Consider the following 68,227-nt stretch of genomic DNA (forward strand, 5'->3'; position numbering starts at 1 on the left):
CGTTTTGTCGTCAAAATTAGTAGCCTTTGCTGAACTTAATGCCAGTCTTTGAAAATGCGATGTTTTACCCTGTTGTGTACAATTGACAATATACATACATGCAAATATAAACATGCATGGTAATTTGAAATGGGACTTTAAATCCCACTTTCAAATCAAATATGAAATATTAGTACCAAATAATAAATATATTAAACAATACATTAATGTATCACAATATCATATGTTTAAACATAAATAAATAGAAATAATAAAAAGATAAAAATTATAGAAATCACCAATAGGAACTATATCAATCTGGATAGGGGTTCCAGTTCATGTCGTCATCCAGGTTCCATGGTTGGTGATAGGTGTACTGGTAGGCCTGGTTAGGGTCGTAGAGAGTATATGGTGGTCTCATCTCGGGCTGGTGTGGAGGATAGTAAGCGGGTTGGGTCAGAACGTAGTGATTCTGAGGTGACAGCCGGCTCATAATCTGACGCTGATGATAGTCCCATCTATCATGCTGTCGTTCCTGGAATGCTCGTAATCATTCCGGGCTTGCCACTACTCCATCCGACTAAATCTCTCTGCATTTTTCATATCTACCTCATCTACACGCTGGTAGACATCAGTCATAGCCTCCCGAATGACATCCCTAATGTTATTCGCTTCCTCCATTTCCTCGTCTGAACCTCTCTCTACCTGAGGATGACTACCTTCATAGGGTACTGCCTGATTGCGTCTACTCTTTAATACCTTAGCACCCGCATAAACCCTCAATCCTAAAGGCTCAACCTGTTCTCTACATACCAAAAGTGGACCCCCTTGGTCCCTATCTACACCTAAATACTCTCCAATGAGAGTAACAAAAATACCTCCTCCAATTATCCCCCCTTCCTGTATTCCTTCCACCATTTTAGATAAATAAAAACCAACACAGTAAGGGATATTAACAAAGCCTCTTGGGTCTCGAATACACTTTAGGTAAAATAAATCATGTAAGGTCAATTTTTCCTTGTTGTGACCTCTCTGTGTAATCAAGTTAGCCAAAAATCTATGAATTATACGAAGCTCGGCTCTGTTAATATGTAAGTAGGTATGTGTTCCTGCCCGCCCAAAAACATTATAATCTGACATACGCCTCCAGACAGCGTTCTCATCAAAATTCCTATCTACCCTTTCACCACGATAAATCAAATTAATAAAATCGGGTAGTAGTAATTCAGCGGGCGTATATATCTGCAAAGCCCTGGCCATGTCCAGCATTGACATCATGTACATCCTACGGCCAAGTATAAATCTAAGAAAACTTCTATCATCTAACCTATCTACATCTGCATTTAATGCTATAGTACTCATAAGCTCGACACACCATTCCTTATATACAGGCCTACGAATGATGAATAGACTTTCCCAATCGGTAAAAGAAGAACTGCCATACCTTTGAATCAGTAGCAGTCTAACACGGTCAACTAGATGTACCGTTTCCAAAGGATTCCAATCAATTACCCTAGGCACCTCTACATCTTTCGTTACTAATTTGAATTTATTACTTTGATATGCAGGGTAATCTCTCCAGCTTCTATCGAATCTCAGATTAGGATGCAATGTATGTTCAGGAATCGTTGGGTATTCTACTGGCGGATGTATCGGAAATACTGTGAAGGCATCAACAAATTGTAGCGGATCATAATAAGGTACATGTTGATCAGGTTGATGTTGTTGTTCCTGTTGTGGTTCTAGTTCGGGTTCTGGCTCGTATTGCGGCTCATATTCTGGTTCAGGTTCTTGTTGTGGTTGTCTAGATGATGATGAAGCACCAGTAGTATCGGTTTTCTGCAAAACACATTAAACAAAAAATTTGTGCATCCAAATATGCATTAGTATTAGCAAAATAACAACTTGAAACAATTACAATAACATGTTAAATCAAAATTAAACTTATACACATTTTCACAATTTTATTAATTCTACACTTTTTCAAATAATCCTATATGAAAATGTATACAAAGTTCATAAGCATTTAACTCAAATAACAAGTCAAAATAGTCATTACTAATAATTAAACAAGTCTCAAATGGCAATTATATCAAATTAATCAAGTTCATGAATTTTGTACCTAAAAAGTCCACTTTAATTCTCAAAAATCATGTTTAGGATCGAAGTTTGGATCATTTAACTACCTAAACATGTTACACTACTTAATTTAGCAATAATTCATGACAAAAATCGGCCATAACCTATTTATATCAAAAAGCCCCAAATTGCTCAAGAACACAAACTCTAGATTCCTAAAAATTTTGAAGTTTTTGGCTTCAAATCATGTTAAATATCATCAATCTAGGTTATACATGCATAAAATACTAACAATTAAACTCTAATTACACTAGAAATTAACAAAATCAAATTAGGTAAAATATTGGTAATTATCACAAAAACTAGAAATTTTTAGAGTTTAGGGGTGTAATTTTTACCTTTTTGTTGAAGAATCCGAACCTATGCATGATTAGAGCAAGAAATTTGACGATTTATGGTAAAAAATGGTGAAATTTGGTGAGGATTTGAGAGAGTTTCGTATGTGTATGTGTGTGTTGTGGTGAAGAACACAGCTCGACTGCCTTTTGTTTCTGGCCTGTTTTCCAGCTCCATGCGATCGCATGGAGTTGCAGTGCAAACCCCATGCGATCGCATGGGGTCCGGGTACAGTGCTTTTCAATTTTTTTTTTTTTTAAAAAAAAACCTTATAACTTTTAAGACATATAATCAAATTAAATTAAAATTTTGTTTCTTTTTAGGATGAGGGCGTTTCGGATCGTTGTCCTAGTCCGTCCCTCGACAAAACTTTAAAATTTGTCATTTTTAAGCTCAGTTTTAAAAGCAAAGATTTTTGGTTTTTTTTTTAAATGTTTTTGGCATACTTTAATTCAATAAGGCTAAAAATAATGATAATAAAAGTTCTCGTCCCTCCCTTGGGTAAAGCAATTTCGGTTCAATGACCTAGTCTTCAACTTACGACGAATTTTAAAAATCATATTTTTAACTTAACGAAATAAAGTAAATTTTTTTGTTTTTAAATTCAGACCAAACTTAAATGCATAAAATTAAAAATTCTTATTATTAAAATTTTAAAAATTCACACCAAATTTATATTATAATTTTGTTTTTATACATACAAAGTTATATTAAAAATATAAATTTTTTCAAATATTTACAAACTTAAATCTATTGATTTTAAAAGTTTTACAATAAATTTAATATTTATATATTAAATTTAAAAACATAGTAAAATTAAAAATTAAAAATCTTTTTAGTCTTTTATCCCACTTTAATCAATCAAATATTATCAAAAATATACGCCCCTCTTTTCGGTAAAGTAATTTCGGCTATATTACCTAGTTTTACTCCTGACGAAATTCTGAAATATTTTGGGTTGATTGATTAAAGATATTTATACCTTAAGAATAAACGGTAAATTTCGTAGTGATGTAGTAAATTTTTGTATGATATCAATAATTTCGGTCGCAAAACCTAATTTTATTGAATACCAATTTAATACTTTATAGCGAACGATTTAGCGTTTATTATCAAAAGGTTAAAAGCAATAAAATAAAAATAAAAACTGTACATACTTACCTGTAAGATAGAATTCTCAGTGACCTGATTTAGCCCACTCATAAGATAGTCGGACTAATTGGTTTTCCATAGCTACATAGGCGTAACCTCGAGCATTCAACGTTTTTTCTTCGAAACATATGAACAGTCCATCTCTGCATAAAGTAATGAATTCGGTATTGGAATATGTCTGATTCGTCGAGCATTTTCCTTCGTGTGACCATTTTCTTCATTTGTGATATCTTTCAAGGTGTCGTGCTCTTCTTTTCGCTGAGGATTTTGATTTTCCTTTACCAAACTGTAACTTATTATTTTGGTTCCTGGATTCTTTTCTTACTCCGTCCAATTTGCCTCTGATTAATGATACCAATTCACTTAGAAGGGTGTCATTATTACGTTTAGTGATTAAAGCGTGTAGCATTAGACCATGGTTTAGTTCACAGGAAGTCTTCATCTTGTAAAACCTAAAAAAATAAAAATTCGGAATGGGGGGAGAAGACTAGTTCTTTAGGGCCTGCTAGGGAAAGACCATTCGGATTCCATTCTCAAGAACTACACGAAAACAGAAAATCTAACTCTAACAGAAATACATATTATCCTTAAAAGACTTGATTCTCCCCATATTTAGTTAGCTGTGGTGTTGAAATTGTGATTAACTTCGTTGTCAACTTCTATCGGATCATGTATGTAATGTTTAACTCCGTGACCATTAACTTTAAATTCAATCCCATTTGAATTTATTAATTCTACTATTCTGTACGGGAAAACTCTTTTGACTATAAATGGTCCAGACCATCTTGATTTCAATTTTCCAAGAAATAGCTTGAATCGTGAATTGAAAAGAAGAACTCTATCTCCTTCTTTAAATTCTTTTGAACTTCTGATTCTTTTATCATGCCATTTCTTCGTTCTTTCTTTATAGATTAACGAATATTTGTATGCTTCATGTCTTAATTCTTCTAATTCGTTTAGTTGACTTAATCGTAGATGTCCGGCTTCATGTAAATCAAGATTACATGTCTTCAAAGCCCAAAATGCTTTGTGTTCAATTTCTACTGGAAGATGACATGTTTTTCCGTAAATGAGTTTAAAAGGTGTGGTTCTAATTGGAGTTTTGTAGGCTGTTCTAAAAGCCCAGAGTGCACCCTCCAATTTCATGGACCATTCCTTCGGATTTGATCCTACGGTTTTCTCTAGAATACATTTTAAAGCTCGGTTGGTATTTTCAACTTGTCCACTTGTTTGTGGATGATAAGCAGTGGAGATTTTATGAGTTACTCCATATCTTTTGAGAACTTTCTCAAGTTGATTATTACAAAAATGAGTACCCCGATCACTTATTAAAGCTTTCGGTGTTCCGAACCTTGCAAAAAGACGTTTTAAAAAGTTGACTACAACTCGTGCATCGTTAGTTGGGAGAGCTTGTGCTTCCGCCCATTTAGATACATAATCAATGGCAACGAGAATGTATAGATTATTATGAGATTTTGGAAATGGACCCATAAAGTCAATACCCCAAACGTCAAATACTTCACATACTTGAATGACATTTTGTGGCATTTCATCACTTTGACTTATTTTTCCGACCCTTTGACAAGCATCACAGGATTTGCAAAGAAGGTGTGCGTCTTTGAAAATTGTAGGCCAATAGAATCCATCATCATAAACTTTTCTTACTGTAAGTTGAGGCCCATAATGCCCTCCTGTTGGTCCTATGTGATAATGGTTTAAGATTTGACTGGCTTCATCTCCGAATACACATTGGCGTATTATTCCATCGGGACAACTTTTAAACAAATGTGGATCTTCCCAGAAATAGTGTTTTATATCACTAAAGAATTTCTTTCATTTTTGGTACGACAACCCTTTTTCAAGGAATCCACATACTAAGTAGTTTGCATAGTCTGTAAACCATAGAATTTCATTATAATCTATCTTCAATAGATATTCATCAGGAAAGTTGTCTTGTATGGCCGATTCATTTAGAACTTCTAATTCAGGATTTTCAAGACGATAAAGATGATTAGCGGCGAGATTTCCTGCTCCCTTTTTATCTCGGATTTCAATATCGAACTCTTGTAAGAGTAAGATCCAACGGATTAATCTTGGTTTAGCATCTTGTTTCGAAAATAGGTATCTAAGAGCAGAATGGTCGGTATAGACCACCGTTTTTGCTAGAACAAGATATGAACGAAATTTGTCAAAAGCAAAGACAATAGCAAGGAGTTCTTTTTTAGTAGTTGTGTAATTCGTTTGTGCTCCTTGTAATGTCTTACTAGCATAATAAATAGGTTGAAATCGTTTTTCAATCATTTGTCCTAATACGGCTCCCATTGTAAAATCACTTGCATCGCACATTAGTTCAAATGGTAGATTCCAATTTGGAGTTATCATGATTGGTGTATTAGTAAGTTTTTCTTTAAGAATATTAAAAGATTTGATGCATTCATCTGAAAAGATAAATGGAGCATCCTTTTCTAGGAGTTTATTCATAGGAGTGGCAATTTTAGAAAAATCTTTTATGAAACGTCGGTAAAAACCGGCATGCCCTAGAAAACTCCTAACTCCTCTAACATTGGTGGGATGTGGAAGTTTAGCAATTACATCTACTTTAGCTCTATCCACTTCAATTCCTTCTGAAAGGACCCGTTCTAATCCATCCGGAAGAAGTCAACATCGATTATAAACGATTCACAACATTTGATTACATCACGAGGTACTTGACCTCTATATGATAAATTTTACAAACATTGCATTCATTTTTAAAAGACAAACTTTCATATCATCGTAAGTTGACAGGCATGCATACCATTTCATAATATATCTAAACTATAAATGACTTAGTAATAATCTTGATGAACTTCAATGACTCGAATGCAACGTCTTTTGAAATATGTCATGAATGACTCCAATTAATATCTCTAAGATGAGCAAAAGCACAGCGGAAGATTTCTTTCATACCTGAGAATAAACATGCTTTAAAGTGTCAACCAAAAGGTTGGTGAGTTCATTAATTTAACATAAATAATCATTTCATAAATTTAATAGACCACAAGATTTCATATTTCCATTTCTCATAAACATACGTCCCATGCATAGAGACAAAAATATCATTCATATGGATTGAACACCTGGTAACCGACATTCACAATATGCATATAAGAATATCCCCATCATTCCGGGATCCTCCTTCGGACATGATATTAATTTCTAAGTACTAAAGCATTTGGTACTTTGGATGGGGCTTGTTGGGCCCGATAGATCTATCTTTAGAGTTCGTGTCAATTAGGGTGTCTGTTCCCTAATTCTTAGATTACCAGACTTAATAAAAAGGGGCATATTCGATTTCGATCATTCAACCATATAATGTAGTTTCAATTACTTGTGTCTATTTCGTAAAACAGTTATAAAAACAGCGCATGTATTCTCAGTCCCAAAAATATATATTGCGAAAGCATTTAAAAAGGGAATAATGAAACTCACCTAATGTATTTTGTAGTAAAAATACATATAACAACATTAGACAAACTGAACAATGCAGGGTTGGCCTCGGATTCACGAACTTATATCATTTATATATATATATTAAAATGTATAATCGTATTCGAACAAGTTTATATATTATACATATTTATTTTGTGTATATATTTTAAATGTTTAATATCTATATATTTGGTTATATTAATATATATATATATATATATATATATATATATATATATATATATATATATATATATATATATATGGTTAGTATTAAATGGAAATATTCTTAATTCGTTATATATAATTATTTATATATATAATGTTATTATAATTGGTAGGTGATATATAAACTATTAATATGATTATAATATATGTATTAAGTATATTTTAGGTACAAAATATTTATTTGTAACGAAAATAATAGTTTTGATAATAATGATTTACTAATAATAATAACTTTCTTAATATTGATAATAATAATATAAATAACAATATTGTTAAAATTGATAGATATATTAATAATGATAATAGTAAAACTTATAATTATGAAAATGATATTTATACTAATATTATTGAGAGTAATAATAAATTGTATTGTTTTATAACAATAATAATAATCCTAACCATATTCATAATAATAATAATAATAATAATAATAATACTAAAAATGGTACAATTACCAATATTTACAAAAATAATAATAAGTTGTATTATTTTGTCACTAATTATTATGTTTATAATGAAAGTTTTATTATGTTCCTAATAATGATGATAATAATAATAATAATAATAATAATAATAATAATAATAATAATAATAATAATAATAATAATAATAATAATAATAATAATAATAATGATAATAATAATGATAATAATAATAATAATAATAATAATAATAATAATAATAATAATAATTATAATATTTAATAATAATTATAATAATTATAATCATAATCATAATCATAATAATAAATGTTAATAATAATAATAATACATATCATAATAATAACAATCATAATAATAATAATAATAATAATAATAATAATAATAATAATAATAATAATAATAATAATAATAATAATAATAATAATAATAATAATAATATTAAAGTTTAAGGAATATACCCTCTTCATGGAGTTTTTATAAAAAGAATGCTCCAACCGGAATCGAACCCGAGACCTCTCGGTTGCACAAACACACTCTAACCATTGTTCCATTTTCAGTTTTTCTGATTAAATCCTAATCTAAAATCTTATAACTCGTTTCTGTTCCTTACTTCTTCTTCTTCTTTCTTCACAGACCAATTATCCAATGCACGATTCTAACACAGGTTTTAAAGTTGTACTTTTATTAAAAATTGTAACATAAATATATAGTCAAGATTAATTAATTTAATCAAAACGAAATAATAAAAAAAAATTCATAACAGACCTACTACACCCGTTAATGAACTTCAAATCAAACTCGAGTTTTTAGATCGTTTTGGATCACGACTTCTTCATGAAAAAAGTTCAAAATCATACTTATAAACTTTCTGTACACTCAATTGAATCAAAAACTTTAATACGGTTGAAAATTTGGTGATGAACACATTAGTTGACTTTTGAGTTTCAAACTTTGACCTCAAAATTCTCATTCGATATGAAGAATTGATGGCCGAAAATTTGCAGAAAGATCTCTTTAAACATTCCTAACAACATGGCATTTACACTTTTTAAAATTGATTACAAAATCGATTGATTTGAAAATAACGAAGCAAGAACAGGGCAGAGCCTGTGTTCTTCCTGATTTTAGTTTAAATTCGAACGATTGAAGCTGTAAAAGTGTAGTTGTAGTTGTGGATTGATAAGATGGGTTTGTTGTTAATGTCTAATACTGAATTACCTCAATTATAAAACCCAAATTGCTCGACAATTTTACTATCAGTGTCAGAGAAAATAAATAAAAAATATAAAGGAAGATAGTGATTGATTTACAGAATTTGGAATTACTCTCTAATGATTTACCACAGATTTGTATGACTAAATAACATAAAAACAAATGCCTACAGTTTGAGAAGGATGGATAACAGATTGCAAGACTTTCTGCAATTATTTATATTTTTAACTTTATTTAAAATACGTATAAATATTTATTTATATACTTATATCTGTATTTAGTATATGTATATGTAATTAATTATGAACTTTACATACAACATTCATATATTTGTATTTATTTCCATAATTGTATATCTTTTATTTATATGTATAAATTATCTTTATTCTTATTAATAAATGTAAATATAATAATATTACTCTTTAATATTATAAATAATAGCAATACAATTATAATTGTACTAGTAATAATGTTATTACTAATGATAATATTAATTATAATTTTTATGAATTTTGTAACAATAATATTATTATTAATAATCATACCAATATTATTAATGGTATTTATAATATTATCTACTTATATTTAACACACCTCATACCTATATACTATATATTGAGAATTATTAATTATTAATATAGATTTTTAATATTAATAGAAGTAGTCATAGTATTATTAGTATAACAACTATATCTTTAACTTGTAATTAATAATTATATAATTTATATATATATATATATATATATATATATATATTAACATATGTTTCAAATTTAATATTTATACATTTTATATATTTTGCAATATAATAATAATTATATATGGTAATCATACCTATAGGTATCTATTCATTTTAATAGTAATATAACAACTTATACATATCATATTTTATATATAACTTTATATTTTTATAATATTGATGATACAAATATTTATTTTAATAACAATATTAATAATAATATTGAATGTAACAATCATAACATTAATATAACATTTATATATTAACTTATAATTACATATAATATACTAACCTTAATTATGCATTACATATGTTATACAAAAATGATATTTGAATATTTATCATATATACATATTATATATACTATAATACAATTATTATTAATAACAATCATATATATATATATATATATATATATATATATATATATATATATATAATTTCATTATGCTTAATTACCTTGTGTTTTATTTTACATATACAAACGTATATAATCTTATATTTATATTTACATTTTTATTTACAGACAAAAGTTCGTGAATCGTCGGGAATGGTCGAAAGTCAAACGAATATATGAAACAGTTCAAAATCTTTGTGACTCAATATTACAGACTTTTCTTATCGTATCGAAATCACATAAAGAATAAGTTTAAATTTGGTCAGAAATTGCCGGGTCGTCACAGTACCTACCCGTTAAAGAAATTTCGTCCCGAAATTTGAGTGAGGTCGTCATGGCTAACAATAAAAATGTTTTCATGGCGAATATGAGTTGATAAATAGAGTTTTATCATCATTGAGTAATGTAGATAAAATAATTCGATTATTCGAAGAGCACGAATGAAGCTATTACAAAAGAGTGAAATGTATAAATGAAGTTTCGTTTTAACTTTTGACGTAGTCAGGTTTGAATTTAGAAAATAAGGTGCGTTACGTTGTCTTGGTTGAATTTCGTAATTCAAGGGATTTAAAGAAATTCTTGAAAATCTATAAGATCTGATTCTTCGGTGAATAAGGAAATTAAGATCTCTCTAATTAAAGCGGAAATCTGCCCTGATTTCTTTGTCTGGTATTTTCACTATAAATGAACTTTTTCCGTTCCATTACTTTCACCATTCCTATACTTTCTTCCTCTATTCCTACTTCTAAAATATTGTGGGAATGCTCCATCCAGTTCTTATTCTTGATATTTTCCTATCTATGTATCTGTCATCCTTCTTTTTAATCTTCCACCAGAAAATCTGTTTACTTCTACTATTGCCTTGAGGGATACTATTCTTAATTATACCGTGTCTTTATATTGTTATTCGTATTAATATTTACGGTTTGTAACTTCTGTGTTGTTATTGGGTTTTATATCTTCCCTTATATTTCAATGTCCCTGTTTCTGTCTCCTATAATTATTGTCATCCACAGATAATGCGGTCTCTTATTTGCTGCGATTTATACCCCCTTCCTTTTTCAGAGCTTCATGCTTTTGTTTACTTTTCGCAAGTAACGGTCCAGAATTCATAGGTATGGAGTTTCGAATTATCATAATATACAAGGTAGAAAGGAAAGGTAGTAGCACGATTTGTTTTGTCAAATTACCAGAATCACTGAGAATAGAACTATCAAGAATATACTTTCTTGATATGTTCAGAAGTTAAACATAATGAAAGAGTTATGTAACATGGCACACGATGACGTTATAATCTGTGAATCATCATGTTCCATTTAGAAACTCAGCATGACTTACTGTAATATAATCACGTTGATCAAGTGTCATTATATTATACTAACTCATGCATCAGTTCCAACACTACTTCAAAAACATTCATATTTTAAGCTCGAAAGTTTACAGAATATAGAAACTAACAGTTTCTATATGATGTAACACTGATATCATGAAGAGATTAATGACTTCAGATAAGAATACTTATGAAAATATCTTTAAAAATATGGAGGATATTTATAATGAAAGATAAGATAATATCTTTGAATATCTAAGATCAGAGGATGATGGAGATTATTGTCCGCAAGGGTTTAGAGTCAGAAGCAAGGTATTCGCTAAAGATTTCAGCAGGCATTGAATCATTTGGATTCTTTGAAGTCAAACTTATTCTTTGTGATTTGTCCACGGCTTCCTTCATAGTTTCGCATAATCCGCTTTTCGGTACTAAATTTTCTATTGAATGTTTCCAATATAATGATACACAGGAAGCACGAAGAGGTATATAATTTCGGACGAGAATATTGATGAAAATATCCTCAGAAATATCGAAGATATTGATGATAATATTTTGGAATTTCTAAGTTCGATGGTTGATGGAGAAAGATTTTTCCGTAAGATTTTAACATGAGTACGGATCAAGATATTCGTTGAAGGTTTCATCGGATCCAAAATTACCTGGATTCTTTGAATATGTTATGGTCCTTGTATTTGTCCTTGGTCTCCTTCATGGTTAACTCTATCCGTTTTCCAGTTCCAACGTTTCTGAGCTTTTCCAACATATTATTCTTTATCATCAAACTCCCGATGATTAAGGTCGTTTACGATTGTCTATGGTTTTTACTGCTTCATTCATCTTTTTCAACATTCAGAGTATTGATTTGTGACTGAGTGCTTTTCAGAATTTCAGAATGAAAGATCATAATTCTAAGAGATAAATGTTATACATATAACTGTTGATGTAGATATGCTGTGAGTTTTCAAAGTACTGATTACTGATTCCCGATAACTGGTATGGTAGTTCTCATTACAAGATGCGGATGAGTATATGATAGGGTTTCAATGAATAAATATAATGATTTATCAGAGGGATTTAAGCCAAGAAGCAACAAGGTTGCTGGTACGTCTGCTGGTAATATGATGGAATATAAAAGGTTCTCCAGTAACAATAAAAGAGCACGCATATATATCAAGATTATAATAAAGTTAATTCGAATGAAAATTGAAGTTGACTTGCTGGAGCTGTGACAAAATTGACTAATTTTTGGAAAGGGATTGCAAAGTTATTTTTGGTAATAACAACGCCAAAAGAGCTAGCACCGATATGTATTGAATGTTTAATTAGATTCAGAGTATTTTTCAGGTGCATAACTATATGCATAAATCTTTTCTTCCGTAGATGAAGTGGGTTGGTTCATCCTCTCGATTGAGGTGTTTTCAAGAATCATGAAAGGTTTGAACGTTGATTGTAATCGTCAAGATACAAATGAAGTTTAAGATGAAATCAAGTGGCAAACTTGAAGAATTGTTTAGTTTCATATGTTATAATCAGTATTTTAATTCATTTTAATTGTCCAATGTTGGCAGTCCACAGTCGATAGTCCACAGTTAACAGTCCAATAATTTATACATAGTTTAATATATAATATTCGAATTAATTAATTCATCTCGTGACTCGTGTACATGTCTCAAACTCGATCACAACTCAAAGTATATATATTATTTGAGAATCAACCTCAACCCTGTATAGAGAACTCGATCATTACTGCATATAGAGTGTCTATGGTGATTCCAAATAATATATATAGATGTGTCGATATGATATGTCAAAACCTTGTATACGTGTCCCGATATTTAAAGTGCGTAAAAATAAATAACAGAAATCTAAATGACAATAAATAAAGTGCGTAAAGTAAATAACAGAAATTAAATGACGATAAATAAAATTGCGAGAATGTAAATTGCGATAATTAAATTGCGATAAATAAAATGTAATCAGTTAGCTAGGAACAATTAGCTAGGAACAGTTAGCGTGGATTCTTAACAAAATTTCTCATAGTTAATTTGTTTGTTTCTAACAAATTTTATTTTGTCAAATGTTTTCTTCATTATACCACTTGTTGGATTCTGATAAATCAAAATCCAAATATGAAATTGGATGAATAAGGTTATTCTGTGGTGAACGGATTTGTATATCGGTGGATGTAAGTAGGATAGTATATGACTATTGAAACAGATTCGAAGAACGTACAATGTAACTTATTAATGTGAAATTTAAATATTCCTCGGGTATTACCTACCCGTTAAAATATTTTCACCATTAACAGTTTGTACAAGAGAATTTTTAATTACATTCTTTATGAAAACATATATACATATATATTTTCTTCAGATGTATTCATGGATTTAATGAGTTAATATGATATTAAACTCATTTGCTTTTCGGTTGGAACTAGAATAAATAATCTCTAAAACTTTAGAGATTACATATTCGCCATGTCGAACGAAGATAAATGAGGTAGAACAATACGTAGAACGAAGATCATACTCAAAGTACAGATGATGATATTGAAGCATGGATTGTTGATGGTACTGATGCTATTATTGATGGTACTGTTGGTGCCGGTGATGTTGCTGAAGCTGGTACATTTTGCACCATATTCTCCGAATTGATTATTCGAGCGCGAAGTTCGTTGACTTATTACTCCAGGATGATTGTCGGTCGGAACGAGCGGATGAATAAGGTTCAGAATTATGGATAGAATATAATCTTGTCGAGTTACCCTGGAAATGAGACTGAAAATGGTGTTTCGAACAGGTTCGCCGGTAAACGCTTCAGGTTCATTGTCAAGAGGTGAATTCGATTGGTGGAAGGGATTACCTTTTGCGCGTTTCCATTAATTAAGTCGACTATGAACCAATCAGATGAATTGATAATGGCTGATTGGTTGATTCAGGCCAATGACGCTGTTCTCGGAGCTTAGGTGAACATCTATGTCGGAATAGCTGTCGGAATAACTACAGAAATAGCTATTGTAATCTGAGGGACTAGAATTGGTTGCATTATTCATCTCGTACGATCAGATGAAGGATTTTCGATAAGAAATAGATTATAGGATGTAGATCAGTACCCTGCAATACATAATTTACATATGCATATATAATACTAAAATCCCATAAGTTACGGAGAAATCTACGGAAGTTGTCAGGCAAAGTTACAGTAACAGATACGCTAAGATATGAATTTTGTCTATACACTATTTATGCAATTAATGCAGTAAGATGTGTCTAGACTAAGGATGATAAGCAAGTGATTCTCTAAGAATGATAAGCAGGTAATTTTCGACACGAAATGATAAGCAAAACTTTTGACATGCAGACACGGTCGAAGTCCAGACTCACTAATGCATCCTAACGACTATCAGTTAGACACACTAATGCAAGACTCGGTTCGCTAAGACCACCGCTCTGATACCAACTGAAAGGACCCGTTCTAATCCATCCGGACGAAGTTCACATCGATTATAAACGATTCACAACAGTTGATTACATCACGAGGTACTTGACCTCTATATGATACATTTTACAAACATTGCATTCGTTTTTAAAAGATAAACTTTCATTTCATCGTAAGTTGACAGGCATGCATACCATTTCATAATATATCTAAACTATAAATGACTTAGTAATAATCTTGATGAACTTCAATGACTCGAATGCAACGTCTTTTGAAACATGTCATGAATGACTCCAATTAATATCTCTAAGATGAGCAAAAGCACAGCGGAAGATTTCTTTCATACCTGAGAATAAACATGCTTTAAAGTGTCAACCAAAAGGTTGGTGAGTTCATTAGTTTAACATAAATAATCATTTCATAAATTTAATAGACCACAAGATTTCATATTTCCATTTCTCATAAACATACGTCCCATGCATAGAGACAAAAATATCATTCATATGAATTGAACACCTGGTAACCGACATTCACAATATGCATATAAGAATATCCCCATCATTCCGGGATCCTCCTTCGGACATGATATTAATTTCGAAGTACTAAAGCATTCGGTACTTTGGATGGGGCTTGTTGGGCCCGATAGATCTATCTTTAGAGTTCGCGTCAATTAGGGTATCTGTTCCCTAATTCTTAGATTACCAGACTTAATAAAAAGGGGCATATTCGATTTCGATCCTTCAACCATATAATGTAGTTTCAATTACTTGTGTCTATTTCGTAAAACAGTTATAAAAACAGCGCATGTATTCTCAGTCCCAAAAATATATATTGCGAAAGCATTTAAAAAGGGAATAATAAAACTCACCTAATGTATTTTGTAGTAAAAATACATATAACAACATTAGACAAACTGAACAATGCAGGGTTGGCCTCGGATTCACGAACCTATATATATATATATATATATATATATATATATATATATATATATATATATATATATATATATATATATATATTAAAATGTATAATCGTATTCGAACAAGTTTATATATTATAACCTGAATTATTTATTATACTTATTTATTTTGTGTATATATTTTAAATGTTTAATATCTATATATTTGGTTATATTAATATATCTATCTATATATATATATATATATATATATATATATATATATATATATATATATATATATATATATATGGTTAGTATTAAATGGAAATATTCTTAATTCGTTATATATAATTATTTATATATATAATGTTATTATAATTGATAGGTGATATATAAACTATTAATATGATTATAATATATGTATTAAGTATATTTTAGGTACAAAATATTTATTTATAACGAAAATAATAGTTTTGATAATAATGATTTACTAATAATAATAACTTTCTTAATATTGATAATACTAATATAAATAACGATATTGTTAAAATTGATAGATATATTAATAATGATAATAGTAAAACTAATAATTATGAAAATGATATTTATACTAATATTAGTGAGAGTAATAATAAATTGTATTGTTTTATAACAATAATAATAATCCTAACCATATTCATAATAATAATAATAATAATACTAAAAATGGTACAATTACCAATATTTACAAAAATAATAATAAGTTGTATTATTTTGTCACTAATTATAACGTTTATAATGAAAGTTTTATTATGTTCCTAATAATGATAATAATAATAATAATAATAATAATAATAATAATAATAATAATAATAATAATAATAATAATAATAATAATAATAATAATAATAATCCTAATATTTAATAATAATTATAATAATTATAATAATTATAATCATAATCATAATAATAAATGTTAATAATAATAATAATACATATACATATCATAATAACAATCATAATAATAATAATAATATTAAAGTTTAAGGAATATACCCTCTTCATGGAGTTTTTATAAAAAGAATGCTCCAACCTGAATCGAACCCGAGACCTCTCGGTTGCACAAACACACTCTAACCATTGTTCCATTTTCAGTTTTTCTGATTAAATCCTAATCTAAAATCTTATAACTTGTTTCTGTTCCTTACTTCTTCTTCTTCTTTCTTCACAGACCAATTATCCAATGCACGATTCTAACACAGGTTTTAAAGTTGTACTTATATTAAAAATTGTAACATAAATATATAGTCAAGATTAATTAATTTAATCAAAACGAAATAATAAAAAAAAAATTCATAACAGACCTGCTACACCCATTAATGAACTTCAAATCAAACTCGAGTTTTTAGATCGTTTTGGATCACGACTTCTTCATGAAAAAAGTTCAAAATCATACTTATAAACTTTCTGTACACTCAATTGAATCAAAAACTTTAATACGGTTGCAAATTTGGTGATGAACACATTAGTTGACTTTTGAGTTTCAAACTTTGACCTCAAAATTCTCATTCGATATGAAGAATGGATGGCCGAAAATTTGCAGAAAGATCTCTTTAAACATTCCTAACAACATGGCATTTACACATTTTAAAATTGATTACAAAATTGATTGATTTGAAAATAATGAAGCAAGAACAGGGCAGAGCCTGTGTTCTTCCTGATTTTAGTTTAAATTCGAACGATTGAAGCTGTAAAAGTGTAGTTGTAGTTGTGGATTGATAAGATGGGTTTGTTGTTAATGTCTAATACTGAATTACCTCAATTATAAAACCCAAATTGCTCGACAATTTTACTATCAGTGTCAGAGAAAATAAATAAAAAATATAAAGGAAGATAGTGATTGATTCACAGAATTTGGAATTACTCTCTAATGATTTACCACAGATTTGTACGACTAAATAACATAAAAACAAATGCCTACAGTTTGAGAAGGATGGATAACAGATTGCAAGACTTTTTGCAATTATTTATATTTTTAACTTTATTTAAAATACGTATAAATATTTATTTATATACTTATATCTGTATTTCGTATATGTATATGTAATTAATTATGAACTTTACATACAACATTCATATATTTGTATTTATTTCCATAATTGTATATCTTTTATTTATATGTATAAATTATCTTTATTCTTATTAATAAATGTAAATATAATAATATTACTCTTTAATATTATAAATAATAGCAATACAATTATAATTGTACTAGTAATAATGTTATTACTAATGATAATATTAATTACAATTTTTATGAATTTTGTAACAATAATATTATTATTAATAATCATACCAATATTATTAATGGTATTTATAATATTATCTACTTATATTTAACACACCTCATACCTATATACTATATATTGAGAATTATTAAATATTAATATAGATTTTTAATATTAATAGAAGTAGTCATAGTATTATTAGTATAACAACTATATCTTTAACTTGCAATTAATAATTATATAATTTATATATATATATATTAACATATGTTTCAAATTTAATATTTATACATTTTATATATTTTGCAATATAATAATAATTATATATGACAATCATACCTATAGGTATCTATTCATTTTAATAGTAATATAACAACTTGTACATATCATATTTTTTATATAACTTTATATTTTTATAATATTGATGATACAAATATTTATTTTAATAACAATATTAATAATAATATTGAATGTAACAATCATAACATTAATATAACATTTATATATTAACTTATAATTACATATAATATACTAACCTTAATTATGCATTACATATGTTATACAAAAATGATATTTGAATATTTATCATATATACATATTATATATACTATAATACAATTATTATTAATAACAATCATATATATATATATATATATATATATATATATATATATATATATATATATATATATATATATATATATATATATATATATATATATATATATATATATATATATATATATATATAATTTCAATATGCTTAATTACCTTGTGTTTTATTTTACATATACAAACGTATATAACCTTATATTTATATTTACATTTTTATTTACAGACAAAAGTTCGTGAATCGTCGGGAATGGTCGAAAGTCAAACGAATATATGAAACAGTTCAAAATCTTTGTGACTCAATATTACAGACTTTGCTTATCGTATCGAAATCATATAAAGATTAAGTTTAAATTTGGTCGGAAATTGTCGGGTCGTAACACCTTCCTTTGAAATTTTATGACCTAGAACGATGCCTTCTTTAACCATGAAATGGCATTTCTCCCAATTAAGTACTAGATTTGATTGTTCGCATCTAATAAGCATTCATTCAAGATTAACTAGACATGATTCAAATGTATCACCGAAGACTGAAAAGTCATCCATGAAAACTTCCATGCATTCTTCTATCATGTCGTGAAAAATCGCCATCATACACCTTTGAAAGGTTGCAGGGGCGTTGCAAAGTCCAAATGGCATGCGTTTATAAGCAAAAGTACCATAAGGGCATGTGAATGTGGTTTTCTCTTGGTCCTCCGGTGCTATTGGAATTTGAAAGTATCCGGAGAAACCGTCAAAAAAACAATAGTAACTATTTCCAGCTAATCTTTCCAACATTTAATCAATGAAAGGTAAGGGAAAGTGATCTTTTCTAGTGGCGTCATTTAATTTTCTATAATCTATACAAATACGCCATCCTGTTACAGTCCTAGTAGGAATAAGCTCATTTTTCTCATTTGTGATGACAGTCATGCCACCCTTCTTAGGTACGCATTGAACTGGGCTTACCCATGGACTATCAAAAATTGGATAAATTAAACCTGCATCTAGCAGTTTAATAATTTCTTTCTTAACAACAACTTGCATATTAGGATTTAGTCTTCGTTGGCGTTGCACATACGTTTTATGACCTTCTTCCATAAGGATTTTATGTGTGCAATACGAAGGACTTATTCCTTTAATATCATGAATCTTCCATGCAATAGCTGGTTTATGAGCTTTTAACACAGAAATGAGTTGAGATTTTTCAGTTTCAGTAAGAGAAGACGATATTATTACAGGTAATTCAGTTTCACCATGTAAATAAGCATATTCCAAATGGTTTGGAAGTGGCTTTAACTCTAATGTCGGTGGTTCTTCTATCGATGATTTATATCGATATCTGTCTTCCTCTTTTAGCATTTGAATTTCTTCTGTTGTTGGTTCATATCCATTAGCCATAAGTGTAGCTAACATTTCAGTTTCATCAATTGGTTCAGTTCCTTCTCCTAAAGAACATTCTCCTGTTCCTTGTAATTCTAGAAATTCTTCTAACAATTCTGCATGTGAATCTATAGTTTGAATATAATAACATGTATCATCTGCAGATTGCGGTTGTTGCATTGCTCTATCAACTGAAAAGGTAACACTCTCGTCTTCTATACTTAGGGTCAATTTCTTACCAAACACGTCTGTTATTGCTTTGGTCGTGTTTAAGAATGGTCTTCCTAATATGAGAGGAACTCGAGAATCTTCTTCCATGTCCAGAATAACAAAATCTATTGGAAATACTAAAGTATCAACTTTAACTAGCATGTTCTCCATTATCCCTCTAGGATATTTTACTGATCGATCGGCTAGTTGTATGCTTATTCGTGTTGATTTCAATTCTCCAAGGTCTAGTTTAGCGTATAGTGAATATGGCATTAAATTTATACTATCACCTAAGTCTGCCAATGCTTCTATTGAACTAAGACTACCCAGAAAACAGGGAATTGTGAAACTTCTTGGATCTGATAATTTTTCTGGTATCTTATTCAACAACACTGCAGAACAATTAGCATTCATAGTAACAGCCGAGAGTTCTTCCATTTTCTTTCTATTAGTGATTAGATCTTTCAAGAATTTAGCATATCTAGGCATTCCTGAAATCACATCAATGAAAGGAAGAGTTACATTTATTTGTTTAAACATATCCAAGAATTTGGATTGCTCGGCTTCAAGTTTCTCTTTTCTCATTTTACTCGGGTAAGGAAGTGGTGGTTGGTATGGTTTAACATAAGGTTTAGCCTTAACTGTGTTATCTTCATTAACCTTTTCAACTACGGTTCTTTTTCCTTATCTTGATCAGATTGTGGTTCTTGTGGAGTAGGAATAGCTTCATCAGAAATTACAGGTATTTCAGATGGGTTAAGTGTAATACCACTTCTTGTGGTAATGGCTTTAGCTGTTTCATTCCGGGGGTTAGCATTTGTATCACTAGGTAGACTTCTCGGTTTTCTTTCACCTATCAACCTTGCTAGGTTGCTTACTTCTTGTTCAAGATTTTGAATAGAAGCTTGTTGATTTCTAAATGCTTGGGCATTTTGTTCATTGGTTTATTTCTGAGATGTGAAAAACTGTGTTTGAGATTCAACTAGCTTCGACATCATATCTTCTAAATTTGGCTTTTTATCATCGGTTTGTGGTGGTTTGTTTTGAAAAATAGGTCTTTGCTGATTGTAAGTATTATTGGATACTTGTTGATTTCTTGGACCTTGTTGGTTGTTATATGGAACATTTCGGTTATAATTCTGGTTTTGATTGTAGATTGGTCTTGGCGGTTGATAATTATTCTGATAATTATTTCCAGGTCTTTGGTTTATGTATGAAACATTCTCTCTTTGTTTCATTGTTAGTTCAATACTGAGACAATCTTTTGTTAAATGTGGTCCTCCACACTGCTCACAACTAATTCTTATTGAGTGGATATCTTTAGTCATCTTTTCCATTCGTCTCTCGACAGCATCTATCTTTGCGAAAATGGAATCTAAGTCATGGCTAGAATCGGCTCTAGCTGCTTTAGATGATCTAACGATATATTTTTCTTGGTGCCACTCATGTGAGTGGGAAGCAGTGTTATCAATAATTTTGTAAGCGTCAGTTGTGGTTTTCTTCATAATGGAACCACCAGCTGCTATATCGATGTCTTTTCGTGTAGTGATGTCGCATCCTTGGTAGAATATTTGTACTATTTGACAGGTGTCTAAACCATGTTGCGGACATCCTCTTAATAACTTTTCAAATCTTGTCCATGCTTCATATAAAGTTTCATTTGGTTTTTGTGTGAACGTAACTATTTCTCCTTGAAGTCTTACGGCTTTAGATGCCGGAAAGAATTGTTTAAGAAATTTTTCAACTAAAACGTCCCATGTATCAATCGCCCCTTCAGGTAACGATTCTAACCAATCTTTGGCTTCTCCCTTTAAAGTCCAGGGAAATAACATGAGATATATCTGTTCATCCTCCACTTCTCGGATTTTAAATAGTGTACAGATCCTATTAAAGGTACGAAGATGTTCATTTGGATCTTCCTTCGGTGTACCACTAAATTGGCATTGATTAGTTACCAGGTATAGGATTTGTACTTTGATTTCATAATCTGGTGCATTAATGTCTGCTTGAGTAATTGCATGACCTTGTCCAGTGCGTTTAGCTCTCATTCAGTCTTCCATACTTAGAGGTCCCAGATTCTCCATGATTGAATTTGTTGAATCTGAATCACTATAGGATTCTGATTTAATGGTTGGTTCCTCGACAATCTCCGTTTGAATGATTGGTGGTTCCGGAGGAAAGATTAATGGTTCAGGATCTCTGAATTGTCCCTGAATATCCTCCGAATTCTCAATTGTGAGGTCGGGTTCAAAAAATGGATTATCGGAAATTTGAATTGGAGTACTTGGTCGACTGGATGACGATTCTAAAGAAAAATCAACGGCGACAATATTTTCTAGATGTCTTGATCGAGTTACAGGGGGTGAACGTACAAAAGGTGGTGAACGTTTTGCTCGGTGCATTCACTGAATATCCTATTAGTTATAAAAGATAAAAATTATTTAAGTTATCAAAATAATAGACTTTTCTGCTTTTGCCCACGTTTCAAATAGCCAATAGATGCAGCAGGGAGCCAGAACCCTTTAAATCGGAAGCTCACAACTCAGCCACTAACAAATCCAACTATTACTACGAAGCAGAAAATTTGGATGTCTATCAATTTAACCACTTAAAATAATTTTTCGTTGAAATTTAAAGAAATTTTAGAGAAGAAATAGAAAAAAATCTAAGTCCTAAAAACTAGAGCGGCGAAAAATAAGAAAGAAAAAGAGCGCGTCGAAAAACGTCGAAAAATAAATAGTAGAAAAATAATAGGCGTCGAAAAATAAAAATAAGAAAGTAGCGCGTCGATACTTAAAAAGGAACTAAAAACTAAGAATTAAAAGTTGCGTCTAAAAATATTAAAGCTTAAAAGAAATACTATATCTCAAATGGCAATAACTTAAAAAGGTACTAAAATTTATAAAACGGCGTCGCAAAATTCTAAAGCACCTAAATCTTAGTCTAAAGAAAAAGCACTTAAGGGATTTTACGGCAAAGCCTAAAAATCTAGAAATAAAAATAACTATGGTAAAAACTATGATTTAGATCTAATTACTAGCAAAAAATACAAATATTACGCTAAAATGAATAAAAAGATACAAAATATAAAAAATATACTTAAAGTTGTAAAAAGTACAATTTTTATAAAAATATTATTTTTATATTATTTATTTTATAAAAGTAATAAATTTATATATTTATAAAACTAATTACACTTAATAATAGTAATTAATTAAAAACTAAAACAAATAATTATTAAATATAACCCTAATTAGGGTTTTAATTATAATAATTATAATTAAACTAAACCCTAAACAGTCGGCTGAGGTTTCCAGGCCTGTCAAGTCAAGTCATGCGATCGCATGGTTTGATAGTTAAAACCTCATGCGATCGCATGAGGTAGGATTTCGGGCCATGATCTGGACTGCTACAGTAACGGGCCAAGAGTGTTTTTATATTTTTTTCTGTTTTTCTGTTTAAATAAAAAAATAATTATATAAAACTTATATTTTTAAAAACTAAAATAAAAATAAAGAAACTTTATAAAAATTATATATTTAACAAACTCTTAAATATATATATTTTTTTTTTCTTTTTATATTTTTGAATATTTAAAACGTATTTTTACAAAAGCGTATTTTTATAAAAGTAAACTAAAAATTAATAAAAATCTTTTTTATATATATATATATATAGCGTTTCACTTCCGGCGTTTAAGCAATGTCCCCGGCAACGGCGCCAAAAATACTTGATGTTATACGAGGGGTATATGAAATAGTATTAATTTTTACAAGAAAATACTATTAAATACGATACAATTTTACACAAGTTATTTATTTATTTATAGAGTGGATATGCCTAAATCTTGCTACAACACTTATAGGCAGTGTACCTAATCGTACAGTAGTGTAGTTTTTAGTAAGTCCGGTTCGTTCCACAGGGATCTTTTAAACAAGCGTAACGCTATATTTTTAAAAACTATATTTGTAAAAATACAAAAATATATATAACTAGTATTATTATTATAAAAGGGGGTTTTTATCGTTTAATGACCGGTTTGTCCATTTTAAAACTTTAGTCGCAGTTAAAACCTAATGTAAAATATTAAAAATAAATATAACTTAATTTTAAGCGTAAAGTAAATAACGATAATGAAATTGCGATAAATAAAAGTGCGATAAAATAAAATTACGATAATTAAAGAGAACGATAATTAAAAGTGCAATTAAATATGATGACAGTAAATAAAAGTGCGATAATTAAAAGTTCAATTAAATATGAAAATAAAGAATTATGCTTATTTAAACTTCTGTAATCATGATGTTCGACGTGTTGATTTTAGTTTATTCCCATGGGTTAATTGTCCTTTGTCCTGGATTATTCAATATGTCCGTCTATTTTTTGTCCATAACAGTCCATCGGTCATAAATTTAAAGTGCGAGTGTCCTCGTCAAATTATCCTTATATCCGAAGTCAAATATTCCAACTAATTGGGGACTTAAACTGTAACAAGGTCTTAATATTTTGTTTAACAATTACACCAGGATATCGACTGCGTGTAATCCAAGGTTTTAATACTTTGTTAACAATTACGCTAAGTGTCCTTGTACATAATTCACCCCTGTTTTAATAAGTTTATTAACTATTAATCCATTCCCGTGTCCGGTTAAATGAACGATTATTCGTACATATAAATATCCCGCCCATCGTGTCCGATCGAGTGTATATGGTTATTTATAGGTACGTCCAATTGTAAATCTTTATATTAAATTAACAAATTATCATTTAATTAAACAAATATAAAGCCCATTAATAGCCCATAGTCTAATTTCCACAAGTGTCGTTCTTTTGTCCAAACCCCAATTATGGTACAAAGCCCAATAACCCCGTCTTAATATTTTAGCCCAACATCATGATTAATTCGTCTTAAATAAGCATAATAATAACTTAGCTACGAGACATTAAATTAAAAAGGTTGAACATAACTTACAATGATTAAAAATAGCGTAGCGTTACACGGACAGAATTTCGACTTACACCCTTACAACATTCGCTAACATACCCTTATTATTAGAATTTAAAATTAAAATTAAAATTAAAATATAATATATATATATATATATATATATATATATATATATATATATATATATATATATATATATATATATATATATATATATTAGTGTGTGTGTGTGTACGAGTGAGAGATAGATAGATGGTGGATGGTATTATGATCAACCAAAACTGCGAAATTTATAGGCATGTGGTCAACTTTTCAGGGCCATGCGATCGCATGGCTTTGATGCCTGATTTCCATGCGATGGCATGGAGGTAGGTAACAGCTCACATGATTTTGTTTTCTTGCTTGCCGACGTTTATAATATATAATATAATATATATATTAATTTTAAGAATTAATTATATATTATATTATATTCATGTGCATAGTTGACTTGTAATTTTTAGTCCGTTGCGTCGAGCGTTGAGAGTTGACTTTGGTCCCGGTTTCGGAATTTCGAATGTCCTTGCGTATAATTTAATATCTTGTATTTTGCGTTTCGCGTCTTGTACTCTTGTAATTTTGAGATGTTTCTCATCAATAATTTGAACCACTTTGATTGTACTTTGTACTTTTGAGCTTTTTGGTCGTTTGCGTCTTCAATTCGTCGAATCTGTCTTTTGTCTTCACCTTTTATTATTTAAACGAATATTACTTGTAAATAGAACAATTGCAACTAAAAGCTTGTCTTTCTTGAGGGATAATGCTATGAAATATATGTTCATTTTTAGCATTATCAATATGTATGACTTGCACTTGGTCTAATGCGAATTAATGATGCAGCATGTAAAATTGCATGACCCCATACAGATACTGAGAGTTTTGTTCTCATTATCAATGGTCTAGCTATTAACTACAATCGTTTAATTAGTGATTCGGCTAAACCATTTTGTGTATGCACATGAGCAACAGGGTGTTCAACAACAATCCCAATAGACATGCAAAAATCATTAAATGCTTGAGATGTAAACTCACCAGCATTATCCAATCTCACCCTTTTAATAGTATAATCAGAGAAATGTGCTCTCAATTTAATAATTTGAGCAAGAAATTTTGCAAATGTCATGTTTCAACTTGATAATAGAAAAACATGAGACCATCTACTAGATGCGTCTATTAGGACCATGAAATATCTAAATGGTCCACATGGTGGATGAATTGGTCCAAATATATCACCTTGAATTCTTTCAAGAAACATTGGTGATTCTTTTTCAACCTTAAGAGGTGATGGTCTTATTATCAATTTTCCAAGTGAGCATGATGTACATGGGATAATTGCATCATGAGGGATCTTTTGATCCGTCAATGGATGTCCATATGTATTTTGAATTATTCTTTTCATCATTGTTGATCCTGGGTGGCCTAATCTTTCTTGCCACAGATTGATCATTACAGGATCACATGCCTTTTCATTAACTACCAGTGTGTTTCTGGTACATTTATATATGTATAATGTAAACCAGAACTAAGTCTTGGTAGTTTTTCAATCACATGCTTCTTGTCAGTAATACTTAAATATTTATCAGTTTTTGTAGTCACTGACTGATAATCATATCCATTTTGGTATATGTCAGAGAAGCTTAACAAATTTCTCTTTGACATGGGAGAAAATAAGGCATTTTTTATCAGAAAATTTGTACCATTTGGTAACATGAATTTTGCTTTTCACATTCCTTTTATTAAATTCGTAGGACCTGATATAGTATGTACCGTTCCTTCTGTTGCTTTAAAATTAGTGAAATATTTTTTAGATTTGAGTATAGTGTGTGTGGTACCACTGTCTGCAATACAAAGATCCCCACCATTTGACTGATTTTGCACTCCAGTAGTGTACATCATGAACTTCAAAATATGAGAAACAAATAATGAGTACATAATTCATCAATATATTACATTAAAAATATGTTATAAACGAAAGTACATAATAAGAAAACATATAATAAAGTAGATATGGTATATATCGTAAATCTACATCCATTTATTTGATATGGACATATAATAGGAAATTTACTCATTAAAGTAGTCACTTGTTGGCTCAGTGATTTTTGTATCAAGGTCATCCACAAGGTTTGCCTCTTTTCCTTTTCTTTTTCCTTTTAGGGATTCCTGATATTGATTAACAGAATATTAATTTGTTCGACAGTTGTTAGACCAATGGCCAATTTTACCACATCGATAACAAGAATCTTCAATATTATTTGAAGAGCTTTCTTCAACATTATGATTTGTGAGATTGTATGGTGGTTGAAATTTATAATTTTGTGGATTATTATTTCTTTATCCACGACCACCGTAACCATTACGACCACGACCACCACCACGACCATTACCATAAGGGTGATTTCGAACATAGCTATGATTTTTATTATTGTTATTGTAATTTCCATGATGATGGTTTTGGCCAATATGACCACGACCTCGCCCACGTCCTTGTCCAGGTGCATTTCTTTTTTTATTATAATTATTATTGTTAATAGCATTAGCTTCAGGGAATGCTAGCGCACCCGTAGGACGAGACTCTTGATTCTTCATCAGTAATTCTTTATTCACTTCTGCAACTAAGAGATAAGTTTGAAGTTTGGAAAAAGTTTTGTAATTCTGCAATCTTAAATTTTCTTGTATAGTAATGTTTGCAGAATGCATTGTGGAAAAGGTTTTCTCCATCATATCAGCATCACTTATTTCTTGACCACAGAATTGAAGCTTTGAACGGATCTTGAACATGGCCGAGCTGTATTCACTTACCTTTTTAAAGTCTTGGAACCTTAGATTTCTCCATTCTTCCCTCGCAGCTGGGAGTAATATTTCCTTTTGATTATCGAATCTACTCTTGATACTTTCCCATAAAACATGTGGATCTTTGATAGTGAGATACATATGTTTTAAGGTGATATCAATATGTTTGAGAATTAAAGCAATTGATTTTAATTTATCTTGATCAGAACAAGTATTGTTTTCTTTTAAAGTTTCTAGAATACCCAGTGATCCAAGATTTATTTCTACATCCATGACCCATGATGTGTAGTTTGTTCCCAATACGTCTAGGGCATGAAACTCAAGCTTTGATAAGTTTAACATTTTCTATTTTTCAGAAAGATGAACAACATAAATTATAATCATAATCAATTTCTAACAACATGAAATTAGAATCATTTTAAATTCATAAGTAGCAAATAACAGAATAATGGTATGATTACAAATAATAAAATCACAAGGGCAAGATAGAATATACGTTCACCCGGTGGTATATTAACAACAATGATGATAGTTAATATGACCAATACAATAGGAAAAATCATCCTTATGTGAATTTTCTTTACAAAAACTTTTTGATAGTGGTAATCTGAGAAAATGAAGATTGATTTGTGAAAATGTGAAAATGGAGATGTTTATTTTATATTTGAAAAAATATAGTCGTTCTAACGTCGTCAGTTGACGTTAACAACCGTTATGTATATATGACCGTTGTAACGTCGTTAGTTGACGTTAACGACTGTTATGTAGTCGTTATATTAATAATAATTTTAATAAGAGAATTTTATTAGTATAAATATGATTACTATAAATTATATTTAGTATAAATACATTTAGTATAAATACGAAGATTAATAGAATAAACATATTATGCATAAATAATAAATTTAAGAATAAACATTAGTATGCATGAAATAAATAATGATTAATTGCATAAGTAATCATAAATGTTAGATAACATAAATATAAATGTTAGTGAAGTTAATAAGAGTTAGATTACAGAAATATAATTCAGGCGGTATAACCGACCATATATATAATATAAATATAAATGTTAGTGAAGTTAATAAAAGTTAGATTATAGAAATATAATTCAGGCGGTATAACCGACCATATATAACTTAAATAACATAAATATAAATGTTAGTTATGATGATAATAATATTTACCTTACTAATAAATAATAGAAGATATCGTTAAAGAATTTTTTTTATTATTATTATTATTACCTTAATTAGTGATTTGTACTTGCTTAGATAAACCTTGATTATACGGAGCACTTCGTGCTGATAACGTGTTATAATTCAGTAGGCTTATAACTACCTTTAGTGATTTGATTCGAGTGTTATAATTCAGTAGGCTTATAACTACTTTAGTGATTTGATTCTTGATTAAGAATACTAATAATGAAGTGTAAGAACAAAGATGATAATGGAGAGAAAGAAAGAAACACTTTGTAAGTGTGAGAAATGGTGCAAGTTTAATGCTTGCATTCATGAGTATTTATAGCCTAAAATCTCAATATAATAATACATACTTTATGTACCAAAATTGACTATATGTATACACCAAAATTGACTATCCATATCTATATTATTATTATTATTATTATTATTATTATTATTATTATTATTATTATTATTATTATTATTATTATTATTATTATTATTATTATTATTATTATTATTATTATTATTATTATTATAACAGTTCATAATATTTTGTAGTTCAAAAATAAAACTAATGTTTAGAAGTGTTGTTATATATTTTCTCCGTCTCATTTAAAGTATTCTGTTTTTTAGCTTGTTCCCGTACACATATATTTCAAATTTTAATCAATTAAAAAATATTTTAATGAGAGTAGATGATAACTGATTAGTAAATAATATAGTTAGTGATGGCTTCTACGACTACGTGCATTTTCATACTTGACACACAGGTTACAATAAGTGCACGGTGAACGCGTATTCTATTTCTGTTGTAATATGCTAAAGTCAATATTGGATCACAATTTTACTATTTCACCTAACATAAATGATTGAAGAGTGCGGATGTATAGTTCAATTTTAGTAGTATAAATATGCACTCAGTTGTAAAGGATATCGTGCACATTCATCACTCAATAATATCTTAACTCCTTTATTTCTTCTTTACTAGTAATCACAAATTGAGTAATGGGCTACTAAAAGGTAGTTATGAACTCCTAAATTTATAACACGTTATCAGCACGAAGTGCTCCGTATAATTAAGATTAATCTAAGCAAGCACAAGTCACTAATCAAGGTAAGAAATTCTTTAACGATATCTTCTATTATTTATTAGTAAGGTAAATATTATTATCATCATAAGTAAAATTATATTTCTATAATCTAACTTTTATTAACTTCACTAACATTTATATTTATGTTATTTAAGTTATATATGGTCGGTTATACCGCCTGAATTATATTTATGTAATCTAACTTTTATTAACTTTACTAACATTTATATTTATGTTATTTAAGTTATATATGGTCGGTTATACCTCCTGAATTATATTTATGTAATCTAACTTTTATTAACTTCACTAACATTTATATTTATGTTATTTAAGTTATATATGGTCGGTTATACCGCCTGAATTATATTTCTGTAATCTAACTCTTATTAACTTCACTAACATTTATATTTATGTTATCTAACATTTATGATTACTTATGCAATTAATCATTATTTATTTCATGCATACTAAAGTTTATTCTTAAAATTTATTATTTATGTATAATATGTTTATTCTCTTAATCTTCATATTATACTAAACGTATTTATACTAAATGTATTTATAATAATCGTATTTGTACTAATAAAATTCTTTTATTAAAATTATTATTAATACAACGAGTACATAACAGTCGTTAACGTCAACTAACGACGTTACAACGGTCATATATACATAACAGTTGTTAACGTCAACTGGCGACGTTACAACGACTATATTTTTCAAATATAAAATAAACATCTCCGTTTTCACATTTTCACAAATCAATCTTCATTTTATCAGATTACCACTCTCAAAAAGTTTTTTTTGTAAAGATGATTCACACAAGGATGATTTTTTCTATTGTATTGGTCATACTAACTATCATCATTATTGCTAATATACCACCGGGTGAACCTATATTCTATCCTGCTCTTGTGGTTTTATCATTTGTAATCATGCCATTATTCTGTTGTTTGCTACTTATGAATTTAAAATGATTCTAATTTCATTTTATTATTTTTCTATGAATAGAAGTTGAGTATGATTATGATTATGATTTATGTTGTTCATCTTTTTGATAATAGAAAATGTCGAATTTGAAAAGGCTTAAATTTGCTCCTTTAGAATCAAGTGGGAACAACTACTTAACATGGGTTATGAATGTAGAAAAATATCTCGAATCAATCGGTATTTTAGAAACCCTGAATGAAAATAACAATTGTTCCAAAAAAGAGAAAGCAATAGCAAGTATTTTTCTTAGCAAACATATTGACGAGTCCTTAGAATCTACATATTATATAATCGAAGATCCAAGTGTATATGGAAAATACTCAAAGATAGATACGATATTAATTATCAAGAAATAACGGTGATCCATGAAAGAATAAAATTGAAGATGTTAGTAGACGCTCTTATAAGAATTCCAGAGATTCTTATTAATGATCTAGTAACGTGGATCATCAGTCTAGTATTTCTTGAATACATGAACATCTTGTTTATCTCTACAAATAAGTCCCAAAAGAAAAAGAAAACGATAGTGAATCTGTTGAAAAATCTTGATTAAATAAACCCTGAGCTACCTTGAGACTTGAATGGTTTGAATTTTCTAAGATGCCTAGCTTGTTATGTATCACTCATAAATAAATGGTTTTAGACTATAACGCATATGTTTATTAAGTGTTATATTTTATGTACTTCAGATTGTAACTTTTTTGCATGTAATATAATTTGATTATCTTGCTAAAATATAACTCATTATTTGGTTATTTATTTGAAGTTTTAGTATGAATCCTGCTGAAATAAAACATCAATTAAATGGTAAAGATCTATGTATTGCATATAGTGGTAACATACACACTATGATCAAATCTAAGAAATATTTCATTGATTTAAATTAAATGAAGGAATTATAAATACTATATCAGATCTTGCAAACTTGATATAAGGAATGGAAAAGATAAAAATTCATATTACCAAATGGTACGAATTTTCTGATAAACAATGCTTTGTTTTCTCCCGAATCAAAGAGAAATTTGTTAAGTTTCTCTGATATATATCATAATGGATATGATTATCAGTCAATGATAACCGGAAATGAGAAATACCTATGTAGCACCGAAAAGCGCATATGATGAAAAGCGCAGTGCATATGATTAAAAGCGCATATGATAAAAAGAGCATATGATGAAAAGCGCAGCGCATATAATAAAAAGCGCATATGATGAAAAGCGCATATGATGAAGATCGCAGCGCATATGATTAAAAGCGTATATGATGAAAATTGCATATGATGAAAAGTGCAGCGCATATGATTAAAAGCGCATATGATAAAAGACGCATATGATGAAAAGCGCAGCGCATATGATTAAAAGCGCATATGGTGAAAAGGATATACGATGAAAAGCGCATATGTGATTAATAAAAAAGCACATATGGTGATTAATGAAAAGCAAATATGGTGATTAATGAAAAGAATATTGAGAAAAAATCACCAATGTTTCTTAAAAGAATTCAAGGTTATATATATGAACCAATTCATCCATCATGTGAACCATTTTGATATTTTATGGTTCTAATAGACGCATCTAGCGGATGGTCTCATGTTTGTGTGTTATCAAGCCATAATATGGCATTTGCAAAGTTTCTTGCACAAATTATTAAATTGAGAACACATTATTCTGATTACACCATTAAAAGGATGAGACTTGATAATGCTGGTGAGTTAACATCTCAAGCATTTAATGATTATTATATGTCTACAGGGATTGTTGTTGAACATCCAGTTGCTCATGTGCACACACAAAATTGGTTTAGCTGAATCAATAGATAAACGCTTGCAGCTAATAACTAGACAATTGGTAATGAGTACAAAACTCTCAATATTTATATGGGGACATGTAAATTTACATGATGCGACATTAATTCGCATTAAACCAAGTGCAAGTCATAATATTCTCCATTAGCAACTTAATTTTGGTCGAGAGCCAAATATTTTCCATCTTAAAACATTTGGTTGTGCAGTGTATTTTTAATTGCACCATCACAACAAATGGTTCCTCAAAGAAGGATTGAAATATATGTTGGATATGAAACATCTTCAATCATAAGATATATTGAATCCATGACGGGTGATGTTTTTACAGCACGTTTTTGCTGATTGTCATTTTAATTAAAAATTGTTTCCTAGATTAGGGGGAGAAATGAAAAAAAATAATAAAATGATGTTTCATGATGTGAACATCAACTAAGGTATCTTGATACTCGCACAAAAGAATGCGAAACAGAAATTTTAAAAAAAAATAATGCATATGCAAGAACTTGCGAATAAATTGACCGATGCATTTACAGATACAAAAAGAGTGACAAAATCATATATATCAGCAGTAAATGCTCTAGCGAGAATTGAAATTCCAAAACCTGGCAATAATGTCACTCATGAGTCTTTTGTCACGTCTGAAACATGGAAGAAAAATTAATTCCAAAGATAAAAATCCTCGAAAAGGAAAATCAGCTGATAATGAGGTAAAAAAAAAGGTGTTCAAGAAGAACCACAAATCAATATTCCTTCTGCAGAGGATATTGACGATGTAAATACATAAATTGCAATAAATTATGCAATATTATGGAACCGAAACAAAATTGTAAATATTGATTTTTCATATAATCTTACAATGACATCATGAATAAAGATGATGATCTGGAACCAAAATCTGTCATTGCATGTCAAAATAGACATGATTGGACTCAATGGATAGGAGTAATACGAGCTGAATTAGAATCGCTCAATAAAAGAAAAGTTTTCGGATCAATCGTTATCACTTTTAAAGATGTGAAACGTATGAGATAAAAAATGAATTTTTATCCGAAAAAGAAATGAGAAAAAATGAAGTTACAAGATAAAGCTAGACTTGTAACTCAAGATTTCTCTCAAAGACCATGAATGGATTATGAGGAAAACTTATTTTCCTGTTATGGATGCAATTACTTTTAGATACTTAATCAGCCTAACAGTTTCTAAAAATTTAGAAATACATATCATGGATGTTATTACTAATTATTTAAATGAATCACTTAATAGTGATATATACATGAATATCCATGAAGGGTTTAAGGTATCAGAAACATCTAATGCAAAATCCAAAGAAATGTATTCCATTGAATCACAAAGGTCTTTATATGGGTTGAAACAATCCGGTCGCATGTGGTATAAACGATTAAATGATTACTTGATAAGCAAAGGGTATACAAATAATCTTATTTGAACATGTGTTCTTATTAAGAAAACAATGTCCGGATATGTGATTGTAAGTTGTTTATGTCAATGATCATAACATCATATGAACAAATAAAGAGATTTATGAAATCATTCAACTTCTATAAAAAAAATTAAATGAAAGATCTTGAAAAAAAAAAAACCAAGTATTGCCTTTGGATTACAAATTGAGCATATGCCTAATGGTTTACTTGTACATCAAACAAACTATACCGAAAAGATTTTAAAATAATTTTAAAGACAAAACCATTGGTTGATATATCACTCAATATTGACACTGATCCATTTCATCCCCGTGAAGATCATGAAGATCTTTACAGATCAGAAGTTCCATATCTTAGTGCAATTGGGGTTATTATGTATTTTACAAATCGTACAAGACCTGACATTTCTTTTGCACTTAATTTGTTGACAAGGTTCAGCTCAACCCCTACAAAAAGACATTGAAATGAGATCAATCAGTTATTTTGATACCCTTGAGGAACTGCTGATTTAAAATTATTTTATTCTAACGCTTCAAAACAAGATTTGGTTGATTATGTATATGCAGGTCATTCATCAAATCCTCAGTAAGATAAATCTCAAACTCGATATGTATTCCTAAATGGAGGTACCACAAAATCATGGCGTTCTTATAACAAACACTTGTTGCAACATCATCAAATCATGACGAAGTGATTGCATTATATGAAACTACTCGAAAATGTGTTTGGTTGAGATCAATGACACAAATCATTATTGATTCTTGTGGACTAGAACGCTATAAAAGACCAACAACTATCTTCACCAACAACTATTTATGAAGATAATGCAGCTTGCATAATACAATTGAAAGAAGAGTATCAAAAGTGACAGAACAAAATATAAATGCTGACGAGGCGCCAAAGCCATAGACGGTCTTAACGGTCATAAATTTGATGGAAAAAATGGTATGTTGGTAAGGCTCAGAAAAGACTAAAAGGGAATAGGAATTGAAAAAAAGGGTTTGGGCAAACCATGAAGGAGACTGTAGACAAATCACAGGGGCTAAACTTGTACATAAAAGATTTAGATGATACAGTTTCTGATGAAAACCTCAGATTCTTCTCATATACTCAAGATCTCGTAAAAGACAACCAGATTAAAATGAGATACGTTCAATCAACAACTCTGCTGATCTTTATACCAAAGCACTGTCAACCGCTGTTTTCAGAACACACGTTCTCAATATTGGCATGAGGCAAGTTCAAAAGATATGACGACTCAGCGATGTCTACTTGAGGGGGAGTCAAATCTATACTGCACTCTTTTTCCCTTGACTAAATTTTTTATCTCACTGGATTTTTCTTTAGCAAGGTTTTTAACGAGGCAGTACTAGTTGCTCTATAATGAACTAAAATTGTCATCCACGGGGGTTGTTGTAATATGCTAAAGTCAATATTGGATCACAATTTTACTATTTCACCTAACATAAATGATTGAAAAGTGCGGATGTATAGTACAATTTTAGTAGTATAAATATGCACTCAGTTGTAAAGGATATCGTGCGCATTCATCATTCAATAATATCTTTACTCCTTTATTTCTTCTTTATTAGTAATCACAAATTGAGCAATGGGCTACTAAAAGGTAGTTATGAACTCCTAAATTTATAACAATTTCGAAATTTTTACATAGAAGATTTTTTACCACAATTATTTTCTATCTGGTTTCGTATGCTAACAATGAGAGTAAAAAAGAAAAGTGCACGGTGAACGCGTATTCTATTTCGAAATTACACTAATTTTTTTTACTACTAAAGTAAGGTTTTTTTAATGTTTGCCCCAGCTATTAATGAAATTTTTAATAAGTTTTTGCACCGGCTCCATCTGTGATCGGGTTCAAGTTCCGCCAATGGCTAAAGCCAAAAGAGAAACATCACAAAAGGAACAAAACGGGACAAAAGAAATAAAAAATACATGAAAAAAGGGTGATACATTAGAAATAGTTGGTACACTATCTAATGAACTTTGTGTTGTTTTGCCACAAGTTATTTATATTGTATCTTGAGTACGAGTGAACAGATACTGTAATATTTATATGAACAAATTAAATAAGTTTATCTTTTAATTAATAATAATATAATATAAAATATTGTGATCATTTCACAGAGTGCCTTTTTGTCAGTGTAATTTGTTAAGTTTATTTTGAAGTTTACTTTCATTATGTTAGATATAGATAGATTGATACTCCGTATATAGAATCCATTGAACCATTCTATTGGATAATCTAAAATAGTGAACAGGTACTGTAAAATGTAAATCTCTAGAAAGTGTAGTAATTTTCAAGTTTTATATTACTTCTTGTTTTTGAAAGATACAACATTTGATTCCGTGTACGCTTATAAAAAAGGACAACTCATATCGTACTAAACTTACAGTGCAAAATGAAAACGAAAAAGGCAACTTAAAAGATACGAGTAAAAGATGAGCTAAATGTTTTTTTTTATTAGCGACCAAACCCCCTTATGAACGAGTACATTGACTCCCCATAAAGGGTATCGGGTGAATTGCGCACAAGACGCACCCTCTGGTTACACTCTCTTTTTGAACAAAATGACTTTGAACTATAAAAATCAACATATATGTCGCTAAACCATCTAAGATTAATGATATGTCAGAAAAGGAGGATGGACCCTCAATCGTTGCTGATGTAGAAAAGGTCAGGAAGATTATCAAGAAGCAACTTAAACCAAAAAATCAAAAAGGCAGTGTCAAAAGAGATTGTTGCTTCTCCAATCTACGCAAGTGGAACACTTCCTCTAAGTTTTTGAATGTTAAATCAGTTGCAAGAAAAGATCAGTCAAGCAAGGGCCCTATAAAAACCACTTGCTCATCCTGCGCAAATCATCAGAATTCGAAGAAATCGTCGAGTATCAACAGGCAAGTCCCTTGCTCTAGTAACTCCTCTTTCTCTGTAAGTAACGATGGTTTAAAGGATTTTGGTAAACAATTGGGTTTGAAGTGGGTGGAAAAATCCACCCATTAAACTCCCTGGTTTTCCTTTTCGATTCCATCTTGTTTCATCATGAAAGTCCTTTCTCTTAATATTAGGGGTTTCGGGGTTGGGAAAGATAGTAAACACGGGTGGTTTAAAAGTCTATGTCGTTTAGAAAAGCCTAGCATTGTAGTTCTCCAGGAAACTAAACTGCATAATGTCGAGTTAAAGTGGGTGTGTGGTTTATGGGGTAATCATGATTGTAATTTTATACAAAAGGAGATGGTCGGGAAATCGGGCGGTCAATTAATCATTTGGGATACAAACTACTTTGATGTATCTAATTCGTTTGTTTCTGATTTTTGTACTGGTATTCGAGGGACTTGGAAGAGTTCGGGAAGGGAGTTTAACATTGTCAACGTATATGGTCCGCACGATGATCATAATAAGCAGATTTTCTGGGATCATCTCCATAAAATAATCTCATTTGGTTCGGATGAAGCTTGGTTGTTATGCGGTGATTTTAACGAGGTTCGAAATGATGACGAGAGGCTTAATTGACAATTTATTGAAAGTAGGGCAAGGATGTTCAATGATTTCATCGATAAATGTAAACTAATTGATATCCCACTTTGTGGTAGATTGTTTACACGCATAAGTGATGATGGCCTCAAGTTTAGTAAACTTGATCGTTTTTTAATAAACGACAATTTCAATGAACAATGGAGTTGTCTTTCGGTAATTGCTTTAGACCGTGGAAAATCCGATCACTGTCCTATTATTCTTAAAGTTGATGACAAGAATTTCGGGCCAAAACCAATAAAATTGTTTGATGAGTGGCTTAATATTGAAGGAATATACAAAACCGTGAAAGAAGTGTGGTATGAAGAGGGTGGTGGCGGGGCTCGAATGGATTGTTGTTTAAGGAATAAAATGAAAAAAAAAAAAAAAAAAAAAAAAAAAAAAAAAAACCAAACTTGCCCTAAAGGCTAAAAGCTTCCAAAAGTTCGGTAACATAGAGGGTGAAATTGAGATGTTCAAATCTGTTGCAACTAACCTTGAAATTAGAGCGGAAAAGGGTCTCATAAATGATGATGAAAGAAAACAATGGTTAGACGCTAGAAAAGAATGGTTCCAAAGAGAAATGGTCAAAGTGAGTATGTTAAGACAAAAAGCTCGTGTCCATTGGATTCTTGAAGGGGATGAAAACACCAAGTACTTTCACTCGTTAATTAAAAGAGGATATTCTAACGACCCGTCCTAATCCATCTGAACGAATACATTACATTTGGTTTCATCGCGAGGTACTTGACCTCTATATGATACATTTTACAAACATTTCATTCGTTTTTTTAAAAGACAAATTTCCATTTACAACGAAAGTTGACAGACATGCATACTATCTCATAATATATCCAGACTATGAATGACTTCTTATCAATCTTGATGAACTTAATGACTCGAATGCAGCGTCTTTTGAAATATGCCATGAACGACTCCAAGTAATATCTCTAAAAAAATGAGTAAATGCACAGCGGAAGATTTTTTTCGTACCTGAGAATAAACATGATTTAAAGTGTCAACCAAAAGGTTGGTGAGTTCATTAGTTTATCATAAACATTCATTTCCATTATTTTAATAGACCACAAGAATTTCATTTCCAGTTCTCATAAATATACGTCCCATGCATAGAGACAAAAATCATTCATATGGTGAACACCTGGTAACCGACATTAACAAGATGCATATAAGAATATCCCCTATCATTCCGGAAAATCCTTCGGACATGATAAAAACAACATCGAAGTACTAAAGCATCCGCTACAACGGATGGGGTTCGTTAGGCCCAATAGATCTATCTTTAGGATTCGCGTCAATTAGTAAGTCGGTTTACTAATTCTTAGGTTACCAAGCAAAAGGGCATATTCGGCTTCGATCATTCACCCATATAATGTAGTTTCAATTACTTATATCTATTTCGTAAAACATTTATAAAAATTTGCGCATGTATTCTCAGCCCAAAAATATAAAGGGTAAAAATGCAAATGAAACTCACCATACTGTATTTTGTAGTAAAAATACATATGACGATATTGAACAAGTGCAAGATGGGCCTCGGATTCACGAACCTATATCATGTATGTATATATATATATATATATATATATATATATATATATATATATATATATATATATATATATATATATATATATATATATTAACACATATAATGGGAATTTAACAAATTTATATATTATTATTAGTGATATATATGTTATTTATGATCTATGTGTTCCTTAGTAACTTAAGTATATATTCATTTTATATATCTTACTTTAAAAAAAAATAGAGTTAGGTTATATGTATTAGATATATTAATATAGTTAAATATATTTATGTAAAGATCATTTATTTATTAAATTAATAATTGTAATAATACTAGATTAAGGATAATAATAATAATAATGATAGTAATAATAAAAATGTTAATTTTTTAAAAAAAATGATAATTTTAATAAAGATAATAACTTTAAAAAATAATGTTACTAAAATGATGCTTTTAATAATAATATAGTTGTAATATTAATAATAATGATATTAATAATAATAATACTTATATTATTTATTTTTAATCAAATTCGTAAAACATGTTCTTCATAATCATAACATAAGTGGTAAAGTTTATATCTTTTTCTAAGCTCATATCATATCAAACTATATTTATAATCTTAATATAAGTATTAAAGTTTATAACTTTTATCAAAATATATTAGTGCTCATAATACTACTTAAATCATATTTTTAAATCATAAATTTAGTCCTATCTTCACATTTTAATCATAATCTTAACATTTTAATAACCTTTAGTCATGATAATGATATTAACAATAATAATAATAATAATAATAATAATAATAATAATAATAATAATAATAATAATAATAATAATAATAATAATAATAATAATAATAATAATAATACTAATAATAATAATAATACTAATAATAATAATAATAATACTAATAAAAATAAACAAATGACTACCTCAAAGAAATAGGCTCAAAAATTACAATGTCACCGCCCGGACTCGAACCCGCAACCTCTCGCTCAACAAACAACACTCCTAACCATCCATCTGTTTCTCTATTTCTGTTATAACCTTGATTTTAAATTTATTTATACCATATATCGGTTTCTTCATCTTTTTCTTGATTAATCAACTCAAATCATCATCTAATTTCATAACACGGTTGTAACTCCCGGTGAATAAAACCCCAATAGAAAAACGTATATTGGGTTCTCGGCCCATCACCATTTTGGACCAACTATAAAGATCGATGCACAAGGCCTACTGAAAACAAGTTGGAAACACGGCAGCCTATTCCAACAATTAAAGATATAGATTTAAAAAAAATTCTGTTTGGTTTATTTATTTTCGTGCATCATCTATACATCATCATCATGTCACATAGCATTAACTCATTGAATTAGTATCATAAAATAGAAAAAGATCAACACTAGTGTTTAAAATTTTGGCCCGGTTCTATTATCTTTTCCCTATAGCAACAAGACCCACCAACTAATCCACTATCATAATAAAAAAAAATTCGGTAAAGTGGTAGACAGCTGGGTTCCAACGAGTAGTAGTCAATTAGGATTGAGATAGCAGCGTAACAATAACATGTTCAATGGTTTGATTATAGTGTTTAACATGGCGGTTTGGGTGATGATCGTGAGGTGGTGAGTTTGGGTATTCCCGATGGTAGGATTGTGGGGTGGAGGAGTTGATTTATGGTTTGAACGAAACAGAAATATTTTAGCATAGCAGTAACAATAACATTCTGGTAGCAGCTGCAGTGACAGCTACATATAGCAGCAGCAAACAAATAAAAGTGACGGGTTGTAGTGTTGTGCTTTACGGTTAAGAGTGAAAATAGTGGCTGCTCAAATAAGAAGAAAACAGAAGCGTAAGCAGTAAATAGCGAATAATAGTTGTAACCTTTGTTGAACAGGAAGCTGTAGGTGATTCTTTGGAATGGTGGTTAATAGCCTCGGATAGAAACAGAAACAAGACAGAGGTAGATGGTAATGAATGGTGGCCGTGATTTATTCATGGTGGAGGATGAATGTTGCTTTCAAGGGTGTTGGTTTGTTCATTCAAGAGCATAAACACGTGGTGGTGAGTTGGTGAAGGTGGTGTTTACTAGCGAAGTAATGAAAGAAAGAGAAAGATGGTTATTGTTCTTTAAGATGCAAGATAGTGTAGATACATATAATTTCAGATATCTCTCTTGCATATCATCTATCTATGTTGTATTATTAATCGAATTTTTTTATCAATTGAAGTCGTCATTTATAGTTCCCTCTGGTACGAATGAGGAATAAAATAAAATAAAAAAATGAAATCAGATATCTACCCTCAACAACTTTCGTTTGATACTGAATTGTATTGGGGACAGTAGAACAAATCATATAGAGGTTGATAGGGATCTGTAACCAACTCAATTTTCACTATGTAATTCCTTATAATGATAATTCTACTAATTTTATTAATAAATAATAATAATAATAATAATAATAATAATAATAATAATAATAATAATAATAATAATAATAATAATAATAATAATAATAATGATAATAATATCAATAGTTTTATCAATACTTGTATCTATCAAATTTTACATATATATATATATATATATATATATATATATATATATATATATATATATATATATATATATATATATATATATATATATATATATATATATATATATATATATATATATATATATATATATATATATATATATATTAGAAGTATTAATATTAATAATACAAATATTAATATTATCAATTATAATTAAAATATTGTTAATGATTTTAATCTATCAACTATATTTAATTTTTCTAATCATTAATATTATATGATGAGATATATTAATTATTTATTATTTAAACATTTTATTTATATTATATCTTTAATATTATTTATACATAGTGTATATATATATATGTATATATATATATATATATATATATATATATATATATATATGTAATATCCTTTATTTATATTATATGTTGACATTTATTGAAAAGTTAATGTTTTCATATAGTTGTTAAAAAAAATAGATTCATAATAACACATATATATATTTATTGGAATAATAATTTAGTTATTCCAAGTTTTATTTTACATTTTAAATTCCAATTAATTAAAGTATACTTTATTAATTCAGCATATTATATATATATATATATATATATATATATATATATATATATATATATATATATATATATATACTTATATTTATATTTATAAAATATATACATATTAATTTACCAACCAATGTTCGTGAATCGTCGATAATAGTCATTGGTCAAATGAATTCATGTAAACCGTTCCATAAATTGAGACTTAATTAAATAGACTTGCTTATCATGTCGAAACTATATAAGATTAAGTTCAAATTTGATCAGAAATCTCCGGGTCGTCACAGTACCTACCCGTTAAAGAAATTTCGTCCCGAAATTTGAGTGAGGTGGTCATGGCTAACAATAAAAATGTTTTCATGACGAATATGAGTTGATAAATAGAGTTTATCACCAATGAGTAATATAGATACAATAATTTGGTTACTCGAGGAGTACGAGTGAAGCGATCACAAACGAGTGAAATGAAAAATAGAGATTTGCCTTGACTTTTGACGTAGTCAAGGTTGAATTCCGGAATTCAAGGGATATAAAAAATATCTTCAAAATCTAAAAGATTTGATTATTCGGAGAATAAGGAAATTAAGATTTATATAATTAAATACGGTGATCTGCCTCGATTACTCTGTCTGATATTTCCATTATAAATTAAGCTTTTCTGTTCCATTAGTTTTCACTACTTCTATACTAAATTCCCAAATTCAAAAGATTGTGAAAATGCTTAATCCAGTTCTGATTCTTGTCCTTATCCTGACTATCGCAACAATCATTTTCCTTTTCCAACTTCCACCGGAGGAATCTGTTTTTCTTCTACTTCGCCCTTGGGGTTATAGTGTTTTTAATTCTCCCGTGTCTTTATGTTACAATAAGCATTGATATACACAGTTTGAAATTTTTGTGTGGTTATCGGGCTTTATATTCTCCCTTATATTTTGGAGTCCCTGCTTCCATCTTCTATAATCATTGTCATTCACAGTTAATGCTCTCCCTTATTTGCTGCGATTTATACCCCCTTTCTATTTTGGAGCTTCATGCTTTTGTTTTCTTTTAGCAAATAATGGTCCAGAATTCGTAGGTATGGAGTTTCGAATTATCATAATATACAAGGTAGAAAGAAAAGGTAGTAGCACGATTTTGATTGGTCAATTTACCAGAATCACTTAGAATAGAACTATCAAGAATATATTTTCTTGATATGTTCAGAAGTTAAGTAGAATGAAAGAGTTATGTAACATGGCACATGATGACGTTATGATCTGTGAATCATCACGTTCCATTAGAAACTCAGCATGACTTACTGTAATATAATCACGTTGATCAAGTGTCATTATATTATACTAACTCATGCATCAGTTCCCAACATTACTTCAATAACATTTATATTTTAAGCTCGAAAGTTTACAGAATATAGAAACTAACAGTTTCTATATGATGTAACACTGATAGCACGAAGAGATTAATGATTTCAGATAAGAATAATTATGAAAATATCTTTAGAATTATGGAGGATATTTATAATGAAAGATATGATGATATCTTGGAATTTCTAAGTTCGATGGTTGATGAAGGAAAATTTTCCGCAAGATTTTAACATGACTTCGGAGCAAGATATTCTCTAAAGATTTTAATGGATCCAGAATTACCTGGATTCTTTGAATATAGGGTATGGTCCTTGTATTTGTCCTTGGTCTCCTTCATGGTTAGCTAAATCTGTTTTCTAGTTTCAACTTTTCTGAGCTTTTCCAACATACTATTCTTTGTCATCAAACTTCTGATGATTAAAGTGGTTTACAGTTGTCTACGGTTTCTGCTGCTTCATTCAGCTTTTTCAACATTCAGAGTATTGATTTGTAGACTGAGTGCTTTTCAGAATTTCATAATGAAAGATCATAATTCTAAGAGATAAACGTTATACATATAACTGTTGATGTAGATATGCTGTGAGTTTTCAAAGTACTGATTGCTGATTCCCGGTAATTGGTATGGCAGTTCTTGTTACAAGATGCGGATGAGTATATGAATAGGTTTTAATGAACAACTATAATGGTTCTTCGGAGAGACTTAAGCCAATGAGTAATGAAGTTGCTGGTAAGTTTACTGCTAATGTGGTGGAATATAAACGGTTCCCCGGTAACGATGATGACAGGAAAACTTATATACCGAGGTTATAATAAGGCTAATTCGAATGGAAGTCGGAGTTGATTTGTTGAAGCTGTGACAAAATTGGCTAATTTGAAAAAGAGTTGCAATGTTATTTTCGGTAATAACAATGCCAAAGGAGCTAGCACAGATATGTGTTAAACGAAAACACTCCGGTTCTGAGTGTTTTCAGGTGCATTACTATATGCATTAATGTTTTCTTCCGTAGATGAAATGCAGTTGGTTCATCCTCTCGATTGAGGTGTTTTCAAGAATTATGAAAGGTTTGAACGCATATTGTAATCGTCAAGATACAAATGAGGTTTAAGATGAAATCAAGTGGAAAACTTGAAGAAATGTTTAGTTTCATATGTTATATTCAATATTTTAATTCATTTTAATTGTCCAATGTTATTAGTCCACAGTCAATACTCCACAGTTGACAGTCCAATAATTCATATATAATTTAATATATAATATTCGAATTAATTAATACGTATCGTGACCCGTGTACATGTCTCAGACTCGATCACAACTCAAACTATATATATTATTGTAGAATCAACCTCAACCCTGTATAGAGAACTCGATCATTACTGCATATAGAGTGTCTATGGTGATTCCAAATAACATATATAGATGCGTCGATATGATATGTCAAAACCTTGTATACGTGTCCCGATATTTAAAGTGCGTAATATAAATAACAGAAATTTAAATGACGATAAATAAAGCGCGTAAAGTAAATAACGGAAATTAAATGACGATAAATAAAATTGTGAGAATGTAAATTGCGATAATTAAATTACGATAAATAAAATGTAATCAGTTAGCTAGGAACAATTAGCTAGGAATAGTTAGCGTGGATTCTTAACAAAATTTCTCTCATAGTTAAATTTGTTTGTTTCTAACAAATTTTATTTTGTCCAATATTTTCTTCATTATGCCACTTGTTGGATTATGATAGGTCAAAATCCAAATATGAAATTGAATGAAAATGGTTATTCTTTGGTGAACGGATATGTATATCGGTGGATGTATGTAGGATAGTAAATGACCGTTGAATCAGATTCGAAGAATGTACAATGTAACTTATTAATGTGAAATCTAAATATTTCTCGGGTATTACCTACCCGTTAAAATATTTTCACCATTAACAGTTTGTACAGAAGAATATTTAATTACAATCTTTATGAAAACATATATACATATATATTTTCTTCAGATGTAATCATGGATTTAATGAGTTAATATGATATTAATCTCATTTGATTTTCGGTTAAAACTAGAATGAATAATATCTAAAACTTTAGAGATAACATAATCGTCGTGAAGAATGAAGATAATAGATGTACAACGATACGTAGAACGATGATTTTACTCGAGGTATAGAATGAGATGTTGAGGCATGGATTGTTGATGGTACTGGTGCTGTTACTGATGGTACTGTTGGTGTCGGTGATGTTGTTGAAGCTGGTATGTTTTGCACTATATTTTCCAAGGCTACAACTCGGGCGCGAAGCTCGTTGACTTCTTCTATTATACCGGGATAATTGTCGGTTCGGACGAGCGGATGAATGAGGTTTAGAATCTGAGATAGTATATGATCGTGATGAGATACTCTGTAAATGAGAGAGAAAATGGTGTCTCGAACAGGTTTGCCGGTAAACGCTTCAGGTTCATTGTCAATAGGTGAATTCGGTTGGTGGAAGGGATCGCCTTCTTCGCGTCTCCATTGATTAAGTCGACTACGAACCCATCAGATGAATTGGGGATGGTTGATTGATTGATTCATTCTGGTGACTGATAGTGCTCCAAATGAACATATATTTAGTAGCAATATCCTCCCAATATGTAAATTATTTAGTTGTAATTGTCCTATTTTAAGTTGTAATCGTTTATATTAAATAAGTGTGAAGACAAAAGGCGAAAACGACGATTTGAAGACGCAAATGACCAAAAAGCTCAAATGTACAAGATACAATCCAAGTGGTTCAATTTATTGATGAGAAACGTCTAAAAATGACAAGAGTACAAGTTGCGGAACGCAAAGTACACGATATAAAATAATACGCAAGGACGTTCGAAAATCCAGAACCGGGACATGAGTCAACTCTCAACGCTCGACGCAACGGACTAAAAATTACAAGTCAACTATGCACATAAATATAATATAATATTTAAATAATTCTTAAAATTATTTATATATTATATTTATTTATATATTATGTCGGCAAAGCTAAGATCCAAATTGATGTGAGCTGGAAAATCAAACTCCACGACTCGCAGAGTTAGAAGGCCAAAAACTCCACGACTCGCGGAGTTTGAAAAATCAGAAATCCCTATAAAAGGCAATGCATTCTGCCGAGTTTAAATATATAAATAATAATAATAATACTCTGTAATAAATAAATAAATATATATATATATATATATATAATATATATAGTATAGGGTAGTTTTATATTAGATTAGTTCGGGTTATGTAAAGGTTATTTTACGGGTTTTTGAAGTCGAAATTCTGTCCGTGTAACACTACGCGATAAATACTCAATGTAAGTTATGTTCTCCTTTTTAAATTAATGTCTCGTACTTAAGTTATTATTATGCTTATTTGAGCCAAAGTAATCATGATGTTGGATTAAATATTAAAGATAGGGGTAATTGGGCTTTGTACCATAATTGGGGTTTGGACAAAAGAACGACACTTGTGGAAATTAGACTATGGGCTATTAATGGGTTTTATATTAACTAAACAATACCTTGTTAATTTAATATACAAACTTATAATTTGACGTATTTATATATAACCACATACGCTTGACTGGGTACGGTGGGCGGGATATCTATAAATACCAATAATTATTCATTTTACCGGACACGGAACTGGATTAATAGTTAATAGACTTGTTGAAACAGGGGTGAATTACATTCAAGGGTAATTGGTGTAATTGTTAACAAAGTAGTAAAACCTTGATTTACACGCAGTCGATAACCTGGTGTATTCATTAAACAAAGTATTAAAACCTTGTTACAATTCGAATCCCCAATTAGTTGGAATATTTGACTTCGGGAATAAGAATAATTTGATGAAGGCTTTCGCTCTTTATATTTATGACTGATGGACTATTATGGACAAATCCGTATGGACATATTAAATAATCCAGGATAAAGGACAATTAACCCATGGGAATAAACTAAAAATCAACACGTCAAACATCATGATTACGGAAGTTTAAATAAGCATAATATATTTTATTTCATATTTCCTCGTACTTTTATTTATTGTCATTTTAATTATTGTTATTTATTTTATATTGTTAGTTAAATATCGTCATTTACTTTACGCTTCGCTTAAAAAATAAAATCGACAAACCGGTCATTAAACGGTAAACCCCCTTTTTATATATTATTATATATAATTATATATATTTTGTACAAATATAGTTGTTTAAAAATATAGTGTGCAATAAGCCCGCTCCCTGTGGAACGAACCGGACTTACTAAAAACTATACTACTCTACAATTAGGTACACTGCCTATAGTGTTGTAGCAAGGTTTAGGTATATCTCATTTGTAAATAAATAATTAAAACTTGTGTAATTTGTATCGCTTTTCGTATCAAAAATATATAGTATTTCACGTATTTAATAGTATTTCTTAGTAAAAATATAAACTATTTCATACCCCCTCTTTACGACATCAAGTTTTTGGCGCCGCTGCCGGGGACTCGGCGAAAGGCTATATTTTTAATTTATTTTTCTATAAATATATTTATATATCATTTTAGAAAAACAATAAAAAAAACGTCTTTCAAACTCCACGACTCGCGGAGTTTGCAGGCTTAAAACTCCACGACTCGCGGAGCCGCCCCTGACAGACGCACCCAGAACCCTAATTTGGCATTTATTACGAGTATAATTTAATTATTATTATTAAAACTTAATTAGGTTTATATTTAATATTAATATTTAGTTTTAGTTTTTAAATTAATTTGTATTTTAAATATTAATTAGTATTATTAAATATATATATATAAATTAATACTTTTATAAAATAAATAGGATAAAAATAATATTTTAATAAAAATTATAATTTTTACAACTTTAATTTTATTTTTATATTTTGTATCTTTTTAATCGTTTAATCGTAATATTGTATATTTATCGTTCGTAGCTAGTGTTAAGTTTAGTTTTGCCGTAGCTTATTATTTTTATTTCTAGATTTTTAGGCTTTGCCGTAAAATCCCTTAAGTGCTTTTTCTTTAGACTAAGATTTAGGTGCTTTAGAATTTTGCGACGCCTTTTTAAGTTTTAATACCTTTTTAAGTTATTGCCATTTGGGATATAGTTTTACTTGTAAGCTTTAATATTTTTAGACGCAACTTTTAATTTTTTTAGTTTTTAGTACCTTTTAAGTTACGACGCGCTACTTTCTTTTTATTTTTCAACCTTTTATTTTTCGACATTTTTCGACGCGCAATCTTTTTCTTTCTTATTTCTCGACACGCTAGTTTTTAGGACTTAGAAATTTTCTCTACTTCTTCTCTAAAATTCCAAACGAAAAATTATTTTAAGCGGTTAAATTGATAGACATCCAAATTTTCTGCTTCGTAGTAATAGTTGGATTTGTTAGTGGCTGAGTTGTGAGCTTCCGATTTAAAGGGTTCTGGCTCCCTGCTGCATCTATTGGCTATTCGAAACGTGGGCAAAAGCATAAAAGTCTATTAATTTGATAACTTATATAATTTTTATATTTATAACTAATAGGATAATTAAAATTTAGTAATAAGCGCATTATGAAAAGTCTCGAAGATATTTTGAAAACTCTTTACGACATACGAAATCAATACTCTCAACCGAGTGTTGATGACAATTCGTTCGGTCAATCTTGGATCACGAATGACAAAACAATAACTGGTTGTGAAATCTGTGGAGATTATCATTCAACATGGGAATGTTATTATTACGTTCCTATGGAAAATTACGCACACATGGAACCTGAATGGAATGATTATGAAGAATACAATTCAAATTGGGATTATTCCCAAGAATATTTCCAAACTCAACAACCAGTAGACGAGGAAAATTACGTGTTTGAAAATTTATTAGACATTATGAAAATCAAACTCGAAGAACTCAATGCTCAAAATGAACAAATGAGAGAGTTTGTAAACCGGCAAGCTGAAACTCTATCAGACTACACACCTGTTGATCTGAGGAGTATTGTACAAGAAAATCTCATATCATCGAATTTTGATGAATTCGAGAGCTCCGAAATCACCAACTATCCCGATGATACTTTTTATTCAGTCTTACCAATTTCATAACATAATGACACATTAGCCTCTACCGATGAAATCATCAATCCATCAATGGATGATGAAGAAGAAGTAAGGGTGACAAATTGGTACTCTTGGGAAAACGATAACGTTGAAAATTTTACCCCCGAGGCCAAACCGAACTTCACCATTACACAACCTTCCAACCCAATATTCTCAATAGACGAGTCATCTACCGAAAATGAACTACGAGGTGTAATAGATAATGACACCTCGGATTTCACCCAATTGGGTAATAGAGGTGAAAAATTGATCCCGAGAATAAACGGAAGGAAATGTTAGGAATTGTCCACCCTATAGAAATATGTATGTCGGTGTATATCGATCCATTTGACCAAGAACCAGAAAAGAGACATATCCATTTACTAAAAGCTACACTTAAAAAAGAATTAAGTAGTGACGATCGGGTGGGTCTAAACTTTAAACCCATTGATATAATATATACCACCCGAGATGTAAATAACTGGCTCACTATTATAATTCTTGGAACTTATTCTACCGACTTCACATGTCGTCAGCTAAGTGTGGGGAAGTTTAACTCCACTTAACGTTAAATTAGGGGTTCGGGTTAGTGCATAACTCGTTAATAAAAATGCATGATTAGGGTAAAAGATGCTTTTTCAAATATTAGTAAACAGTTCAGAAAATCAGCCGTTTTTGAAAAAGAAAAAAAAAACATGTGTGATAAAACAAGAAGGAATGAACGATGAGGCGCGCCATCTATCATTCGACGAGCTTTGTAATTACAAACTGGGTATTTTCAATCATTTTTCTACACTAATCACCCTCATGAATTTATAATTAGAGTCTGATTTCATGCAAATGAGGGCATTGCATGATCTCAAGTGTGGGGAAGGGTTATAAATTCTCTCGGGTTTATACTTGGTTTATTTGCCAAATTTTATGAAAATTTGAAAAATTTTCAACTAAATGAATTTAAAATCATGTTTATATATATTTATGAACGGTGAAAACTAGGTGTTAATACCGAAATTATCGTTACCTCAGAAAGGACATAAATTGAGAAACACCCTAAAACGCTTGAATTCATTTAAAATGGAATAAAGGAGAATAAAAAGGCAAAGAAAGAAACTAAGTGTGGGGAGAATGTACCTAGTTATTTAATTAAAAACTATCTAGCACATGTTTTCGTAAAGTTATTGCAGGTGCTTTTGTTTTGGACTAAATTAACTATTTTACCCGATGAAAGAAAAGAAAAGATGGATCTACACGATGAATCAATTCCATCATTAAAAGGAAGTAAAGTCTTCCAAAAAAGACACGCGCTTCTTGATTTAGGTCAAGAAGTTGTCGTCCAGACCAGCTGTAGGTTGACGAAAAATCTAGAAAAGTCATCACTAAAATCAGCAGGAAATCCACGGACCTCAGCATCAAACAGGGTCGCCAAGTGGTCAGATTTATCCTAACCATGAGAAGGATTTATCTCGTACAATAGGGGGGACACCGTGCAAATTAGCTTGATAAGTCTAATGAATCAGATCCCCAGAAAGGATAATCTTCTTAAAGATTAAAAATCAGCTTTTAAGACTGATATTACTCAATCCTTGAGATTGACCTTAAAGATTGAGAATTCAAACTCATGGAATTCAATGATATCTAAACTCGAGCTTGAATGAGAAAATATTTTGATCAAAATTATAAACCGATTTGTATTCTAAAAACCTATTTTCAATGCGTTCATTACCATTGAACGTAAAATCCTAGGAATTCACCTGGAATTCATTAGGTCACCTGAGCCAAATCGGGTGTAAACCGTAAGAATGGTGCCAGACTGAAAAATTATAGGATGATCTTTACTATTGCTCCTACAAAGGATAGTACTAGCGTCCGACACGTTTATAGACCATAATCAAAAGCAAGTCACAGGACATTGCCTTAATAGTTGCTTGTTCATCGCTTTCCTTTACAACCGGACGGTAGTTTATCGAAAGGTAATATACGGGACAAGTGAACTGGACGTGTTGCTTTCCTAATACAAGATTAGCAAGTGGGTAATACAAAACCACAAGTGTTGAGCTAAAATTTTCAAATCTGAAACCCACACAACCCACAAAAATATTTTGCAAACACCGGTGAAGGGTTATTCCGGAAAACTTGTCTAGGGTAAAAGCTAGATTGAATTTTCAAAAGATCAAATGTTTTCATAAAGATCCAATTTTCTAACGGATCTAAATTTTCATAGCCATGTGGGACTGTAAATCGCCTTTCAAATGTGTACTTTGCTTTGGAAACCGAAAGTAAATCGGCTATTTGATTGCAAGTGTCGTTGACCTAAACCCGAGGCAACTGTGGATGACACACCCACCTTTAACCATGGTTCTATGGTTACTATCATTGTTTATACTGCCATCTCAAAATCACTGATGTATAAAGTGTGAAGAATAAAGAAGTGATTCGTGTGATGTATTATATTATTTCAAGTTATGTATTGCTTGAGGACAAGCAACGTTCAAGTGTGGGGATATTTGATAGTGCTCTAAATGAACATATATTTAGTAGCAATATCCTCCCAATATGTAAATTATTTAGTTGTAATTGTCCTATTTTAAGTTGTAATCGTTTATATTAAATAAGTGTGAAGACAAAAGGCGAAAACGACGATTTGAAGACGCAAATGACCAAAAAGCTGAAATGTACAAGATACAATCGAAGTGGTTCAATTTATTGATGAGAAACGTCTAAAAATGACAAGAGTACTGTGATGACCCGGGAATTTCCGACCAAATTTAAACTTAATCTTATAATGATTCTGACACGATAAGCAAAGTCTGTAATGTTGAGTCTCGAAACTTGTAAATTCATTTAACCTTTGACCATTTACGGCGATTCACGAACATTTGTGTGTAAATAAAAATGTAAATATATATGAATTCTAAACAAGTAATGTTACATATATTGTAATTTATAAATATGAAATATTATAAAATAAAATAAAAGAATATAATTAATAAATAGTAATAAATCACAAGTTTGAATAAAATTATTGTATTATTAATAATATCATCATTTTCATTACTACTATTAATATTAATATTAACATTTGTAATACTAATATTATTATTTATAATATAAAATATACATAGATATATGAAAATTTAATACATGAAACTTGTTATATCTTTTATAATATTTGTATTATTATTAGATATTATTATCCTTAACAATCATTATGATTATGATTTTTCTATTATAATTATTAATAGTAATTTTTTTTTAATATTTATTATCATTATAAACCTTATTACTAATAAACATGTATTATTACTATTGTAAGTGTTACTACTATTATTATGGTAACTACTATTATTAATATTAATATTTTCATTAATATATTTATCAATGATTAATATTACTTATTAATTATAAATAATAAAAATTGATATATAAAAGTCTGATCATGGTGTAATCAGTTAGATATGATATCCCATCACTTTATGCTTTCTCTATTTTTTTTCTTCTTCATTTTGTTTCTGTCTAAATCCTGTCTGGGATCCGATGCGCGTCCATTTCATGAAATAATTAAGATCAAATGTGTACAGCATCACTCTCTCAAACATATTATATATAATTACATTTGCAAATTGAATTAAATCAAGAAACCAAAACACACCCTCTGTTCTTGAGTTCGTTTTACCAAAAATTCAATTAGAACGAATTTTCAAAATGTACAAATGCAATTGTGTTATAAATCCCTTATTCAAACTGTATGTAAGTTTTCAAGCTCCAATTTCATCTATTGAATTCGAATTTCAAGGTCAAACATTTAGTTCAAAAAGTCAACAGATTTGTTCATAATAAAATTCGAGTTTGTTTTTATGTTTTAGGATCAATTGAAGATCCAGAAAGTTTTTAGGTATGTTTTACTATCAAATTCATGTTATAAATTTTGTCCAAAATAGTCTCGAATTCGATATTTGATTTTGAGTTCATGTTCTTGAACTTTGAAAACGTAAAAACTCGAATTCGAATTTCATTTAAAGTTTCATAAATGTAGTTGTGTTAGGATTACTATAAACGATCTTTTTGAAAAACTAAAGATTTCAACTCTTAAAATCAAGTGAGAATTTGAGAGTCAAAGCTTTGGTTTTAAAAAAGTCAAAATTTGTTCTTCAATCAAATTCGGGTTCTAGTTAATATTTTTGGGTTAATTGATGATTCAAGTACATTTTACTAATGATTTAAAAGATATTTCATTTAGACATCAAAGTCTCAAAATGTCTTCAACTAGAAATTATATATATATTTTTTTTACAATCGTGATATGGCAACAGGCCTCTTTTACTTATTTTTTATATTTTTTATTTATTTATTTATTTTTTTTGTCAATCCAGTTTATCACTAAGATATGTTATTACGATAGATATTAGATCCTAAAATTTAGTAGTAAATTCATTTTTTTAAAGTTTGATTTTTGGGTCGATCTTAATTTTTATAAGAAGAGGATGAAGTAGAAAACAGGAGGAAATATATACATATTATAGAAGGGGATTTAATTTCAGAAAAATACAAATGGAGCCATGGTTAAGGAGTATTGTCTCTAAACGAGAGGTCATGTGTTCAATCCTGGTCTCCTCCATTTTTTTTCCCTATTTAACCAAACAGACTCAAGTCAAGCCCATTGGATTTAATTAAGTTATTTCATTGGGCCGAGAATTTCAATTAGGATTACGATTGGGCCGTGAACTAGCTTATGTAATTGGGCCGCCATATTTAATCTGTTGGGCTGTCATGTTCCTGATGGGCCAAGACAAATTACGGTTTATATAGATTAAAACATGAATTTAGATAGAAATAACAAAACAGCTCGATGGTTAAGTGTGTTGATGGGGAAGCGGGAGGTTGCAGGTTCGAGTCTCGGCTTTGGCAAGTTATTTCTCTTTAAACTTTAAGAGGTAGTTTTCAACACCAAATGTTTTATTATTATTATTATTACTATTATTATTGTTGTTATTATTATTGTTGTTATTATTATGATTATTATTGTTATTATTATTAGAATTACTAGTATTATCCTTAAACATTATTATTCTAACTATGATTATGATTATGAATTAAATATTGAAGTATTAGGGATATATCTTTATGACTATATGAAAGTAAATTTAACATAAGTATGACTAAATTTATTGTTCAAAATAAAAATAAGTATAGTAAAAGTTAGTTTTATGAAAACGAATAGTATATTAAAAATGACTGACAATTTTAATTAAGTTATAAGTGACAAAGATAAAAATATAAATATATGTATGTAACTCAAGTATCATTATTATAATTATTATGATTATCATTATTAATATCATTATTAACATTATTATTATTACTTTCATCATTATTATAGAAGTACAAACATTATTACTAATATTAGTATTATCATAATTATTAACTACAAACAAGTAATCCTTATATATAAAATATATTTAACTTAACTCTATATTAACAATTATATATTATATATATATAATGAAAGTATATAAATAATGAAACTTATAATTTATTAAATATATAAATTACATCACTAATAATATATATATTTATTCGATTACGATTATATGTATTAATGAATATACAAATGATATAGGTTCGTGAATCCGAGGCCAACCCTGCATTGTTCTGTTGTTCAATATAGTCATATGTATTTTTACTACAAAATACATTAGGTGAGTTTCATTAATCCCTTTTTAAATGCTTTTGCAATATATATATTTTTGGGACTTAGAATGCATGCGCTGTTTTTTATAAATATTTTACGAAATGGACACAAGTGTTTGAAACTACATTATATGGTTGAATGATCGAAATCGAATATGCCCCTTTTTATATAGTCTGGTAATCTAAGAATTAGGGAACAGAAACCCTAATTGACGCGAACTCTAAAGATAGATCTATCGGGCCTAACAAGCCCCATCCAAAGTACCGGATGCTTTAGTACTTCGAAATTTATATCATGTCCGAAGGAGGATCCCGGAATGATGGGGATATTCTTATATGCATCTTGTGAATGTCGGTTACCAGGTGTTCAATCCATATGAATGATATTTTTGTCTCTATGCATGGGACGTATGTTTATGAGAAATGAAAATATGAAATCTTGTGGTCTATTAAAAATTATGAAATGATTATTTATGTTAAACTAATGAACTCACCAACCTTTTAGTTGACACTTTAAAGCATGTTTATTCTCAGGTACGAAAGAAATCTTCCGCTGTGCATTTGCTCATTTTAGGGATATTACTTGGAGTCATTCATGACATGTTTCAAAAGACGTTGCATTCGAGTCATTGAGTTCATCAAGATTATTATTAAGTCAATTATAGTAAGATATATTATGAAATGGTATGCATGTCGTCAACCGTTGATGTAATGAAAGATTGTCTTTTCAAAAATGAGTGCAATGTTTGTAAAATGTATCATATAGAGGTCAAGTACCTCGCGCTGTAATCAACTGTTGTAAATCGTTTATAATCGATGTGGACTTTGTCCGGATGGATTAGGATGGGTCCTTTCAGTTGGTATCAGAGCGGTGGTCTTAGCGAACCAGGTCTGCATTAGTGTGTCTAACAGATAAGTCGTTAGGATGCATTAGAAAGTCTGGACTTCGACCGTGTTTGCATGTCAAAAGTTTTGCTTATCATTTTTGTCGGAAATTATCTGTTTATCATCCTTGGGAAATCATCTGCTTATCATTCTTAGTCTAGACACATCTTACTGCATTGATTGCATGAATAGTGTATAGACAAAATTCATGTCTTAGCATATCTGCTACTTCATATCTTAGCGTATCTGTTACTGTAACTTTGCCTGACAACTTCCATAGATTCCTCCGTAACTTATGGGATTTTAGTATTATATATGCATATGTAAATTATGTATTGTAGGGTACTAATCTACATCCTATAATCTATTTCTTATCGAAAATCATCCATCTGATCGTACGAGATGAATCCTGCAACCAGTTCGAGTCCCTCAGATTCCGATAGCTATTCCGATAGTTATTTCGACAGTTATTCCGACATAGATGTTCACCTAAGCTCCGAAAACAGCGTCATCGGCATGAATCAACCAATCAGCCATTATCAATTCATCTGATGGGTTCGTAGTAGACTTAATTAATGGAAACGCGCAAAAGGCAATCCCTTCCACCAACCGAATTCACTTCTTGACAATGAACCTGAAGCGTTTACCGGCGAACCTGTTCGAGACACCATTTTCAGTCTCATTTCCAGGGTAACTTGACAAGATTATATTCTATCCACAATTCTGAACCTTATTCATCCGCTCATTCCGACCGACAATCATCCCGGGGTAATCGAAGAAGTCAACGAGCTTCGCGCTCGAGTAATCAATTTGGAGAACATGGTGTAAAATGTACCAGCTTCAGCAACATCACTGGCACCAACAGTACATCAATAACAGCACCAGTACCATCAACAATCCATGCTTCAATATCATGATCTATACTTTGAGTATGATCTTCGTTCTACGTATCGTTCTACCTCATTTATTTTCGTTCGACATGGCGAATATGTAATCTCTAAAGTTTTAGAGATTATTTATTCTAGTTCTAACCGAAAAGCAAATGAGTTTAATATCATATTAACTCATTAAATCCATGAATACATCTGAAGAAAATATATATGTATATATGTTTTCATAAAGATTGTAATTAAAAATTCTCTTGTACAAACTGTTACTGGTGAAAATATTTTAACGGGTAGGTAATACCCGAGGAATATTTAAATTTCACATTAATAAGTTATATTGTACGTTCTTCGAATCTGTTTCAACAGTCATTTACTATCCTACTTACATACACAGATATACGTATCCATTCACCGCAGAATAATCAATTTCATCCAATTTCATATTTGGATTTTGACCTATCAGAATCCAATAAGTGGCATAATGAAGAAATAATGGACACAATAAAAATTGATTAGAAACAGACTATTTAACAATATTAAATTTTATTAAGAAACCACGCTAACAAAATCCTAGCTAACTGTTCCTAGCTAACTGTTAATTCCGTATTACATTTTATTTTATCGTAATTTAATTATCGCAATTTTAATTATCGTCATTTAAATTCTGTTATTTACTTTACGCATTTTATTTATCGTCATTTAATTTTTGTATTTATTTTACGCACTTTAAATATCGAGACACGTATACAAGGTTTTGACATATCATATCGACGCATCTATATATATTATTTAGAATCACCATAGACACTCTATATGCAGTAATGATCGAGTTCTCCATACAGGGTTGAGGTTGATTCTCAGATAATATATATACTTTGAGTTGTGATCGAGTCTGAGACGTATACGGGTCACGATACGTATTAATTAATTCGAATATTATATAGTAACTTATATATGAATTATTATTTGTACACTGCTAACTGTGGGCTATCAACATTGGACAATTAAAATGAATTAAAATATTAATTATAACATATGAAACTAAATAATTCTTCAAGTTGCCACTTGATATCGTCTTAAACCTCATTTGTATCTTGACAATTACAATCTGCGATTCAAACCTTTCATAATTCTTGAAAACACTTCAATCGATAGGATGAACCAACTGCACTCCATCTACGGAAGAAGAAAGATTGATGCATATAGTTATGCACCTGAAAACACTCGGAACCTGAGTAAAAGTTTAACACGTATATGTGCTGACTCCTTGACGTTGTTATTACCGAAAGTAACTTTACAATCTCTCTTCAAATTAGCAAATTTTATCACAGCTACAACAAGTCAACTTCGACTTTTCAGTTGGATTGACCTTATTATAAACTCGATATATATACGATTACCCTTTTGATACCGGAGAAACCTTTTATATTCCATCATATTTCCAGCAGACGTACCAGCAACCTCGTCGTTCCTTGGTTTAAATCTCTCCGACAAATCACTAAACTTATCTATTGAAGTCTCATCATGTACTCATCCGCACCTTGTAACGAGAATTGCCGTACCAAATACCGAGAATCAGCAATCAGTATTTTGAAATCTCGCAGCATGTCTATATCAACAGTTATACGTAAACGTATAACATTTATCTCTTAGAATTATGATCTTCCATTCTGAAATTTTGAAAAGGCACCCGGTTTACGAATCGATACTCTGAATGTTGGAAAAAGCTCAGAAACGTTGGAACTGGAAAACGGATAAAGTTAACCATGAAGGAGACCAGGACAAATACAAGGACAATACCCTATATTCAAAGAATCCAGATAATTCTGGATCCGTTGAAATCTTTAGAGAATATTTTACTCCGAAGTCATCTTGCGGAAAATCTTTCTCCATCAATCATCGAACTTAGAAATTCCAAAATATCATCATCAATATCTTCGATATTTCAGAGGATATTTCCATAAATATTCTCGTCCGAAATTATATACCTCCTCGCGCTTCTTGTGTATCATTATATTGAAAACATTCAATCGAAAATTTAGTACCGAAAAGCAGATTATGCGAAACAAGGAAGAAAGCCGTGGACAAATCACAAAGAATAAGTTTGACTTCAAAGAATCCAAATGATTCAATGTCTACTAAAGTCTTTAGTGAATATCTTGCTCCTTACTGTAAACCCTTGCAGATAATAGTTTCTATCATCCTCCGATCTTAGATATCCCGAGATATTATGGAATCTTTCATTATAAATATCCTCCATATTTCTGGAGATATTTTTATAACTATTCTTATTTGAAATCATTTATCTCTTCGCGCTATCAGTGTTACATCATATAGAAACTGTTAGTTTCTATATTCTGTAAACTTTCGAGCTTAAAATATGAATGTTATTGAAGTAATGTTGGGAACTGAAGCATGAGTTAGTATAATATAATGACACTTGATCAACGTGATTGTATTACAGTAAGTCATGCTGAGTTCTAATGGGACATGATGGTTCACAGTAGATCATACCACCATCTTGTGTCATGTTACATAACTCTTTCATTCTAATTAACTTCAGAACCTATCAAGAAAGTATATTCTTGATAGCTCTATTCTCAATGATTCTGGTAATTTGACGAATCAAATCGTGCTATTACGTTCTTTCTTGATTATAACATTAAATTCATTCGAAACTCCATACTTACAAATTCCAGACCATTACTCGTTTTACTAGAGATGGAGAGGAGATTAAAAAGACGAAGAGCTCCGAAACATAAAGGAAGATATAAAACTCGACAACAACACTGAAATTACAATAATTAAAAATTAAAACATCACGACAATTAAAAATTAAAAGATTACAATCAAACTACTCATCGTCGTCAATTGTCATCTGCAAAGTAGCGTTCACCAGTCATTTCACCATCCGTGAGGTACTCTGGAGACATCGGTATTTCTCTTGATGCCTCAACTGCTGCTTCAACTGATTCATCGAGGTAACGATAACCCAACATCTCTTCATCTTCAAGAACCGCATACAAAGAAATGCGTTTACCGCGATCTTCAATGGTATCTTTTATAAAGTACCATTGATCATCGGTACACAGAAAAATTGCCCTACAATCCGCATCATAATCGTCTCTATAAAAGAACACAGACGTGAATTCACACGAAACTTTTTCCTTCCGAAAGGATAGCAAATCTTGTAAACCAACATCACGAATGTCGATATCTTCAAACAAAATACTGTCGCCCCACTCATATTCCTTCATTTGATTACGAAAATCACCTCCGTAATGAACATCGAATGAAACAATCATTGGGGAAAGTGTTAACATTTTGCAGTTTGGGAGTGTTTGATCTTGATCTTAAGAAAGAAGGAAATATAAAAGAAATATATGTTTGAGTGTATAAAATGAAGTATATGGTTGTTGTTTTTATAGTGTAAAAGTGACCGTTGGGATAGCCGTTGAAAAATTTTTATTTTTATTTTTATTTTATTTTATTTTACTAACGGCTAAAAATTTGGGCAAGTTTTTGGGCGAAGGTGGACGATGCCCGTTGGGACCTCTCTCATGATAGTTTCATTCGTGCTCTTCGGATAATCGAATTATTTTATCTGTATTATTCTGTAATGATGAAAACTCTATTTATCAGCTCATATTCGTCAAGAAAAACATATTTATTGTTAGCCATGACGACCTCACTTAAATTTCGGGACGAAATTTCTTTAACGGGTAGGTACTGTGATGACCCGGGAATTTCCGACCAAATTTAAACTTAATCTTATAATGATTCTGACACGATAAGCAAAGTCTGTAATGTTGAGTCTCAAAACTTGTAAATTCATTTAACCTTTGACCATTTACGGCGATTCACGAACATTTGTGTGTAAATAAAAATGTAAATATATATGAATTCTAAACAAGTAATGTTACATATATTGTAATTTATAAATATGAAATATTATAAAATAAAATAAAAGAATATAATTAATAAATAGTAATAAATCACAAGTTTGAATAAAATTATTGTATTATTAATAATATCATCATTTTCATTACTACTATTAATATTAATATTAACATTTGTAATACTAATATTATTATTTATAATATAAAATATACATAGATATATGAAAATTTAATACATGAAACTTGTTATATCTTTTATAATATTTGTATTATTATTAGATATTATTATCCTTAACAATCATTATGATTATGATTTTTCTATTATAATTATTAATAGTAATTTTTTTTTAATAGTTATTATCATTATAAACCTTATTACTAATAAACATGTATTATTACTATTGTAAGTGTTACTACTATTATTATGGTAACTACTATTATTAATATTAATATTTTCATTAATATATTTATCAATGATTAATATTACTTATTAATTATAAATAATAAAAATTGATATATAAAAGTCTGATCATGGTGTAATCAGTTAGATATGATATCCCATCACTTTATGCTTTCTCTATTTTTTTTCTTCTTCATTTTGTTTCTGTCTAAATCCTGTCTGGGATCCGATGCGCGTCCATTTCATGAAATAATTAAGATCAAATGTGTACATCATCACTCTCTCAAACATATTATATATAATTACATTTGCAAATTGAATTAAATCAAGAAACCAAAACACACCCTCTGTTCTTGAGTTCGTTTTACCAAAAATTCAATTAGAACGAATTTTCAAAATGTACAAATGCAATTGTGTTATAAATCCCTTATTCAAACTGTATGTAAGTTTTCAAGCTCCAATTTCATCTATTGAATTCGAATTTCAAGGTCAAACATTTAGTTCAAAAAGTCAACAGATTTGTTCATAATAAAATTCGAGTTTGTTTTTATGTTTTAGGATCAATTGAAGATCCAGAAAGTTTTTAGGTATGTTTTACTATCAAATTCATGTTATAAATTTTGTCCAAAATAGTCTCGAATTCGATATTTGATTTTGAGTTCATGTTCTTGAACTTTGAAAACGTAAAAACTCGAATTCGAATTTCATTTAAAGTTTCATAAATGTAGTTGTGTTAGGATTACTATAAACGATCTTTTTGAAAAACTAAAGATTTCAACTCTTAAAATCAAGTGAGAATTTGAGAGTCAAAGCTTTGGTTTTAAAAAAGTCAAAATTTGTTCTTCAATCAAATTCGGGTTCTAGTTAATATTTTTGGGTTAATTGATGATTCAAGTACATTTTACTAATGATTTAAAAGATATTTCATTTAGACATCAAAGTCTCAAAATGTCTTCAACTAGAAATTATATATATATTTTTTTTACAATCGTGATATGGCAACAGGCCTCTTTTACTTATTTTTTATATTTTTTATTTATTTATTTATTTTTTTTGTCAATCCAGTTTATCACTAAGATATGTTATTACGATAGATATTAGATCCTAAAATTTAGTAGTAAATTCATTTTTTTAAAGTTTGATTTTTGGGTCGATCTTAATTTTTATAAGAAGAGGATGAAGTAGAAAACAGGAGGAAATATATACATATTATAGAAGGGGATTTAATTTCAGAAAAATACAAATGGAGCCATGGTTAAGGAGTATTGTCTCTAAACGAGAGGTCATGTGTTCAATCCTGGTCTCCTCCATTTTTTTTCCCTATTTAACCAAACAGACTCAAGTCAAGCCCATTGGATTTAATTAAGTTATTTCATTGGGCCGAGAATTTCAATTAGGATTACGATTGGGCCGTGAACTAGCTTATGTAATTGGGCCGCCATATTTAATCTGTTGGGCTGTCATGTTCCTGATGGGCCAAGACAAATTACGGTTTATATAGATTAAAACATGAATTTAGATAGAAATAACAAAACAGCTCGATGGTTAAGTGTGTTGATGGGGAAGCGGGAGGTTGCAGGTTCGAGTCTCGGCTTTGGCAAGTTATTTCTCTTTAAACTTTAAGAGGTAGTTTTCAACACCAAATGTTTTATTATTATTATTATTACTATTATTATTGTTGTTATTATTATTGTTGTTATTATTATGATTATTATTGTTATTATTATTAGAATTACTAGTATTATCCTTAAACATTATTATTCTAACTATGATTATGATTATGAATTAAATATTGAAGTATTAGGGATATATCTTTATGACTATATGAAAGTAAATTTAACATAAGTATGACTAAATTTATTGTTCAAAATAAAAATAAGTATAGTAAAAGTTAGTTTTATGAAAACGAATAGTATATTAAAAATGACTGACAATTTTAATTAAGTTATAAGTGACAAAGATAAAAATATAAATATATGTATGTAACTCAAGTATCATTATTATAATTATTATGATTATCATTATTAATATCATTATTAACATTATTATTATTACTTTCATCATTATTATAGAAGTACAAACATTATTACTAATATTAGTATTATCATAATTATTAACTACAAACAAGTAATCCTTATATATAAAATATATTTAACTTAACTCTATATTAACAATTATATATTATATATATATAATGAAAGTATATAAATAATGAAACTTATAATTTATTAAATATATAAATTACATCACTAATAATATATATATTTATTCGATTACGATTATATGTATTAATGAATATACAAATGATATAGGTTCGTGAATCCGAGGCCAACCCTGCATTGTTCTGTTGTTCAATATAGTCATATGTATTTTTACTACAAAATACATTAGGTGAGTTTCATTAATCCCTTTTTAAATGCTTTTGCAATATATATATTTTTGGGACTTAGAATGCATGCGCTGTTTTTTATAAATATTTTACGAAATGGACACAAGTGTTTGAAACTACATTATATGGTTGAATGATCGAAATCGAATATGCCCCTTTTTATATAGTCTGGTAATCTAAGAATTAGGGAACAGAAACCCTAATTGACGCGAACTCTAAAGATAGATCTATCGGGCCTAACAAGCCCCATCCAAAGTACCGGATGCTTTAGTACTTCGAAATTTATATCATGTCCGAAGGAGGATCCCGGAATGATGGGGATATTCTTATATGCATCTTGTGAATGTCGGTTACCAGGTGTTCAATCCATATGAATGATATTTTTGTCTCTATGCATGGGACGTATGTTTATGAGAAATGAAAATATGAAATCTTGTGGTCTATTAAAAATTATGAAATGATTATTTATGTTAAACTAATGAACTCACCAACCTTTTAGTTGACACTTTAAAGCATGTTTATTCTCAGGTACGAAAGAAATCTTCCGCTGTGCATTTGCTCATTTTAGGGATATTACTTGGAGTCATTCATGACATGTTTCAAAAGACGTTGCATTCGAGTCATTGAGTTCATCAAGATTATTATTAAGTCAATTATAGTAAGATATATTATGAAATGGTATGCATGTCGTCAACCGTTGATGTAATGAAAGATTGTCTTTTCAAAAATGAGTGCAATGTTTGTAAAATGTATCATATAGAGGTCAAGTACCTCGCGCTGTAATCAACTGTTGTAAATCGTTTATAATCGATGTGGACTTTGTCCGGATGGATTAGGACGGGTCTTTCAAGTACAAGTTGCGGAACGCAAAGTACACGATATAAAATAATACGCAAGGACGTTCGAAAATCCGGAACCGGGACATGAGTCAACTCTCAACGCTCGACGCAACGGACTAAAAATTACAAGTCAACTATGCACATAAATATAATATAATATTTAAATAATTCTTAAAATTATTTATATATTATATTTATTTATATATTATATCGGCAAAGCTAAGATCCAAATTGATGTGAGCTGGAAAATCAAACTCCACGACTCGCGGAGTTTGAAGGCCAAAAACTCCACGACTCGCGGAGTTTGAAAAATCAGAAATCCCTATAAAAGGCCATGCATTCTGCCGAGTTTAAATATATAAATAATAATAATAATACTCTGTAATAAATAAATAAATAAATATATATATAATATATATAGTATAGGGTAGTTTTATATTAGATTAGTTCGGGTTATGTAAAGGTTATTTTACGGGTTTTTGAAGTCGAAATTCTGTCCTTGTAACACTACGCGATAAATACTCAATGTTAGTTATGTTCTCCTTTTTAAATTAATGTCTCGTACTTAAGTTATTATTATGCTTATTTGAGCCAAAGTAATCATGATGTTGGATTAAATATTAAAGATAGGGGTAATTGGGCTTTGTACCATAATTGGGGTTTGGACAAAAGAACGACACTTGTAGAAATTAGACTATGGGCTATTAATGGGTTTTATATTAACTAAACAATACCTTGTTAATTTAATATACAAACTTATAATTTGACGTATTTATATATAACCACATACGCTTGACTGGGTACGGTGGGCGGGATATCTATAAATACCAATAATTATTCATTTTACCGGACACGGAACTGGATTAATAGTTAATAGACTTGTTGAAACAGGGGTGAATTACATTCAAGGGTAATTGGTGTAATTGTTAACAAAGTAGTAAAACCTTGGTTCACACGCAGTCGATAACCTGGTGTATTCATTAAACAAAGTATTAAAACCTTGTTACAATTCGAATCCCCAATTAGTTGGAATATTTGACTTCGGGAATAAGAATAATTTGAAGAAGGCTTTCGCTCTTTATATTTATGACTGATGGACTATTATGGACAAATCTGTATGGACATATTAAATAATCCAGGATAAAGGACAATTAACCCATGGGAATAAACTAAAAATCAACACGTCAAACATCATGATTACGGAAGTTTAAATAAGCATAATATATTTTATTTCATATTTCCTCGTACTTTTATTTATTGTCATTTTAATTATTGTTATTTATTTTATATTGTTAGTTAAATATCATCATTTACTTTACGCTTCGCTTAAAAAATAAAATCGACAAACCGGTCATTAAACGGTAAACCCCCTTTTTATATATTATTATATATAATTATATATATTTTGTACAAATATAGTTTAAAAATATAGTGTGCAATAAGCCCGCTCCCTGTGGAACGAACCGGACTTACTAAAAACTATACTACTCTACGATTAGGTACACTGCCTATAGTGTTGTAGCAAGGTTTAGGTATATCTCATTTGTAAATAAATAATTAAAACTTGTGTAATTTGTATCGCTTTTCGTATCAAAAATATATAGTATTTCACGTATTTAATAGTATTTCTTAGTAAAAATATAAACTATTTCATGCCCCCTCTTTACGACATCAGTGACACCGCTTTCGGAGTTTAGGTGAACATCCATGTCGGAATAGCTGTCGGAATAACTATCGGAATAGCTATCGAAATCTGAGGGACTCGAACTGGTTGAGGGATTCATCTTGTACGATCAGATGAAGGATTTTCGATAAGAAATAGACTATAGGATGTAGATTAGTACCCTTCAATACATAATTTACATATGCATATATAATACTAAAATCTCATAAGTTACGGAGGAATCTACGGAAGCTGTCAGGCAAAGATAACAATAACAGATACGCTAATATATGAATTTATCTATATACTGTCTATGCAATAGAGGCAGTAAGACGTGTCTAGACTTTAAGGATGATAAGTAAATAATTTTCGACACTAATGATAAGCAAAACTTTTGACATGCAGACACGGTCAAAGTCCAGACTCACTAATGCATCATAATGACTTATCAATTATACACACTAATGCAGACCTGGTTCGCTAAGACCACCGCTCTGATACCAACTCTAATGACCCGTCCTAATCCATCTGGACGAATACATTACATTTGGTTTCATCGCGAGGTACTTGACCTCTATATGATACATTTTACAAACATTTCATTCGTTTTTTAAAAAGACAAATTTCCATTTACAACGAAAGTTGACAGACATGCATACTATCTCATAATATATCCAGACTATGAATGACTTCTTATCAATCTTGATGAACTTAATGACTCGAATGCAGCGTCTTTTGAAATATGCCATGAACGACTCCAAGTAATATCTCTAAAAAAATGAGTAAATGCACAGCGGAAGATTTCTTTCGTACCTGAGAATAAACATGCTTTAAAGTGTCAACCAAAAGGTTGGTGAGTTCATTAGTTTATCATAAACATTCATTTCCATCATTTTAATAGACCACAAGAATTTTATTTCCGGTTCTCATAAATATACGTCCCATGCATAGAGACAAAAATCATTCATATGGTGAACACCTGGTAACCGACATTAACAAGATGCATATAAGAATATCCCCTATCATTCCGGGAAATTCTTCGAACATGATAAAAACAACATCGAAGTACTAAAGCATCCACTACAATGGATGGGGTTCGTTAGGCCCAATAGATCTATCTTTAGGATTCGCGTCAATTAGTAGATCGGTTTACTAATTCTTAGGTTACCAAGCAAAAGGGCATATTCGGCTTCGATCATTCACCCATATAATGTAGTTTCAATTACTTGTGTCTATTTTGTAAAACATTTATAAAAATTTGCACATGTATTCTCAGCCCAAAAATATAAAGGGTAAAAAGGCAAATGAAACTCACCATACTGTATTTTGTAGTAAAAATACATATGACGACATTGAACAAGTGCAAGATTGGCCTCGAATTCACGAACCTATATCATGTATA

At 29.8% G+C, this 68,227-nt stretch overlaps 1 non-coding gene across 1 annotated transcript; it reads left to right on the forward strand.

The window, feature by feature from the left end:
• Window positions 1-21,812: 21,812 nt before the first annotated feature.
• LOC139878955 (small nucleolar RNA R71) lies at window positions 21,813-21,919 on the forward strand. The gene has a single exon (XR_011769815.1). It is a non-coding gene; the product is annotated as a small nucleolar RNA R71 (small nucleolar RNA).
• Window positions 21,920-68,227: the final 46,308 nt, after the last annotated feature.

This window comes from Rutidosis leptorrhynchoides, chromosome 11 (assembly GCF_046630445.1).
Source record: "Rutidosis leptorrhynchoides isolate AG116_Rl617_1_P2 chromosome 11, CSIRO_AGI_Rlap_v1, whole genome shotgun sequence".
Lineage (NCBI taxonomy): Eukaryota > Viridiplantae > Streptophyta > Magnoliopsida > Asterales > Asteraceae > Rutidosis > Rutidosis leptorrhynchoides.